The sequence below is a fragment of the Chiloscyllium punctatum genome, chromosome 12, assembly GCF_047496795.1.
Source record: "Chiloscyllium punctatum isolate Juve2018m chromosome 12, sChiPun1.3, whole genome shotgun sequence".
Lineage (NCBI taxonomy): Eukaryota > Metazoa > Chordata > Chondrichthyes > Orectolobiformes > Hemiscylliidae > Chiloscyllium > Chiloscyllium punctatum.
In genome coordinates, this window is record NC_092750.1 from 51878842 (window position 1) to 51950930 (window position 72089).

A 72089-nucleotide genomic window follows, 5' to 3' on the forward strand; every position below is an offset into this window, starting at 1 on the left:
TTGGCTTCAATTATAAGATGTGAATGCATCCAGCTTTTCTGGTCTTTCATTATCCAAGCGTAAGCTGCAACTGTGCCAATCGTTTGAAGTTTTATCGACTTTTAGGATGGGCGAAGTTACACTGTCATGCTGCTGAACATGACAAAGGAAAACGAGTATTTTTTAATGGAGGAGAGGAAGGAACTTCCAACAGCTGGAAATTTGAAATAAATCCACAAAAGAATTAGAATTGGGTTTATTGTCACGTGTACTCAATTACTGAATGCATCTGTAACTCTCAATTTGCAATATACTTCACAGAACGTGTAACAACACCGTCCCCATAATACTGCCAGACAAGCTAAAATGACCACAACCTTCGAGGGATTACATGTAATTTGCTCTCCTTTTGTTAATGATGGGGTGCAACAGCGTTGCGGGATGATGAGGGAAGGATTCGCTACGTTTAATGGGGCGCTGTGCACGCTGCACCAATAAAACAGAACCAGGAGGCCAAGGAAAAAATGCGAAATCTGGAATTAATTTCCGACAAAGTATGAAGAACTTTACGGCAACAATGTGCACAGCAAATGACGTGGATTGAAGCGAGCGGATCTGGGGAGCAGACACAATGAAACTTCACTATAAGTTGGCTGTAATCGCTGCTTGTCTGGCTGCTGGCCGCCTGCTGTTCTATCTGCTGCTGGGCAACTCGGCGACTCAGCCACCGCCTCGGAGAGATCAAGGGCCAGCGCTGAACGTCGTCCAGCACGTTCGGGGTCGCCTGGTGACTCGCCAGCCCACCGCCTTTCGCTTGCTGCATCGGCCCGTTTTAAACCAGCAGCCTCGCCCCTTGACAAAAAGGCGGAAAAAGCCAGCCGGTGACAGGTAAGAAGCTGGGAGGAAGAGAAAACACACTGCTTGGCACTGTCAGAAGTCGCCAGCTCCCGTTTGCACGGGGCATCAGTGGCTCGTCTGACTTTGAAGCAACGGCGGACTGTTCCTGCAAATGGTTTGGAGTTGGCAGTAAGTGGTCCATAGTCTCCAATTATTTGTGTCGCTTCGAGGGAAGTGTTTGGAGAATGGCAGCAAATGTTTCCGTGCATTCTCCACCGTCCTGTGGTCTGACAGATGTACCGGTGCCAAAGTTTAAAAGTTCTGTGTGAATGTTTAAATTCAGGATTTGGCGGACGGGTGACAATAATGCCTGCTTTTCGATTGTTTAGATCTGAAATAATAGTTCCTTGCGGTTGTTCTTGATTTGTAAAGGCTTTGGGAAAGGGGAATAGCCAGTTTAAAATAGAGCACTGTTTCACTGCAGGAAGTTTAAACTGAGACAGTTATCTGGCCTATATTTGTGGATGTTTGTATTTTGAGCTCCTTTTGCTGTTGCAAGAAGTGTTTTCCTTCAGATATATGTCGTCCCCCAAAGAAACATCAACTTGCTGTCATTTTGTACATTTTACAGAGTAAACTGTCCCCGTTACCTTAGATGTAAATATATTTAAATAAGGTGTTAAAACAGGCTAACATCTGCGTGTTCTTATCTTCAATCCTTATCAACTGTCTTGTTGTATCCCAATCTCGACATCTGGAATGAAAACTGCTGATGTAAACATTGTCCCATTGCACTTACAATCCCGGCTCACTAGTGGTGCTGCAACACTTTGACATTTTTCAATTTCTGTTCAGATATTTTCCAACCAGCCTGTTCAGAGATGTTATTACACACCTCTGGAGTAGGCGGGGCTTGAACCCAGCCTCCAGACTTGACTTCTTTCAAAAGATCTGTAAGATTTGATGTTTAGTTTACTATTACATAAAATCCAAATCTGAAAATGAAACTGACTCTTGGACATTTCAACTCCCCCTCCCACTCTGCCGAGGACATGGACGTCCTGGGCCTCCTTCTCCGCCGGTTCCTCACCACCAGACGCCTGGAGGAAGAACGCTTCATCTACCGCCCTGGAACACTTCAACCCCAGGGCATCAATGTGGACTTCAACAGTTTCCTCATTTCCCCTTCCCCCACCTCACCCCAGTTCCAAACTTCCAGCTCAGCACTGTCCCCATGACTTGTCCGGACTTGTCCTACCTGCCTATCTCCTTTTCCACCTATCCACTCCACCCTCTCCTCCCTGACCTATCACCTTCATCCCCTCCCCCACTCACATATTGTACTCTATGCTACTTTCTCCCCACCCCCACCCTCCTCTAGCTTATCTCTCCATGCTTCAGGCTCACTGCCTTTACTCCTGATGAAGGGCTTTTGCCCGAAACGTTGATTTCGCTGCTCCTTGGATGCTGCCTGAACTGCTGTGCTCTTCCAGCACCACTAATCCAGAATCTTGACCTTTCATGTACAAACTAACATGTTGGACATAAAAGTCTCCATGAAATGTCAGAAAGGTTTTCATTTGGAGGGAAGAATGTGATTTCCTTCATTCATATAATTCGCATAATATGGGTAATATTTCTCAGAATGCAAACAACAAAATCTCATTTCAAGTCAATGTATTAAAAATGTTTGGAAAAAGTAGAAGTATTTTTTTGTCACTGTAGCAAATACTCAGACAAATAAACTGCATTCATCAATATTTACCTGTTTCTAAAATACTAACCTATATCAGTAGTATTCTGTTTGTCAAGGTTTATTGCAGGTTATGACTCAACAGACTCATTGGACTAATGAGTGGGATTGTGAACCAAAGCACACATTGTCCTTGAAATTGCAGTCTGGTGGAATATACCTTGCGTTCAGTCAGTGACTCAATGGAAGCCTTCACAGAATGATGGTGTCTTGCTGTGTTTCACATTTGTTTTTAATTTCCACTCTAAATCTAACACCCTTACATTTATAATCTGTTCCATTGCTGGCACATGAGTGACCTTAACAGCAGCAATCATATGGGATAAACAACCTATGATGGGTGGATGAGTTAGGAAAGTAAATGCGGGAAGGGGGGAGTTGCTGGGGAAGCTGTCCTTGGCTATTGATTTCAGGGCTGGTATCAGTGCTGGGGCTTCAGCTGAGAGCTGGACCCTTTGGGGCTTTTGTCGTAGGGTGTGCTGTATTCTGGGCTGCAGGGGTACGAAGCTGTAAGAAGTTGTGGGAGGGGAGGAGGAGTATGCCAAGAGGATTGTGGGGGTTTGAGGGAGATGCAGGTACCATGCGGCTCTAAGAGGAGGAGTTGAGATGGACACTTTAACAGAGTTGTGTGAGCCCGGAAATCATTGCAAAAGGAATATGGGAAGGAGGAACATACTCAAAGAGAACCGAGAAGGAAGTTGAAGTGGGGTGGAGGGTTGTGACAGGTTATTTGACTTTATACATGCAAAATGTTGACATTTTAAAAACTTGTTCATAACGCACATGTTGTTGACTAGGCCAGCATTTATTGTCCATTCCTAATTGCCCAGTGGCCAGTTATGAATCTTTCACGTTGGTGTGGATCTGGAGTTACATGTAAGCTAGATCTTGCAGGATAACAAATTTCCTTCCCTAAAGGATATTAATAAATTATATGGGTTAATATGTCAATTGATAGTGACAATACATTTGGTGTTAGACCAGATGTTTATCAAATTTGAGCATGGTGGATTTTGAACCCATATTCCAGAACGTTAGCGTGAGGTTCTGGATTACTACTCCATGCATGTATGCATTTATTATAATTTGTGTTCTCTTCTAACTCTAATTATTGGACAAAGACATCTTTATATTTGACATAAAGTGAGCAATATGCCATACAACTCATAATTATACAATGCATTGCAAAGGTATCAGTGGTTAATTTAAAAAGAACCTTAACTGCTCTGAAATATATTACATTTAAAATATCACTGTCCTTTTCAGAATGTTTTAACTGAATGTTTTCCAAGCATTTCATGAATGCTTCTCCTCAGCCGTATGGAAGTTGGCAGGCAAGCAGAGTACTAATGAATGTTTTCGGACTGCTGCCCAGATACAATCCTGTTTCACTTTGAAATGGAAGCCAAATCCTCTGAAAAACAAAAATGATATTTCTCAGTAAGCAAGCAATAGTGCATATAATTAATTTTGGCACTCTGACAGAATTAAAGCAGGAGACTTACAACTTTACTCACGCTTTTATTATCAACTGGGCTTGCATGGTGTCAGATCTGGATCATTGCTCGCAATTTTGCTTCTTTAAGAGGTGATGGGTTCAAGTTCCTCTCTGTGCTGTATTTTCTAGTTTGGGGAGTTCATTGTCACCAATCTTATTTCCGTTGCACTGTGTATAGAGCCAGTCTTATTATCAGTGGTAGAGGAGAGACCAAAGGGGAGTCTAAACAGAAAGCATATTTATCTGACATAAGAAGATTGTTTATTGTGTGATAGCAATAGGTATAGTTTACATTATTAATCAGGCAAAATTAGCAACTCTCAAAATATATCTGCTTTCTTTGGATATTCATACAGGTCTCCAGTATCGTCACCCAAAAAAATATGACAGCATCTGATTGGGTAGAGCTCAATATAACATGAGCATTAACATATTTCAGAACTCTTTCTTTGGGGCAGCAGAGTGGTTCAGTGGTTAGCACTGCTGCCTCACAGTGCCAGGGACCTAGGCTCAATTCCACCCTCCAGTGGCTGTCTGTGTGGAGTTTACATGTTCTCCCTTTGTCTGTGTGGGTTTCCTCCAGGTGCTTTGGTTTCCTCTCTCATCCAAAGATATGCAGGCTAGGTGGATTAGCTACGGTAAATTGCCTATGGTGTACAGGAGTGTGCAGGTTAGGTGAATTAGCCATGGTGAATACAAGATTACAGGGACGAGGTGAGTCTGGGTGGGATGCCCTTACCAGGGTTGCTATGGACTTGATGGGTTGAATTGCCTGCTTCCACACTGTAGGAATTCCATGTACCATGTTCTTATATGACCCTTCATGGACTTCAGCCTGAAATCTCGGTGAACACTTCAGAGTATTGAACAAGTGTTGCAATGTCAGAGGTCATCTCGTTTGGATGCTGTGTTACGACAAATAACCCCTTGATGCTTCTTGAAGAGGAACAGTGAAATAATTCTAGTTCTGATGAAGGGTCACTGGATTTGAAAGGTTAGCTCTGTTTTTACTCCACAGATGCTGCAGATCTACAGAGTTTTTCTAGAATTTTCTGTTTTTTATTTGAGACATCCAGCATCTGAAGTTATTTGTTTTATTGAAATGATTCTGATGGCCTTCTCAACACTTATCACTCAACAACACCTAAAATCAAAAGACCTGGTCAGTTTGCCTTATTCTAAGTTTTGAGTTTTGTGGATATTGGCGACTCTGTTTCTTACATCATGACATTGGCTGAACTTCGAAAGTAGTTCATTGACTAGAAAGCTCTTAGGGACTGTCTGAGATTGTGAATGGAGTTAAAAACAGCAAATTATTTTGCAGAAAATAGTTTGGCTTTCTGTACAACAGATGGCCTGCAAAATTAAAATACATTGAAGACATTCAAAATTTTGGCATAATCCACAATTGACAAACCTCGGCTCCCTGACTATGAATAGTTGAGATTTTTCAATGGAATCAGCAACTTAGGTTCTTGGCATACACAGGCTGATGGAGAATTTCCTCAGTGATCTTATGTAGGGAAGGCAGCCAACTCAGGGTAGCAGAAGTGTTAGTTCACTTTACAACCCCAACTTTATAAGGTGCACTTGCAGCATTCGGAGAGGCTGCAGACACGGGCTGGACATGTTGTCTTCTGTAATTGAGACAACTGAGAATGGGTTCGGCATGAGGAAAGGTAGCTCCGTGATGCAGCAACACTTCTGTCTCCGTGCTCTTTCAGTAATAAGACAAAACAGAGACAGCCTGTTTCTAGGAGATAGGGGAAGAAGGAGGAGGCATGACTGGACGTGTGGGATTTAGAAGCTCCTTGTTCTTGGGTAGATCCTCGAGATTGACAAAGACTTGCTTCCACAACCAGTTCAACAAATTCTCAGCTGGCTCATAAGTCCTATGCGTAATCCATCTCTCGACTGTGACACACACAGCGCTGGTGATGCTTGTTGGGGAGGAGAGCTGTTAGGGAGATTTGTGCTCTCTCTATTGCCTCTGCATGCTGCCAGTGAAATCTTATTATTTTCTACCCAAATGAACCATCTCCATTTTGGTTGAGAGCAACGAGGGAGGGACTCCAAGGTGTCAACAGATTACTTAGTGTGGAAACAGGCCCTTCGGTCCACACCGGCTCTCCAAAAAGCAACCTACCCAGACCTATTCTCCTACATTTACCCCTTCACCTAACACCTCGGGCAATTTAGCATGGCCAATTCACCTAACCTGCACATATTTTTTTTTGGACTGTGGGAGGAAACCGGGGCACCCGGAGGAAACCCACGCAGCCACTGGGAGAATGTGCAAACTCCACACAGACAGTTGCCTGAGGTGGGAATTGGCGTCTGACCCTGTGAGGCAGCAGCGCTAACCACTGTGCCACCGTGCCGCCCTTCAGGGATACTTTGAAAACATCCCGAAGGCGTTTTCATCTTCCTACTGGGAGTCTCCTGAGCCAAATAAAACCAAGTGTCAACTGTGATTAGCATCTGAAAAACTTTGCCCTGCCTTTACCAACCTTACAGATGATGTGGACCTGGGAGACACTCTGCTGTTAGCAGCCCTTCAGTCCCGACACATCCTTGCAGTGTCTCCTAAATGGATAGCCTTGCATTTTCAAAAATCTTCAGACTTGTTTCACAGTTTGATTGTCAGTTTCCTGGAAAAGTCAACTACTGCTCAGATTTCTGTTCCACTTGGTAAGCAAGATTCTGAGCATACCATACCCATGGATAAGACCATAAGACATAGGAGCTTTCAGCCCATTGAGTCATGCTTTAATAATCACAGAAACATTAGAACAGAGAATGAGGAGCAGGAGTGGGCCACTTGACTCCTTGAACCTGCTTTGCCACTCAATACGATCATGACTGATCCTCCATCTCAGTGCCATTTCCTTGCTTTCTCCCCAGACCACTTGATGCCTTTAGACTCTTAAAAAATGATCAATCTGTTTCTTTAATAGACCTTCTGTGGTAGAGGACTTATCCAGGTTCATTACCCTTCGAGTGAAGAAATGTTTCCTCATCTCAGCCCTAAATGGTCTACCCATTTCCTGAAACTATATCCCTGATTTGAGATTTACCAACCAGGGAAAATATCCTCCCTGCTTTTAGGTCAATCCAGTCCGTTTGACTTTTAAATGTTTCAATCAGATCCTCTCTCAACCTTCTAAAATCAAGTGAATAAAAGTCTAGTGAAATGAATCTCTCTTCATACCACAGTCCTGCTGTGCTCAGTATCAGCCTAGTGAATCTCTGCTGAACTCCCTCCAAAGCAAGTATGGTAGGGAGTCCAAAACTGTGTGCAATATTCCAGGTGTGGTCTCGCCAAGACCCTGTATAACTGCCATAAGATATCCCTACTTCTGAACTCAAAACATCTTGCAATGACATCCAACACACCATTTGCCTTTGTAATTGCTTGCTGTGCCTGCCGATCTACTTTCATTGACAAACTCATTGACTGGTATACAAAGTCATCCGGATCCTTTTATACATCCACACTTCAAACCTAAAATTACCATTTGATTAATAGAACATAGAAAATATAACGTAGAATAATACAGCACAGAACAGGCCCTTTGGTCCTCGATATTGCACCAACCTGTGAACTAATCTAAGCCCATCCCCCAACACTATCCCATCATCATCCATGTGCTTATCCAAGGATTGTTTAACTCTCCCTAATGTGGCTGAGTTTGGGAAAAACAAGGACTGCTGATGCTGGAAACCAGAGTCTAGATTAGAGTGGTGCTGAAAAAGCACAGCAGGTCAGGCAGCATCTGAGGAGCAGGATTTTCCTGATGAAGGGCTTTTGCCGAAACATCGATTTTCCTGCTCCTCGGTGCTGCATTTCCAGCACCACTCTAATCCTAACTACATTGGAATCTCTGAGTAAACTACCTGCCTCTGCCTCTGACATCTGTCTTAAATCTATCACCCCTCAATTTGTAGTTATGTCTCCTCGTACAAGCTGATGTCGTCATCATACTCAGAAAAAGGCTTTCACTGTCTACCTTGTATGTCATCGTGTATGTCGCTATTAAATCCCCTCTTAGCCTTCTTCTTTCCAATGAGAATGGGCCCAGGTTTCTCAGCCTTTCCTCCTAAGGCCTTCCCTCCAGACCAGGCAACCTCCTGTTAAATCTCTTCTGCACCTTTTCCAATGCTTCCACATCCTTCCTGTGATGAGGTGACCAGAACTGTACACTGTATTCCAAGTGCAGCTGCACAAGCATTTTGTATAGTTGCAGCATGACATTACAGCTCTGGAATGCAATCCCCCTGCCAATAAAACCAAACACTCTGCAAACCTTCTTAATAGCACTATCAACCTGCATGGCAACTTTCAGGGATCTATGTACATGGATTCCAAGATTCCTTTGCACATCCAAACTTCCAAGAATCTTTCTCTTGACCCAGTACTCTGCCTTCCTGTTATTCTTCCCAAAAGGAATCACCTCACATTTAGCTGCATTGAACTCCATTTGCCACCTTTCAGCCCAATACTGCAGTTTATCCAAGTCCCCCTGCAACCTGTAACATTCCTCCACACTGTTTGCTACTCCGCCAACTTTAGTGTCATCTGCAAACTTACTAACGCATCCACTTATGCCTGCGTCTAAGTCATTTATAAAAATGACAAACAGCAGTGGTCCCAAAACAGATCCTTGTGGCACACCACCAGTAACCGGACTCCAAGCTGAATATTTTCCATCAGCCACCACTCGCTGCCTTCTTACAGAAAGCCAGTTTCTAATCCAAATTGCTAAATCACCCTTAATCCAAATCCTCTGCATTTTCTCCAACAGCCTACCATGTGGAATCTTATCAAAGGCTTTACTGATGTCCATGTATACCACGTCAACTGCCCTACTCTCAGCCACATGCTTGGTCACCTTCTCAAAAAAACTCAATGAGGTTTGTGAGACATGACCTGCCCATGACAAATCCATGTTGATTATCTGCAATCAAATTGTTGCTTGCTGGATGATTATAAATTCTATCTCTTTTAATCCTTTCCAAAGCTTTTCCTACAACAGATGTAAGGCCCACTGGTCTCAATAATACTCTTCTGATTTTCACAAAAGTATATAACTTAACATTTAGCCATGTTATATTTCATCTGATAGATGTTTACCCACACACTCATCTTGTCTAAATTATCTTGAAGCCTTGTTGTACCCTGTCCACAATTCACAACCCACCCAGATTTATCATCAGCAAACTTGGAAAGGATATATTTGATTCCCTCATCCAGGAACTTTTATATGTTGGGAATAGCTGGGACCCAAGCACTGATCCTCACAGTACCCACTTGGAAAAAGACCCATTTATTTGTTTCCTGTCTGTCAACCAATTCTCAATCTATCTCAATAAATTACCTACTATCCAATGTACTTTAACTTTGCACACTAATCTCTTATGAGGAACCTTATCAAAAGACTTCCTAAAATCTAAAAGCTTCCCCTGCTTCTCCTTTATGTATTCTACTTTAAACTGTGTGCCCCCCCCAAAAAAAAACTCCAGTAGCTTTGTTAAACATGATCAGCCTTTCTTGTTGGCTTTGCCCAACCAGTTAATATATGTTCTAAATAAAATCAAGTAAAATCAGAAAAAAAACTAAGTGGCTATTTCATGAACTTATGATCTCTTCTCCACCAATATGTCCTTTATTGATCTGTCCCATTGTCTGCATCTTGTAAAATGTGCAGGCAGGAATGTAACGTTCAGGACTAAGTCCAGCCTGGACCCAATAGAGTGTAAATACTTTTACGAACCATTCTGCCTTCTCCTGTTGTTATAAGGCTGGTGAAAACCTTGCCTATTGCAGTTTCCCAAGGATGTCTGTCACACTATCTGGTTTATTGTAACAACTTCAATATGAATAAAATAAACGCATGAATTCCTGAAATTGTATCTAATAACTGAATTTTGATTGAACTAATTCTCTCCCATCGGGACTGCATAATGAAAATAATGAGAAGATGCCAATTAGCTGATTAAGTCCATTATGGAAAAAGTGAGGACTGCAGATGCTGGAGATCAGAGCTGAAAATGTGTCGCTGGAAAAGCACAGCAGGTCAGGCAGCATCCAAGGAGCAGGAGAATCGACATTTCGGCTCATTCCTGAGGAAGGGTTTATGCCCGAAACGTCGATTCTCCTGCTCCTCGGATGCTGCCTGACCTGCTGCGCTTTTCTAGCAACACATTTTCAGCTAAGTCCATTATGGTCATGTATTGTACCGGTGAAATCTTGTGCATTATTTTCATGCAGAGGGTGGTTCGTGCATGGAATGAGTTGCTGGAGGAAATGGTGGAGGCTGGTACAATTACAACATTTAAAATCCATCTGGATGGGTATATGAATAGGAAGGGTTTAAAGGAATGTAGGCCAAGTGCTGGCAAATGGGACTAGATTAGTTTAGGATATCTGGTCGACATGAACGGGTTAGACCGAAGGGTCTGTTTCCATGCTGTACATCTCTATGACTCTATTTTATTCCCTGACCAGGACATTTCTTTGGAGTAGCATAAAAGAGCCTGTGACCAGTTTCGTAAACACACTCAGAAAGGTTCTCTGAGTTTCCTGTAAAGGTGGCCCTTTACTCCTCATAGTCATAGCAAGCCAGCAAGGTATCTCTCTCAGAAACTTGCAAGTTGCTCCTTATAGGATTTTCATTGATATTCTTTACCATCCTGTTTGCTGTAGAAAGTGATGATCTATAATTAATTAACACTTGCTGACAGTCGAGCTCTCTTTCTGGCTTTTTCCTGTTCCATTAACCAGCAACGATTTGGGTATTTTAAATGAGTCACTAATTCTCACAACATCTTTCTCCATGATTTCACTCTGAATTTATTGCCTTTAAAAGGTGCCCTGGCATATCAGAAACATCCCTGGAAGTTTTAATATTTCAATGATTGTTGATAAGTGCAAGCCACTTGGACCTGATTTATTTCTGCCTTCAGTTTAATATTCCCACATTCAGTGAGGATTACAATGATCGGTACCTTTTTTCAACAGGAAAGATGCTGCCTTTGTGATGGGTTGTCACTGTGAACTTTGTTTGTTGGTAATGTCTGATATTAACAGAAATTATTAAACTATTCTGTGTATATTTTACACTCAAAATGCACATCCAATTAACTTTTCAATCTTGCTGATCTCTTGCTTCCTGGCACTTACAGTCATTGCATGATATTTGTGGAACATTGAGATTCATGTAAATCATGATGATCTGAAGGATCACATGACCGTGCCATCAGTAAGACAGTATACACTAGTCTTGAATGAGCTTGTGAGGAGGGAGTCTTAGATGTTGCACTTGAGGTGTAGTTGATAACCCACTGTGTAGTTAAAGGACTGTGAGAGTAATTAATAAGTTGAAGAGCTTTACGTAGTGATAACGAGCAAACAATCTCGGGGACAGTGCATGTGCAAACATGCATTGCCTGAGATACTCCAGACTGTTTCTCAATGTTCAGGTAACTGTATTGGTTTAAAGCACAAGACAAAGCATTTTGGCAGCTAGGGAGAAAGAACGTCACAGTCAGAATCTGAAATTAAAACAGAGTTTAAGGTAGACAGCTGAAAATGGAAGCTCCTACGTCTGTGCAGAACATCAAAAGACTTTGTAGGAGCAGCTGAATAAAAAGCATGCAGGATAAGAAGTTGACTTTGGGGAAAAAAACTGGAGAAAAGGAAGATTCTATGTGCAAGGTAAAGGCCTCAGAAGACTTCAGTTACAGGGCTACAGAAGAAGAAGATTCTGAAGGGTGCCAAAAGGAACCCTAATTGACCAAGGTCTGGAAGGTAAAGATGTGGAATTCAAGTACTTTGACAGCACGACGGAAAAGCCCAAGAGTTCATGCAGGTCAGTCAGGTACGATAATCCGTAGTGACTGCACCACGAGCAGACTTGGCTGACCTCATTAATCTGATAACACAGAAGGCCCCACAGCAAGTCCGACCTGGCAGCTCTGGAAGCAGCAGATTCAGAGATGAATGAATTCAGATTTTCTCCCAAAGAAACAGCATCAACAAGTCAGCACATTTTTATATGATGTAGCTCCAATAGCTAATCATGTTCTGGTAAGACAAAGTGCAAAACAAGGTACTCTGGAATATGATGCATACTTTGACCCCAAAAGAGATTTATTGATAGCAATGTCCGCATCTGGGAGAATCATTAGGAGCCTTTTTGATGGATTTTCTTGACTATCAGGATATTGCTAGTGTGGAGCTTTGAAGAATGAAGTAATTAGAAACCGCATAGATAAATCCTCATCCCTTGTAATGATTACAGACTCTCTGACTTTCTTCAATCCATGAAAGATTTAATATTGGAACAGTTAATCCAATTCATTTTGCCAGCAGACATCAGAGCCCAAAATCAGTCATTACTGTAAGGAAACATTGAGAATTCTTCTGACACGGTTGGATACATAGGGGAATTGTCACTATCCTGAAAGCCAGCATGAATGGCAAAAGAGTAAGGATAAACATAATGAACCATGTGGCCCCAAAGAAACTTACGAACATTACAAACCTCCAGAATGGGGAGCTGAATGCGATAAATTTGGCCAGTTGGGAAATTAATGATTGTTGCAAATTAACAGCACCTTCATCACCTGCAAAAAACATAATTTCCACAGAAAAGGAAATGGAATAAGTTCAAGCATTTAAAGGTACTGAACAAGAGCTGAGGACAACATTCGTAGGGAGATCAAAAGATTCTAGGCCAGCAACGTAAAAGAGCAATCCTTTGAAACAGAATACAGACTTGACACAGGCGCTGTTTCAGTGCTGGTAGACAACCTGTCATGGTTGAATTCTGTGAGAATCAGACGAACAAGCATAAAATGCCAAAGTGCAGAAGGCAGTGATTTTCCAATGCATGAGAAATTCACAATGAAATATTGCAACAGAGGGCTAAATGCCAACAAACATTCTACATATGAAGGAATCAGAATACCCCATTGTTTAGCAGCAATTCATTGAGGTCTATTACAGAGAGTGGATACAGTTCTTCAGAATGAAGGTGGGAGAGCATTCCATAGGTATTCAAAGATTCAGGTCACCAGAAGGCAGAGCATCATGATGCTGCAATAAGATGCTCAGTCCATCTGCTTGTACACTCCCCTTAAAGTTCTTAATTTTTTGTTGGAAAAAGTAAAATCTCAGTTTAACAACATGTTCGAAAGGCGGGGTGGGGGTGGGTCAGATCTCCAGTGACAGGAGTGCTCGGGACTAATAATTATTCCCAAGACAGTGGAGAACTAAGATTGTGTGTGGATCTCACTTTGTTCAACAAAGGAGTAAGGAGGGAAATTCATCCTATTTAATTCACCAATGATAGTTTGGCAACAAGTAAGTTTTTTTGCAGAAAACTGAATGCCATGAGACAAATTGTCAAGATTGCTGAGGACATTTGTTACACCATTGGGGCAGTTTTGCCATATCTACCTTTGGGGATCTCCTCTGCATCAGAGATTATTCCCAAAAGCAATATCTAATATCCTAGAAAAGAAAGAAAGAGCCACTCGCCAAATGGATGACATCTAGTGCATGATGACATGAAGAGGAAGCATTAACATAGGGTCAGGGATGTGTTTAAGTTATGACAGAATGCAGACTTCACACTAAATGAGAAATGCCAATTCTCTTGAATGACAGTTACAGTTCTAGGAAAGATTATCTAAGAACAAAACATAGCAGTTGTTCCAAGGAAGGTAAGTGTCATCAGTGTTTTTCTGGTACCGCAGTATATAAATTATGTGTGGCTCCTCTTAAACATAATGAATCAAGTAGGAATGTTAATTCGCAGCTTCGCCAGTCTCGCACAACCCATAAGGAGTCAGAAACAGACTAGCTTTTGAAAAGAGTAAAAAGGAGTTATTTTCTCTTGATGCTTTTGTATAACACAATTCAGGCGTATTCGCCAGAGTAGCTGCAGATGCCTCACCAATACAGCATTAACAGCAGTCCTTATTCAAGCACAAACAGACAGAACTCTAAAACAAAATTTGTTTTATGTCAAGTGTTTTGACAGAGACTAGTGGAGGTTGACAGCCATAGAAAAGGGAGTGTTAACAATTAATGGGAGTGTGAAAGGTTGACAGAATATCTTATGGGACTAAAACTTCAGATTGAGTTGGATCACAGGCCTTGAGCACAACTCTTGCAATGACTAGAAATCTCAAATATGTGTCTACCCATATGAAAATGCAGACTTTAGCCAATTAAATACTATCACAACTCTGAAAGAAGAGTATGTCGGAAACAAGTCCCCCTGTTCCACAAGTCTAAGTTGCCACAAGTTTAAAATATCAATATTATCACAAGGGTGGTTAATTTGCCTCACTGTGATCCCTATCTCAAATAAAAACATGTTCATACCAGGTTTCATCAATTATCAAAAAAGCAACGACGTTATTTATTACAACAAGCTTTTCTTTTAAAAAGTGGCAAAATAGATTATTAATAACTAATAGGTAAATAAAAGTTATACCTACCTTTTTTCATTTAGTCATCACATATTCATTCATAAATAGGACTGATAAGACAGACAAGACAAACACTTTAGCAGAAATATTGTAGGGGGAAAATATAGTGAAAGAGGAACAAAGTCTTTACAACTGGAGTCTAAATCATAAAGTGAGTGAATGACATGACTTTTGAACAATTCTATTTTGGGTTTTGGCAATTATATCCTGGTGTTGTCAATTGAGGTGATCCTCAATTTTGTAGCTGGTCAGTTGGACCTAGATTTTTTTTTGATTTTGAACTGTTTCTTTTCAGCATCATTTAATGCTGGCTTTCTTCCATTCCAAGGGTGAGAGAGAGACAGAGAGAGAAACAACGAGAGAGAAAGAGAGAAAGATCAGTCTTTGCTGTACACTTTCGTAACCCTGAATACTGCTATTCCCTTTTGTCAGTTATGTGACAAACCAGAGTTTAAATCTGCACCAAAAGCTTTTGCTGGGCATTTGTGTTCAACCAAAAGTACCTTGTGCCAGTTAGTTTCAATAAAGTTTCAAATCCAACCTTTCCTGTTGTAACCAATGAATGAACTCCACACAGTTCCACTTTTCCTTCAAGTTATATTTTTAAAAAACTGGTTCATTCTCTACAACACAGCAATCCAAACTTCTGTTTTCCAGTTTATATTTCAAATGAAATATATTTTGTCCTTTTTAATAAGAATATGGTAGATACTGTTTCAGTTAGAGTGCAAGTAACAGTAAATATTCAGTTAGGTCTAACAGTGGACTGAGGTGGAAAAGAATATCTTATTCTAGTAGAAGAAGTAAAGTCTTGTTCTCTGGCAATATCAATACAAATTACCAGCAACTGAGAGAAATTTCAGAGAAATTTGTGCAGCTCATAAGATCTGATAAAGCGTGCACAAAGGTCAGAAAATTGTTTCCAAGAATCATTAAAATATAGTCTAACAGATCTATTAGTGAAAAGGTATCATAAGCAGAAGTAATACTGGTCGATAGGAAATGAATTATTGGTGTATGACTGTACAATGGTCATACCAAAGTAAAAAATGCAAAGCTAAATCCTACAGAATCTCTAAAGGGGATATCTAGGTATCCTAAGTGCAGCGAAAAGGTGCACCCCTGGAAAATGTAGAATAAAAAGTTGATTGTAAATTTATATAGTATAAATTAAAATTTATGATATATTATTCAATTTGTCTACTATTCACCAAGTCTCATGGAGGTTGTACATTATCTGCCAGTGACTGTACATTATCTGCCAGTGCCTTGAAATCTGAGTTGTTTTGAAATGCTTGTCATATACAAGTCACCAAATGTGTACGTGAGGTGGGTTTAATACTTAAATTTGATTTTCTTCATTTGGAAGAAGACTGTTTCATGGAGGTATGTGGAGTCAAAGTAAACTTTCACTTTCAAAGACCTGATGAATTTGATAACCAGCCCACTAATGTCTATTTCAAGAAACGGATTTGAAACAAATATGCCAAAAAGTTCCATCACATCGAATACTTGGAATCACCAGTTGAATTCCTCTGCTAACATCCTCAGGTGTGCACAGAGATTTTCTGTGTGGAAGCATTTCTCTTTGGCTTTGAATTTATTTTCTAATATTCTCTCCAGACTTGGAAAATATTTCCGGTTTTATTCTTTAATTGGAAGGATTTCAGATTCAGTTTCAGTTTGAATGTATTCTTAGCACTGATCCGGGTTCTAAGGCCGTGTTCTTTTGCCTGCTAGTTCAGCTAGCTCAGTTTTGTCGTTACTAATATGGAACAGTACAGCACAGGAACAGGCCCTTCAGTCTAACATAGATGAAGGGCTTTCGCCTGAAACATCGATTTTCCTGCTCCTTGGATGCTGCCTGACCTGCTGTGCTTTTCCAGCACCACTCTAATGCACACTCTGGTTTCCAGCATCTGCAGTCCATGTTTTTACCTTCAGCCTAACATGTTTGCGCCGATCATGATGCTATTCTTAACCAGTCCCATCTGCTTGCTCGTGGTCTGCAGCTCTCTATTCTTAGCTTGTTCAAGTATCTATAAGGAACCCAAAGTCAAACAACCACATATTGTCTGACAGCTCACTGCAAATAATTACAAAGCCAACATAAATAAATAATTATTACCTATGAATCCAGTTGTTTACTTCTAAAGAGAAACTTTGGCAGAGTGATGTGACAGAATGACAGTCACGTAAACCATGGCAGTGTAACTGATGATGTGATTCTGCCACCAGTAAGAGACAAGACGCCAGTTTAGAATGTGTATGTGAAGAGACAGGTCTCAGACACTACACTAGAGAGCTATATTTGATAATCCATTATATGCAGATATAAAGAAAGGAGTTTTACAGTAAATTAAGCGCTACAGAACCTTAGTTTGAGATAAAGAGCAAGAAGCCTGAGGCACTCGGAGCCTGAGATATTCCAGACTAGTATTTTATTATGCAGGCAGCAGTATTGTCTTTAAAACAAAATAAAGCAATATGAAAGGAAGTTTATGGATGGCAAGTGAGAGGACAATTGGCATTACATCTTGTTCAGGCTCATGCCCGAAACGTCGATTCTCCTGCTCCTTGGATGCTGCCTGACCTGCTGCGCTTTTCCAGCATCACATTTTCGGTTCTGACCTCCAGCATCTGCAATCCTCACTTTTTTCTGTTATCTGTGGATAACTTCTAGTTCACATCAACTCATGGTAGATTTTCTTTTACTCACATACTGTACTTCTGTGTACTCTCATCTACCAATTCCATAACTTTTTCACCTGATCCTTATCTTTGATCAGGTTAACAATTAACAGTTTATGAGTAAAGACAACATTTGGCCAGTCACCTGTAGTAGCTTCCTGTTTCCCATCACTGCTTCCTGAATGACCGTGGAGTTTTTTGCCTGCATTACACTTCTTGGAAGAACTTTTCCTTTGGCATTTTTAATTTTTTTCATTTTTTTGTCAGACCTGTTGCTGAGTAAGTTGTGAATTGGTTATGTGAGAGCGTGAATGGGAAGAGGATTGGCCAATTAGCCATTCAAATTTATTCCACCATGAGGTTGATCTGTGACCTAACTCTACATTGCTTACTTTTGCCCCTTATCCCTTAAAACCTTTTGACTGATGAAAAACCTGTATCTCTGACCCAACCACTTCCATCTCTTTCACTAAGGAATTGTATAGTAACAGGTTAAAAAAATGCACAGCCCGGGGTGGAGGTTAGGGAGATGTGTCAAACTGAAGAGCTGTTTTAAAGCTGCATATTAGACAAATGGACTTGTGCTGTAAATTCTAGGATTCTCTGAACAGTTTAGCTGGCAATTTATGTGGATAAAACTGTCTAACTGTAAGTTTTAGATAAAAAAAAGTTCATTTTTCAATAAAACAAAGGAGAGCAGATGTAGAAAAATGTGACCATTTTTGATATTGACAGATCCATAAAAACCTGATGTTTGGGATTAGTTTCCATACATACACCCCCTCTGAAATGTCAGAGAGTTTTTGAACATGTTAATAACTGTCTGCCATCAGTGGCAGTGAGAGAACTGTGTCCAGTTCTGGTCGCCTCATTATTGGAAGGATATGGAAGCTTTAGAGAGGGTGTAGAGGAGATTTACTAGGATGCTGCCTGGACTGGAGGGCATGTCTTATGATGAAAGGTTGAGGGAGCTAGGGCTATTCTCATTGGAGTGAGGAAGGATGAGAGGTGACTTGATAAAGGTGTACAAGATGATGAGAGGCATAGATAGAGTGGATAGCCAGAGACTTTTTCCCATGGTGGAAATGTATATCAGGAGGGGCATAATCTTAAGGTAATTGGAGGAAGGTCTAGGGGAGATGTCAGAGGGGGATTCTTTACATGAGAGTAGTGGGTGCGTGGAATGCACTGCCAGCGGTGGTAATAGAGTCAGATGAATTAGGGACATTTAAGCAACTCTTGGATAGGAATATGGATGATTGTAAAATGAAGTGTATGTAGGTTAGTGTGATCTTCAAGTTGGATATAAGGTTGGCACAACATCAAGGGTCTGTACTGTACTGTTTTATGTTCTAAGTCAGGAAAGAAAGAAGAAGCCTGAACTGTACATTTTGAAAGCAGTAAAGCTAGATGTTGATTGATCAATATGCTCCAATATTTTGTTTCCCTTCAGAATCCCTAATGAACCAGTGTTTCGCCTCCATACATGGCAGGGAGAACAGTGGATGCATTTAGCAGTGGTAGCTTGTGGGGACCGGCTTGAAGAAACAATGACCATGTTAAAATCAGTTCTTCTCTTCACCTTAAATAAGATAAAATTCCATATTTTTGCTGAAGATGCTCTGCAACCGCAATTTGAAACTAGTGTAAGTATTTCAAATGAAAGATGTTTGTGGTGTTAAAAAAGTGCTGTGTTTATATATATTATGTCCGCTAGATAGTGCAACTATTTATCTCAGAAAATTTATGCCAGCATTATTTTATTTTACATCTTACTTTAATCAGATTGCTTTCTATCCTCCCACATACTGTCTTTACATTTTCTGACTCTGCGCTTGTGTCTCTGAATTTCATTTGAATTAATTTAATAGTTTAATGACTTATGTATTGATGCATCCCACGTGAATGGCCTCTTGTAGTTCAGATGTTTCCTTGACCAGAAGTGCAATTCAATGCTTTGGCCAGTTTATTGCTGCTGTTATAGTTACTTATGCAGCAAAGTGTATTTCTGAATCAAAATCTATTGTTCTCCATATTTTTAAAAACACCTTGGTAACTAATTGATGTTTGAAAAATGCAGCTTCAGAGTGTTCAACAGATGGAAGTTGAACAGTGTGAATAAACAGACATTCACTCAATTATTACTTTGTGTAACTGCAAGTGCTTACACTGTGCTACTGTGACATTTATGACAGGAAAGTCCCCATTTAATCCCTGGTTTGAAATAAGAACAGAAATTGCTGGAGAAGTTCAGCAGATATGGTAGCATCTGTGGAGAGAAAGAAGAGTTAATGTTTCGAGTCCAGAACATTCTCCACCAAATTCTGTTTTTGTTTCAAATTTCCAGCATCCTTGCGTAATTTTTTTGTAATATTCCCTGGCAGTGTTAGGATAACTGATCTCAGCCAGAGAGAGCAACATTTGCAGCGTGGTTTCTCAGCCCAAAAGAACTATATTGGAATTGACTTACTTTTGAACTGTAACTACAGTTGAGATTCGGCCCAACAAGTCCACACCAACCCTCCCAGACCCATTTCCCTCTGACTAATGCATGTAACACTATGGCCAATTTAGCATGGCCAATTCACCTGACCTGTACATCTTTGGATTGTGGGAGGAAACCGGAGCACCCGGAGGAAACCCACACAGACATAGGGAGAATGTGCAAACTCCACGCAGACAATTGCACGAGGCTGGAATCGAACCTGGCGCTGTGAGGTAGCAGTGCTAACCACTGTGTCACGTGAGTTGTAATGTGCAACGGCTGAAATTTACAAACAGCATGCTCCTACGACAACAGTAGTAACACCCAGATAATCTGTGTATTAATGTTGGTTGAGGAAATATTGCACAGGACATGGGTGGAGAAACATTCCTGCATTTCTTTCAAAAACAGTCATGGAAACTTTTGCATCCAGGGCAAAAGGGCTAATGGTTTAACATATTATCAAACGATTGAACTTGTGACATTGCAGTGCTCCCTCTATACTGAAGCATCAGCAAAGAATTTGTATTCAGGTTTCCAGATTGAAACCACAACCTTCTGTGTGAATCAATGATTCCATATTTTTGCATGTAACTACATATCTGCACGTGTCTGATATTGCTGCCTGATTTGTGCATAAACAGACCTTTTTGCTTTTGAACGAAATCTGGCCCACCATAAACAGTAAATTCTTACATCACTTAATAAAAGTAACAACTTAGGCCAGAATTAGTGGAGCCAAAATATTTCAGAGAATTGTGTGGTTGCAGGAGCTTTCAGAGACAAAGAGGAATGAGGCCACCTGAGAATTTGAAAATGAGGATAAGAATTTTAAAATGGAGGTATTCCTTTACTGGATACCAATGCAAGTTGGTAAGCAATAGAGGAGTGATGGATGAACAAAGTTTGGTGCAAGTTAAGACATGGGCAGCAGACTTTTGAATGACATTAATTTAATGATGGGCAGAATGTGGAAGACCAAGGTATTAGAATAGTCAATGTGGAGGTAACAAAGGCATGGATGAGGGTTTCAACAACATTATTGCGGTTCATTCATTATTTGCTATGCTAAAATATTAAATACCACTATAAAATGAACTAACTTACATACACATCCAGGATTAATGTTGCCCAGTGGGAGGAATATTTAGCCAATATATAAATGTTAGTATGAACATTTTAATGTTGTTTGCAACTTCTGAAACAGTTCATAATTTTTGAAAATTCTAAATATTTATTATTAAAGTGCCTGCAGGGCTGATGACCTGAATTATTCAGTCAGGATTGATCCAAATGAAGCATGGTGTGAATTGTTTTCTAATTCAGAACTATATTGAAATAAAATGACATGTCACCACATGATCAGAGTGTTGAACACTTTTTGGAAATACTAGATGCTGAAAAAGGATGAGAACTGGCTGGAGAATGGATCTTTCTTTCTCACAGCCCGATGGGTTGGTGGTCACCTCTCTCTGTTTCCTCTGAAGGATTGAATTGAAATTAGTTTGTGAGAGTCTTAATTCAATTCAAAATGGGGTTGATCTCCAGGACAGACTGACCACAATGTATTGCAGTTTTCCCTTCAGCATTTGATCTAATCTGGAAAGCCTTAGATGGCAATTGATATGCGGAAATGATAGTGTCACTGTTGTTCAGGAGATGTTTGACGTTTGACATTTTATGTTTGTGTGACAGCAGAAGCTTCTATTCAAGTCACTTGACACATCAGTTGCAATTGCCCTTATGAAGGTGAAGTGCTTATCTGTGGTTGGAGAGGGTGCTTTTTTGAGTAAATGAAAACAGTTGGCATTTACATGGTGGTTGCATGAAGTAAAATAGATAACCAAACACTTATAAGAGATTTTGTTTCTGCTTGTGGGAAAGAGTATGCTAGAGACCTTCAATATAAGAGAGTCAGCAAGAAATCTGGTAAGGAATTCAAGAAATGTCTGCACTCAGGCATGTTAAGACTAAGAAACATTTTACCACAGGAATGATTTGAAGCAAATAGTGACAATATTCGATTCTGCCCAGCAACAGGAAGTGGTTTAGTGCAAGGATTTTGATCGGTCGCTCAGGAACTTAGAGGGTGACTGAAAAGAAGTTCAAAGATAACAGGCAGTGAGAGACAGTGTGAGAAATAGAACAGACCCCATGCTGGGAGTGCTGCAGTAAACTGTACAGCTGGGTGAACAACAAAACTACACGGATTCTGTGTAGGGGCTTAGTGAGGAATCAAGAGCAGTTGGAAGGTTCTGTCTGGTTAGAACTTGGGAGAAAAGTTCTTGGAAGTATTCGGCAGCAATACTCCAGTGTTGGAGTTAGAGCTCAGTAGGAGCCCTAGGGAAATTGAGACGGTGGGAAGGTTGCTGAAGTTGTACTGAGAAAGTCATAAGGGGCTTGGAAGAAGCTAATGAATATTAATATTTGAATGCTGATGAGAGAGAGTATTGAAAAGCTTGCAGACAGTTTTTATTTGATACAACTGAAGAAGATTAGAGCTTGGGAGAAAAGTCCCAGGAGCAGGACTAGCCCAGTGATGGTAGCTGTCAGCAACGAACTGTCCCAGAAGAAAAAGTCAATAAAACATGCGAGTGGCACTTACTTATCTGACTTGTCTTCTCTCCTTAAATGGATCTCCAGTGCAACCAGTATGTTTACTTCCAAGTACTAATTGCTTTTTAACTGTTTTTTTCCCTTTAAGATGTTGTGAGTGAGTATCAAGGGTAGTTTCAGAGTCCGATGAAGGAAGGCCTAAGAAAGAGGCTGATCAATCAGAATAGAGCAGTCTTTGAGACAATCCATGATGGTGTGGTTCTTGAGAGGGAGTTTCAAGGCTTGATCAGCAAAGTTGAGAATTATAATCCTTTGTGAAGTTCCCTGAAATGTAATGACCTTCTATGTCATTAACATTGAAGTCAGTGGTGTGGGTGGGGGACCGAATTAGCTAAGAAATTTGTGTGATTTGTCTTGATCACATTTGATATTTAGTAAATTGAATACAATATGGGAAAGTGTGAAATTGATTGGTTTGGCAAAAAGAGTGTTACCTTTAAAAAAAATTATCTAAATGACAAGAGGCTGCGGAGCTCTGAGACACAAAAAAACCCAGGTGTCCTCGTGCACGAATTGCAGAAGCTACAGGAGGTAATTAGGACAGTTAAGAGAATGTTCTGTGTTACTGTAAAGGGAGAATGTTTTATTTTATTGTGAGGGGAATTGAATGAAAGAGTAGGCAGTTGTACAGTATATTAGTGCGACCGCATCCAGAATACTATATGCAGTACTGGTCATCATACTTACTTACAAAATGGCTGCATTAATCCCATTTTCCAGCTCTTGGCCCACAGCCCTGGAGACTATGGCAACACGAGTGAATACAGACACCTCTTATTAACTGGTACCTATGGGACCAGGAGTGGGTTGGTTGATCAAATATTCTGGATAATCAAGAGGTACACAGAACTGCAATAATCCCTGACCAAGCGAAGCTTCGTGACATCAACTTGCCTCAAAAATATCTGTGTAAAAGACATCAACACACCTCCTAAAATCAATGTAAAAACATAGAAAATACAGGGAGACCGAGACCTCTTGAAGCTTGTGCACTCAGCCAGGCAAACCTCAAGCTGCTCAGAGATGAAACCAGTCAGTACGCCCTCCCCCACCTCATCCCACAGGCTGTCTCAAACTGAGGTAGCACCAAAGGGATCTCTCATGGCATTCTCACTCAGTTACTTTGTAAGTTCCCTCCACCCATCACCACCCCTCCCTTAACAAACCCATGCCGATTATTCCTGATTAGTCCCTACCTTTCCAAATGCAGATATATATGCTGTCCCTTAGACTTCTTTCAATAACTTCCCCATCACCAAGGTTAGACTGACTGGCCTATAGTTTTCTGATATATCTCTCCCTCCCTCTTTCAAATGATGGGACAATGTTAGCAGTTCTGCAGTCCTCTGGCACCTCACCTGTGGCTACAGACGATCTTAAAAATTACTGCTAGAGTCCCTCAACAGTCTGGAGTACACCTTGTATATGCCTGTGAGTTTAACCACTTTTAAGGATGCTGAAGCTGCTAATACTGTCTCTCCCTCCATGTTAATTTCTTTTACTATTTCATAGTTTTCCATGCTGATATCTGTACCTGCATTATCCTTTTCCATTGTGAAGACTGACGCCAAGTCTTCATTAAAGACTATGCCCACATCTTGGTGGTCCACGAGCACTTCTATGGTCCTTTAAAGGTTCCTACACTTTCACTAGTTATTCTCTTGCTGTCTCTGTTTTTAAAAATCCCTTTGGCTATTCCTTCATATTACTCACCAATGCTTTCTCCTGCATCTGATTTATAAGTTTGAAAATTGACAGTGGCAAAAGTTGGCACAAGCAATAAATAGCTGAAAACTCCAGAATGGTTTTATTTATATGTCCAGACACGTGAACTGAATAGGTTGTGATTTACAATGTAGATATAGTCAATGTTTGTGTGCAAAACTGTAAGGACAAGAAATCCTGTAGAAGGAAATCCAAATTCTTCAAGCACAATATTGTTGTTGAGTTTCTGAAATTGCAAGGGTAGTGCACATGGTCAGTTGCAGTGCTCCCACTAATTTATTTTCCTCTGTGCAGAATTCCGAAAGCTGTGTGTGGTAAAGTCAATGCTGCAAACAGCGATGGCACATTACCCACTATGCTCAGACCCTTGGAGTGGCTGTGCAGTTAAGCGGGAATGTTGGTTAATTGTTGTAAATTAGGAATTATACTTAGATTCCAAATTTAGGGGACTGTGGTGATGCAGTGGTAGTATCACTGGGCCAATAGCCCCCTGGTTCAAGTCCCACCTGCTCCACAGGCGTGTAACAATGTCTCTGAACAGGTTAATTAGAAAATAATTAAAATCCAAATTTGACAAAAATTACTGAGGGACTACGGAAAGACAGAACCCTGATCTGCTCATGTTAACAGCTTTAAAAGATTTGGACTGAAACATTAAAGAAAAGAAAGGGCCACTGATAACCAAAAAGTAGCCTTTGATGAAATTAGGCCAGCAGTATATTTTTCTTGAGGAAAAAAAAATATTTTGAGACTTTAAATCTAGCAAATAAACAGGAATGTGGATGATCATGAAAATGGGAACAAACCTCAAAACAAGTAAATGTACTTTTTGTAAAGAATTGGAAAGTGTATAATCATAACTCCTGTGGAGCCAGTTGTTTATTTTCTTTGGTTACTGCAAACTCCATGCTCCTTTTCTTATATAAGCTTTGCAGTTGAAACTTAGCAACTGGAGTCAACAGCAATAATCAAAAGTAAATTATATGCAGGGTGTGACATTGATTTCGTCCAGAACATTATCATAAATATCAGTCATTTGTTCTTTTATGAAAATAATTTTGGGTCTGCCATATATGATAGTGATGATGTGGAGATACCGGTATTGGACTGGGGAGGACAAATTTAAAAATCACACAACACCAGCTTATAGTCTAACAAAGTTGTTTGGAAGTACTAGCTCTAGGAGCACTGCTCCTTCATCAGGTAACAATTCTTTAGGTAATTTTTTTTAACTCCGATCCCATGAGCTGACTATCTATAGTGTTAACTGCATTTTATGCAGCCCAGTGTAAAATACTGGGTCTATCATCATGAGTAACAGCTCCTTTGAAGAAAGTCTTGGGACTACGTCTGTGATTATCTCAGAAGTTTTTGAAACCAACCCACAAAGAACTTTGTAGTTCATAAGATTTTGCATATTTTGCAGCTGACCAAAAAACCAGAAACGAAAACTATTTGAACATCTGGTTTCTAATGCAAATGAGATGAACAATTGTTTGAATATGTAGCACATTTCGTGTGTGCTACACTTTTACTGTTAGTGCAAGTTAGAAAGTACACATCTTCAGTTGACCTTCAGGGAAAGAAAAGGGAAATTCCTCAATTTATTTTTCACCATGTAGTTGAACATGAACTTATGTTGGTAATTTACTGCAGTAATTTGAAAGAAAACATTAAAGAAAAGTGTAGGTTGCTACAATGAAAGTGTGCAGTGAATTGAGAATTCATCATTGAATATTTGTTGGTTTGCAATGTGTTATGGTTGCACCATTATTCTGCAGACGTTGTGCTATCTGTTAGTTTTCACACAGTTTCAGAATATAGCTGCATTATTTCATTCTGCTTAAGCATCTTTAAAACAAAATGAGATGCTGCATATTGTATTTTAATGTCTTATTTTTGATTCGAACAGATTAAAGCTTGGCCGTTTTCATTCAGGTCGCAAGTTGACTATAACATCTACCCAATCACCTTTTTAGCAGGAAAACCCCAGGAATGGAAAAAACTATTTAAACCATGTGCTGCTCAACGCCTCTTTCTTCCAGTATGTTTTCATTTTTTTCTTTAGTTGTATAACTGAAATTCTATTTCAAATATGTCTGAAACTTAAGTAAGTATGATATTTTTGTGAAAAGTGTCAAAGTTAAAAGGTTAACCTTTTTCAGGCTGTGGTAGCATTTTATTTTCCAAATCTATTCAAAGAAAAGCAAGTCAGGGAACAACTGGTCCAGGAACAAATTGTCCTCCAACTAGTCAAGAGGCAGCTGGTAGACTTCACTGGGTTTTCGAGGCTCATGGAAAAACCAATATAGGTTATGTTGAGATCACCTCTTTTAGCATGAGAGATTTTAACAAGAAAGAAGTCTGTAATTAGAGATGATGGATTTTCATATCATCACTCAAGAATCTTCAGATGACAGAAATCATCAAAGTTTAAAAGCTGAAGGAAATGGATGTAGGTTTGCTTGTTGAGCTGGAAGGTTCATTTCCAGACGTTTTGTCACCCTACTAGGTAACATCTTCAGTGGGCCTCCAGGTGAAGCATTGTCCATGATTCCTGTTTTCTACTTATATGTTTAGGTTTCTTTGGGTTGGTGATGTCATTTCCTGTGGCGATGTCATTTCCTGTTCTTTTTCTCAGGGGGTGATAAATGGGGTCTAACTCGATGTGTTTGTTGACAGAGTTCCGGCTGGAATGCCATGTTTCTAGGAATTTTCGTGCGTGTCTCTGTTTGGCTTGTCCTAGGATGGATGTGTTGTCCCAGTCAAAGTGGTGTCCTTCCTCAACTGTATGTAAGGAGAGAAGGTCATGTCATTTTGTGGCTAGTTGGTGTTCATGTATCCTGGTGGATAGTTTTCTGTTTGTCCAATGTAGTGTTACAGTCCTTGCACGGTATTTTGTAAATGACATGAGTTTTGCTTCTTGTCTGTATAGGGTCTTTCATGTTCATTAGCTGCTGTTTTAGTGTGTTGGTGGGTTTGTGGGCTACCATTATGCCAAGGGGTCTGAGTAGTCTGGCAGTCATTTCCAAGATGTCTTTGGTATAGGGGAGAGTGGCTAGGGTTTCTGAACGTGTTTTGTCTGCTTGTTTGAGTTTGTTGCTGAGAAATCAGCGGAGTGTGTTCATTGGGAACCCAGTCTTTTTGAATACATGGTATAGGTGATTTTCCTCTGCTCTGCATAGTTCCTCTGTACTGCAGTGTGTGTTGGCTCATTGAAATAATGTGCTGATGCAGCTTCATTTGTGGACGTTGGGAAGTTGCATCAGAACATTATTTCAATGAACCATCACACACTGCAGCACAGAGGAACTACGCTGAGCAGAGGAAAATCACCTATACCATGTATTCAAAAAGACTGGGTTCCCAATGAACACACTCCGCTGATTTCTCAGCATCAAACTCAAACAAGCAGACAAAAAACATCCAGAAACCCTAGCCACTCTCCCCTATGTCAAAGACATCTCAGAAATGACTGCCAGACTACTCAGACCCCTTGGTATAATGGTAGCCCACAAACCCACCAACACACTAAAACAGCAGCTAATGAACATGAAAGATCCTATACAGACAAGAAGCAAACCTAATGTCATTTACAAAATACTATGCAAGAACTGTAACAAGACATACTGCAATGCACTACCAAACTTCCAAGTCTAAAGTGATCACAAAGTGGAGAAGTTGTGAAACCTGCAGACTTCCTGAATTTGTGAAGTTGGAGAGATAATGGGCTACTCTCATTCTCTCTTCACTAACACATCTGTCCTCTTCTAATTATTGCCCAATCTACAAATCCTTTTCCGCTTTACAATACTTGAATATGCAGTCGATTCTAACCCCAACTCTGCTGAAAACCTTGTAGTTTGCTCACAGTAAAACGATACGTGGGTTTAAGCTCCATTCTAGAGACTTGAGAAGATATTGTCATCTAATGCAGTAGTTTTGTTGTACCTGCATTTACCAGAATTGACTGTGTCAGATGAGTTCTTGAACTGAGACCTAATCTATCTATTTGGTGGATTTAGAGGATCGCATGTCATTATTTAAAGAGCAGGATAGTTCTGCTGGCACCTGAACCAACAGTTGTGCATCAAGAAACATCATTAAGAAGAGTACATTATCACTTTGGTATGGTTTGTGGGGCCTAGTGTCATATTTTAAATGTAATAGTGACCAGCTTGACAGGTTGGCTTACTTGTGTCATGCTACATAAATGCAAGTGCTTCCTTTCCTTGGGTTTCAGGTGTTTGTGAGTAGGAACAGCTAGAACTCAATTTTAACGAGAAATTGAAATTTCTAACAGGGTCATTACTATTAGAAAAATTATTTGGGGCATGAGTAGAACATCTTTAATGCAGTCTAAAGTCCAGTAAAGTATGAAGTCCACTTTTGACAAGCTCTGTAACCAGTTCAGTTTTATACACAAAATGTGGACTTTGGGCAATGATCACATTTTATAATGGAGTAGAAGACTGTTCTTAAAATAAACGAGGAACTGTGAGCTTGGATTATTGTGTTGATTTAAATGAAGTTGCAAACTTGTTTCAGAAATATTAAGAGAATTTAATTAAAATCATTCTTGTCATCCCTACATCCCTTATCAAGGGAGCACAAAAGTTTGAGCACCTTACAAACCTTTATTTATTGGTGAATAGAGCTCTGCTTGGATTAGAAATCTTATCTTGTGATCCCAGTTTGGATTGCACTTACTTAGAATGGAAAACCCGATCTTCAATTTTGTTTAGCTTGGTAATCAGGTCCTGATTTTGAATAAATATTGCACTTAATTTGTTTTATTTGCACTTTATTTCACATATAATATGCATTTCAAAAAAAAAACTTCTGCTTTTCTGCTTCCAAATCAGATGATTCTAAGAGATGTCGATTCTCTGCTGTATGTTGATACTGATGTTCTTTTCCTGAGACCAATCGATGATGTCTGGCATTTCCTGAATTTGTTCAACTCCACACAACTTGCAGCTATGGCCCCAGAACATGAAATACCCAGAATTGGATGGTACAGTCGATTTGCACAGCATCCTTATTATGGAGCAGCTGGAGTCAATTCGGGAGTCATGCTCATGAATCTGACTCGAATAAGAAATCAACTATTCAAGGTAATAAGGCAATAGTTCACAATAAATCTTGCAAGAATTAGGTTTTCTGCAACTGCATCCTGAATCCATTACTGTTCTTCCTGGGCAGGCTCTTCTAATGGAGTATAAAGCAAATCCCAGGATTTTCATTATTCTTTGATCTATATTACATAAGATGAGACTTTGCGTCATGATTCCAAGCAGGATTAGAAAAATGGCTGGCTTTGATTGTTGTGTTCATACACCTGACAGACGTGTGCAAGTTGTCTGAAATGGTAGAGAGTTCAGATGTTTTTAAACTAGTTTTGACATTGTTTCTCCACAGAGAATCAGCCATTTGTTAACTCCCAGAAATCTGAGAATGTATCACACAGATGTTGAGAATTTTTAGTTCCTTCTCCTGGCTGTGAACAATGCGATGTAACAGAGGCAGGCAGTTTTCTGAGATAGAATCCTGCCAATCAAATATTGAACACCGAAAACAGCAACAAAATGAAACCCAGAAGGAAATGGCTGCAAAACTGACATGTCACACAGCAGAAGTTGAAAATTAGTTTGTATTAGTGAAACAAATCCGAGTGATATGCAGCAACAAAGCATGTTTGTGGTTTTTATATTATTACCTGTGGTTTCCCATGTCCTGCTCTCTCTCCTGTGCTCTGTGGTTAACGATCCTCCAAGGAAAGATCCCCTTGTATAACCTACTCTCTGAGGTACATACATGTAGGGCTGAACTTTACCAATGCCTGAACAGTGGGCAGTGGTGAGATGGTTTGGAAAATGTGGTGAGATCAGAAAAATCAGATTCAAGACATTGAGGGGAAAAAAAGTCCAATTTTGCATCCAGTGTTTGAATTGTGAGGTGAAACACTCACTGGTGAGAGGAAAGAGGTCCATTTACATTAACAGCTCATTATTCGTATTCTCACTGCATTCATTTGCAGCTTTCCATCCTTCCACCCAGCAGAGGGAAACTAGCTGTGACATGATAGGTGCCTGACAATGCCAGCTTGCTGCTTGCTCCTCTGGCTTTCCATTTTGGCTGGCATTCCCCAACCTGACACGGCACCCTCATGAATAATGACTCTCTGCATTCTTTGTCCACACACCGTTGGACACACACAAGCCTCACTACATCATTGGAGCATATCTTTGACTTATTTAGAATGGAGTTCTCAACATCAAAACTGTACTTTTGGAGCAAACTGATACCTTGCATTGTAATTCCATTTGCACACAGGGACAGACACTCATCTCATGGATTAGAGCAGAGGGCATCTCTGCTCTGGGGTATATTGTGGGAAAGTATGAAGTTGTTCATTTTGGAAGGGAGAACTTTTTTTTTAAAATGGAGAGTAACTGCAGAAAGCTGCAATATAATATCTGTGCATGAAACACAGAAAGCTAGCACACGTACAGCAAGTAATCAAGGAAGCAAATGCAATGTGGTCCCTTATTTCAAAAGTGTTGGAGAATCAGAGTAGGGAAGTCTTACCTCATCTGTACAAAGTGCTGGTGAGACCACATCTGGAGAACTGTGAGCAGTTGAGGTCCCTTTATTTCAGGAAAGATGTCATTTCATTGCAGACAGTTCAAAGAAGGTTCACAGCGCTGATCCCTGGTATGGAGGTATTGCCTTATGAGCAAACTTTAAACATGATGTGACTCTATTCATTGGAGTTTAGAAGATTGAGAGGCAATCACACTGAAATACGTAGGATTCTTAATGGGTTTGACAGTAGAAATGCTGATCGGATGCTCCCCCTCATGGGAAAGTCTCAGACCAGAGGCCATAGTCTCAAAATAAAGGGACACCAATTTAAGACTGGGATGACAAGGAATTTCTTCTCTCCGAGGATTGTGATTCTTTGGCTCTCCTTACCACAGAGAGCTGTAGGGACAGGGACCTTGTGTATATTTAAGGCTGAGATAGATTCTTGACAGGGCAATCCCAGGGTAATGGGGGAAGGGTAAAAACATGAATATGAAGAAAGTTGGATGAACCTCAACCTACTGATTGGTGGAGCAGGCTCAAGAGACTGAACAGCCTATTCCTGTTCTCATTTCTTATGGCCTTACCAAACGTAGGCAGCAATTCATTTAGGAAGTTTCACTCGCTTCTATGCACCCATTGCCACTTCTCGGACATCTGATTGAAAATAATTTTAAACAATATCGAGCACAATGCGAGATGGTTATGATTGATAGAAATCAGTTACCTCATCTCCAAGAACCTTCTGCAGGTGTCCCTCAAGATAGCATCCCAGACCCAACCATCTTCAGTTGTTTCACCAATGATCTTCCCTCCATTAGATCAGAGGCTTGGAATACTGCAGCAGCTCTTGACCCTCCAAAGTCTGCCCACCACCTATAAGACACAAGCCTGCAGTGTGATGGAATACTCTCACTTGCCTGGATCAGTACAGCTCCAAAAACACTCAAGGAGCTTCACACCATCCAGAACAAAGTAGCCCAACCAAAGCAAATATCCATGCCCCACACCACAAATGCTGTGTTGCAGTAGTGTATTCACCTACAGGATACATTGTGAAAATTCATTGAAGCTCGTTAGATGGCACCTTCCAAACTCACAACTACTTCCATCTAAAATGGCTAAAGCAGCAAATTCCAGTTTCTGTAAACTCCCCTCCAAGCCACTCACCACCTTGTTTCTTCACTGTCATGGGTAGAAATCCCACAGTCTCCTTCTTAAGCAGCCCCCTGGCTGTACCTTACTAAATGGACAGCAGTGTTTCAAGAGGCAGCTCACCACAACCCCTCAAGAGACACATGAATGGGCAATAAATTATGCCTATCTTGTGAAGTCCACTTTCCTTGAATGAATAAAAATGAAAAATCAAAACAATATCAGTTGAATATCAATCTGGGGGCTTGAGCACAGTTTGTTGGCCATTGGGACATTTAAGAGTTCATATCAGTACAGTCTGTGGAGTTGACCACAATAGCACTGTAGGTTGTGTTTATCCAGTCAGGGGATTGGTGGTAACTCAGTTCTGGAGCTTCACAGAAATCAGTCAAGGGTCTGGTCACCCATCAGTTGAGGGCTGTGTTTCCAAGGAAATTGGGGATTGTGCAGCATGTTCAGTCCTGAACAATGGCAAAATGTTATGTGGTATTCAGCAAGCATCCCCTCTCTCAGGAATGCATGGAGGTGTGGTACTAAGAGTGGATATCTGTGTAGCTTGGTTCTTGTAACTACAGTTGCAATAACAGTAGATCAGAAATTGATGATGTAGAACAGCAATCAAAAGATGAATGTAAACTTCTATTTGCAATGAAGTGTCACCTGTGACACTTATGTACTCTCAGTAGCTGTTTTTTTTTGTTTCCTTCAAGCTATGTATACTGTGAAAGGCTTCATGGTTGGCACTGACTGACCCGGTACACAACAATATGGTGCCAGTGGCAGGAATCTTTGAAAGCGCCCATGGTATTCCAGCTCACTTGGAATTCCTGTAGCAGGGCCTCCATACAACACAGAACATGAATTCCTTCTTTATACCTTTCACAATTCTTGTCGACCTTTCAACCGTGTTCCCCTCATTTCTATAGTGTGTTCACCCATTATCACCTTAAGAGTTTTTATATGGGGAAATAAGTGGTAATTTCCTGAAGTTTCTTTTAGTGCACTTTTGTACTTTCTCAGTTGGCTGACAACAGAAATGTAAGTGATATAATTCAGTAGGATTGTCAGTGAAATGTTACTTTATCTGTAAAATAGCTTATGTTGTGCTCTTTTCCTATAGAACAGTATGATTCCAACGGGACTAAGATGGGAAGAACTGCTGTACCCTTTATATCATAAATACAAAAATGATATCACATGGGGAGACCAGGATTTATTAAATATTATCTTTCACTACAACCCAGGTAAGTAATGTAAAGCCAGCTACGATAATTTATTTTCTAATTTTTTTTCAAGCAATGGGATTAGTTGCAAATGGCATCATGATCACAGACATGGTGGGGCAAAAGGTGTATCCTCAAGGAGAGAAAAAAAACGAGCTAACACCTAGCTTTCCATTTTAATTGTGACATTCTCTAAAATATTTAGAAACTTGCAATCTCTTGAGCCTGTTCCCTGTGGTGAAGTCTTGCGTATGATCTGTGAGCTGTCGAATAATTTCAGTATTTTGCTGCTGATAAGCGTAATAGTTTCTGACCAGTTTTTGCTTGTTTTGCATTGGAATGCAGCGTAACAGAGGCCTGGATTTGCAGGACATTTTTCCACTTGACAAGTATAATCTGTGTTAAGGGAACAGCTTGGGACTGTTATTCTGGCGTGGTAGAGCTCCTGAGGAGTCTAGCTGGTCAGCCCCAGAATGAAAGCAGACGATGCTGGTAGCTGATGCAGACTGCATGAAAGGCCTGCCTGAGTGCACTGACACTGTATGGAAATGTTTCAAACAAAAACAGTCCTCAACCCCTCACATCCCATCATGCCTCACACTCAATAATGCCTCATTCATGCCATCCCATGTTACATCATGCCTTGCCTTCACCCCTACCTTTCATGGTTCAAAATACCCTTTATGCTAACCTACTTCCTTGTAACCAGCTCCTTTGCCCTCTATAACCTGTATGCCAACTGAATGCCAATGCATGCACTTCACACACCATCTTTTGCATTCACATCTACTATGCAAACTCAACCAGTATTCACAGTAGGCAGAGCTCAGAACCTGTACAAAGATAAAATAAAGTATAAATTAAAGATTTCACTTACGCAAAACACACTCATTCGTAAAAGCATTTTTACTTCATTTATATCCCTTCACATAGAACAGTACACCTCCCCTAGTACATTCCAGGTACCTACCACCCTCTGTATAAAAAAAATGCCTTGCACATCTCCTTTAAACTTATCCCCATCACTTTAAATGTGTCTCCTATTTCCACCCTGGGAAAAAGACTCCAATTATCCACCCTATTCGTGCTTCTCATAATTTTGTATACCTCTGTCAGGCTGCCCTTCAGTCTCCCATGCTCTAGTGAAAACAAGCTAAGTTTGTCCAACCTCTCCTTGTAGCTAATACATTTCAGTCCAGCCAACATCCTGCTAAACCTCTTTTGCACCCTTTCCAAAGCCTCCACATCCTTTTTATAGTGTGGTGACCAGAACTGCACACTCCAAATGTTGTCTAATTAATGTTTTATACAACTGATTTGCTAACCTTTTATACTCAGTGTCCCAGATGGTGAAGGCAAGCATGCCATACTTCTTGTTTACCATCTTATTCACTTGTGTTGCCATTTTCTGGGCACTTTTCAGCACCCCAAGATCATTTTGGATATCAGCGCTTGAAAGGGTCCTACAATTTACTGTATACTTTTCTCTTGCATTTGACCTCCCAAAGTTCATCACCTCACCTTAAACTCCATCTCTGCTCAACTTTCCAACTGGTCTATATAGTGCTGTATGCTTTGATAACCTTCCTCACTACACATAACTTCACTAATCTTCATGTCATTTGCAAACGAACTCATCAGATCACCTACATTTTCATCTAAATCAATTACACATAAATTACAAAAAGTAAAGGTCCCAGTACTGATCCTTGTGGAAGACTGATCACAGATCTCCAGTCAGTAAAACACGCCTCCACAACTACCCTCTGTCTTCTAAGATCAAGTCAATTTGTATCCAACTTAGTAATTCACTGTGGATCCCATGTGGCTTAATCTTCTAAACCAGACTACCATGAAGGACCCTGTCAAATGGTTTAGTAAGGTCCATGTAGACAACATACACTGGCCTACTCTCATCAGTCATCTTTGTCACTCCCTCAATCAAATTTGTGAGACAAGACATCCCCACAAAAAAACATACTATTTCTAATATGTCCATTCTTTTCTGAATGCAAATCAACCCTGTCCCTAAGAATCTTCTCCAATAATTTCCCTACCATAATTTAAGGCTCACTGGCCTATAATTTCCTGGATTATCCCTGTTGCCCTTCTTAAACAAAAGATCAACTTTGGTTATTCCCTAGTATTCTAGGACTTCAGCTGTGGATAAAGAGGGTACAATGAACTCTGTCAAGGCCCTAGCAATCTTCTCCCTTGCCTCCTTCAGTATCCTGGGATAGATCCCATCAGGCCCTGTGGATTTATCTACCTTAATGTTTTTCAAGACACTCACCACGTCTTCCTTCTTAATATCAACCTGTCCCAGATTATCAGCATAACTCTTCCTAATCTTACTATTATCCCAGTGCTTTTCTTTGGTGAATACTGATGCAAAGTATTCGTTAAGGACCTCACCCACTTCCTCTGGCTACATATATAAATTCCCTGATTTGTCCTGGCGTGGACCTAACCTTTTCATCACTCCCTTCTTGCTGCTAATATATGTATAAAATGCCTTGGAATTCTCCTTAACCTGACTTGTCAAGATCATTTCAGGCCCCTCTTAACCCTCTTAATTCTTTAAGTTCTTGCCTGCTTCCTTGATATCCTCAGGGACCTTGTCTGACTTTAGTTTCCTGAAGAAGGGCTTGTGCCCGAAACGTCGATTCTCCTGCTCCTTGGATGCTGCCTGACCTGCTGCGCTTTTCCAGCAACACATTTTCCAGCTCTGATCTCCAGCATCTGTAGTCCTCACTTTCTCCTAAATCCTTTCTTTTGCTTTATTGACTAAATTTTCATATCTGCTGTCATCCACGTTTCCAAAATCTTGTCATTTTTATCTTTCATGCTCACAGCAATATGCTGGTCCTGAATTCTGATCAACTGGCCTTTTGAAGACTCCCAAATTACAGATGTGATTTCCCCTCAAACAGCTGCCCCAATCTAATTTTCTATACATAACAGAGTAATCCTTGTATTGCCATACCTTAATGCTGCTTATCCTCTTCTTCAAATTCAGAGGCTTTCCAAAGGTGCATTTTGACTTCAACAGCAGCAATTTGAACTCAGTCCCTCTCCAAAATGTCCCTTACATAATACCTTATTAAATGAAGTGTTTTATTTAAGTGCATAATCCTTTATAACCATCCTTAAAAATTACATTCCAACCTCAAAACATCTATGAACACTTGAAGGTATCAAAATGTGGAATGATAAGTACTCATCTGTGATAACAGACTGTTGTGAAATCAGTTGCGTAGTACTAATCCTTTGTAGAAACTCTCAGGCTTAAGTGAACAGAGTCAAATATTAAGTGTTTTTTTTTAAAACGCTCAAAACAATGTTTCCAAAGATGTAAAAGACAAGCTATTTAAATGCCTTGATTGCTTGACATCTCCATTTGAGAGTTGTTTTTGACAGTCCCTCTTAATAATTCATCTTGATACTTCTGACAGTTTTGACAATTAGTTTTGACAAGTTGGATGACAGTTACAGTGAACTTGACAATTGAAAAGTTTATGCCTATCTTATGCCCATTCAGACCTACTTTTAACAATTCCAAAAGGCATCATACCTCTCCCAAAAGGCAAATTACCATCCCCAAAGATACACTGGAACCATATCAAAAGGGATACTTTATAGTACCAATGCTGTCCAAAGGACTCCACAGAGAACATACCTACTGGGTCAAACTGCACGTGTTGTGTTTCAGACACCCAGGTGCGGTGGTGAAAATCCAAGCCATAGCCTCATTGATCTTCATTTAGCCTAGTTTTGAGATGCTCCTGAACACTGCTGAATAGAATGATCAAGGATTCAGTCACAGAAATCATAGCTTTACATGCTTCTGATCAACCCATAAGATGAAGTAGTACTTCAGAACACTTGATCAGCCCCTTTTCAAGGGGCTTTTTATATTGTTGCAACAAACAAAAGGAAAGGAGACTTATTACATTCAAATTACATATCTAGGGGTGACAATGCACAACCTCCTCGGCCTACCAGTCATGGAAGATCATAGCTTGAAACATTTTCAAAGTAGAAAAGAGGAGTTATAGCAAGTGATGTAAATTTAGAGTAGTTGTGATTTTAATATAGGGTTATTGCTAATGCCGTTTTGCTTGAGAATATTAACTGTGTCAGATACCAAAGATTGGCTTGTAGGTAATTAAATCAATTTTCTAATTAAGACATTTTTGGAGCGCAGAACAAGGCCTGAGCAATGCATGGCAGGTAAACAGTGATAATCACAAACTTGACTGTACTGTGCCTAGTAATTAAGAAGCAAAATAACAATTGTCTTTTTATAAACAATTTCTCCAGTTGAGCAAAGACAATTGAAATATGCGTAATCTGAGACCTGGTACCAAATCAGGCTAAATGCTTTGACAGAGGACATTACCATGGTTTATTTTGTAATCTTTCACTGTAAATGTAATATAAATGTTAACCAATTACAGACCATTTTGCAAATGCTAATATGAACAAAGAAACAAACAAACACATGTCATGCTACCCCAAATACCCCAAGACCTCTGGTCTTGTAAACCAGAGGTCGTGAGTTCATATCCCACTGGGGCCTCGTTACACATTTTCAGCTGTACCCCAAATATTATAACAAGTATAAACCATTAATTCACAAATGATTTGAAATTTGAGTCAGGAGAGTTGATGAACAACTCCTTTGCAAAACATTTTCCTTGTCCCTTCTCGTGAAAGCAGTGAGACATGTCTGTTTTTGTACTGACAGATTATTGCCATCAAACTCTCTGTGAGGGGTTCAGTTAGTGATGCAAAGTCATACCAGCAGCATGGGTTTGGTTCCCACACTGGCTGAGATTACTATGTCAGTCCTGCCATTTCCATCTTGCCCAAGGCATGGTGACCCTCAGGTTAAACCACCTCCAGTCATCTTTCTGTGATGTGACAGCAGAGCTCTGGACTAAGGTGACTTGATACTCTGCGTAAGACTCTAAGGATGGATTTTATGCAGCCCAACGTGATGGAAGGCCTGGTTACTCAGCCCACTTAATCGTGGGAGGCCCTGCATCAGCAGCAGAAGAACATCCCCTAATCAAGTAGGAGTGATTCCCAGTCACTACTGGTGGGATATCAATTAAGCCCATTAATGAACAACTGGCTATCCGTTATCCTTGAGCCCACTGTAATTTATCGATGGTTAAGGGATTAGTTAGAGGGGTGCCTGGGATTTCTGCACATCTGAAAGGACATCCGACAAAACCTGTCGGCTTCTCCAATAGTCTCTCTGGCCAGGAATCCTTTACTATCAGGTGCTTTGTGTCCAATCAAGGGATTTGGCATCCGATGTGGGAGATAGCCACTGAAAGTCAGCCCCTGCCTTTGCCTCTGATACTGTTCCAGTTCTCTATCACAATTCTGCCCCACCTTCATTCAGTCCTGGTGATCCTGGGCCTCAGTGAAGGCTTTGTCACTAGCTATCACTGTTAATATTGGTACTGTCAGCCTCTGGTGGCTCACTGATGGCAAGCAGGACCTGTTCTGCCAGAGGTGTCAGTCAGTCACGTGGATGACTTGACAGTGACTAATTAAGTGTCTGAAGGCTTTTGGTTTTGTCAGACATACGCCATGGAGATGACAGGGGATCGGACCAACTGTCCAAATGGTAAGGGAGAGCCCCATTGATTTGAGGAAATTCTGGCCCAGACGCTGAGTATTAGCAGATGCTGCAGCCATCAGGGACATCACTACCATTCTTTTGTCACTGGAGGGCAACAGCACCAGGGACCAAGTTCGATCCTCCTTTTTAATCCTCACAAACGAAGTATATTTAGATTAATTCCAGTTTTCCTATATAAACATGGTTTAGATCACTAAATACAAGTTTTAAACTGCACCTGCATACTTCCTGGTTTGTACAGCTTTGTACTTTGCACACTGCATTGCACACTGAGTCACTGGAGAAACCTGCAAAAACAAATGTTAAATCCTTTGTCTTTAAGAGTGTATGGAATATAAAAGGCCTTTGTTCAAATACACCCCAAATATAGGGTGTAGGTTTGCTCGCTGAGCTGTAGGGTTGATATCCAGACATTTCGTTACCTGGCTAGGTAACATCAGCGGCGACCTCCAAGTGAAGCGAAGCTGTTGTCTCCTGCTTTCTATTTATATCTTTCTCCTGGATGAGGTTCCTGGGGTTTGTGGTGATGTCATTTCCTGTTCATTTTCTGAGGGGTTGATAGATGGCATCTAGGTCCATATGTTTGTTTATGGCATTGTGGTTGGAGTGCCAGGCCTCTAGGAATTCTCTGGCATGTCTTTGCTTAGCCTGTCCCAGGATAGATGTGGTGTCCCAGTCGAAATGAACGGATACTCAAAAAATACAGTGTGCAGATTCCTCAAGAACAAACCACGACAAGCAGACCAAACACAGCCAGAAACCCTAACCACCTTACCATACATCAAGGAAGTCTCAGAAATGACAGCCAGACTACTAAGACCCCTCAGAATCCTAGTAGCACACAAACCCACCAACATTCTCAAACAAAAACTACCAAACTTAAGACCCAGTACATCCCATGGACAAAACCAACGTCATCTACAAAATTCCATGCAAGGACTGCCACAAACACTACGTAAGACAAAACAGGAAGAAAGTTAGCCACCAGCATACACAAACACCAGCTAGCCACAAAAAGACACGACCCTCTCTCCCTCGTAGCCCTACACACGGATGAAAACAGCTACCATTTCGACGGGGACAACACCTCTATCCTGGGACAGGCTAAGCAAAGGCATGCCAGAGAATTCCTAGAGGCCTGGCACTCCAACCACAACGCCATAAACAAACACATAGAACTAGATGCCATCTATCAGCTACTCAGAAAACGAACTGAAAATGACATCACCAAAGACTCCAGGAACCCCATCCAGGAGAAAGATATAAATAGAAAGCAGGAGACAACAGCTTCACTTCACTTGGAGGTCACCACTGATAATGTTACCTAGCCAGGTAACGAAACATCTGGATATCAAACCTACAGCTCAGCGAGCAAACCTACCCCCTAAATCTCAACCTGAGCTACAAACTTTCACAAACCTTGCACACCTCAAATATTTTTATGCTATGGGAATAGAATAGGTAGAACAGTGGTTGAGAGGGCTCACCAAGTTTGTTAATTTTTACATGGTTTCTATTCTGTGTGAGCAGAGTCTAAACTCCCACACAACCTCACACCACAGTCTATATTGTCTGCTTGACCCCTCCACCCCAGTTACCAGGTACCAGGAAGTAAAACGCCCAGTTAATGTGGTGAAGAATTGAAACTAACTACTGATCTGAGTGTAACATGTTGTGGTTGGGGGAGTGGGAGGTCAATGTATACACTAAGTAAACACAAAACTGATTTTTTTTGGGACCAAGGGTATACAGTTGTATTATACAGTGATTTAACTTAAACATCTCAGTCTACGGTAATTTGTTTGGAATTTGGAAGATATTAAAACAACATTTCTTTTGATTCTGTAGAATATCTATATGTGTTCCCTTGTCAATGGAATTATAGACCAGATCATTGTATGTATGGCAGCAACTGTCGGGGAGCAGAGGACCAGGGAGTTTCCATTCTCCATGGGAACCGTGGAGTTTATCACGATGATAAACAGCCTGCCTTCAAAGTAATTTATGAGGCTATACGTGATGTAAGTGTTTCAAACACAATTGATGTGTCTGCTTTCTTTTAATCAGGAGCAATATAGATGGAAGTTTCACATTCTCAGACTATGATGAAATGCCTCTTTCGAATTTAAAAACAGAAAATGCTGCACATATTCAACTGGCCTGGTCACTTTTGTGAAAAAGTACAAGAGGCATTCCATAGGCCAGCAAGTCATTGGAGTAGTATAGACTGGAATAATGTGTGAAGACTTTGCAGAATTCTAGGCTCAGCTTGCTCAGAAGGAATTCTCCTGCATCTGGAACTCACCAAAGAAGCCCCTTCATGTCAGTTTAATAGTTAGCCAGGAATTGCTAAAGGCTTAACAACCTACTCTTAACTGTTGGGTAACTATTAAACTGAACTGTCTAAACTCTGCTGACAGCAACCCCCCCCGCCCTTCCCAAGTAACACCCAGATAGCACCAGACCCAACATATGCCGGTCCACGCACCAGCCCTAACATACCGCAGCTCTACCCTCACCCAGCCAGATGCTGCATCGCTCGCAAACCAGTCTGACTCAACTCGGCTGGATTCAAACTGACCACTCCCAACTGTGACCGAATTATGACAGAACTGACACCAGAGAATCCCTGCATCACAGAGCCCCAACCCTAAACGTTCATCTACTTACCTGGCACTTTGTCTCCCTCATTCACCCTCTCGATACTTTATTCCCCTCACCTACCATGGCGCTATCAGCTTACCAATCCACCTGTCACCGTAACTCCTCACTTACCTTATGCACTTACCTTTTTTCAGTCAATGTCAAAGTTCGTTTAGGATCTTTAACTCCTGATATACAGCTGCAAGTGTTGTAAAAATGGGGGTATCATGGCCTGCTCCTGCCCTTGTATATCCCCAGTGTCCACTGATGGACGCATTTGGGACTAGTCTGTCGCGGAATTGTGACCAAAAAATTGGCAAAAGGTAAGTGGGTAATTTTAAAAAGAGTCAATATCACTCAAACCTATTCTGATGGTCATTGGAGAATCTGGGCCAAAGTTTTCAGCTGATGAGCTTTCAGCTGAACTGGAAACAGTTAGCAACTTACTAGCCATTTGAGCAAGTGAAGTGGGGAGGTTGTGGCGGGAGCAGGTACAATAAAGAACAAATGAAAGAACTGTAAGAGTGTGAAACAGATTAAATAACAATAGTGTTCATAGTGCAAGGTAAAAGAGTAATGGGAGAATTGAAGAAACAACAGAATTGTTGACAGGAGGTGTGAATCAAGGAAACATGAATGCTGGCTGGCCAAATATATAAGATAATCAGAGGGTTAGATAGGGTGGACATGACAGCCTTTTTCCTCGGATGGTGATGGCTAGCATGAGGGGACATAGCTTTAAATTGAAGGGTGATAGATAAAGGACAGGTGTCAGAGGTAGTTTCTTTACTCAGAGAGTAGTAAGGGCATGGAACACATTGCGTACAACAGTAGTACACTCATCAACTTCAAGGGCATTTAAATGGTTATTGGATAGGTATAGGGACAAGAATGGAGTCGTGTAGGTTAGATGTGTTTCAGATTGGTTCCACGGGTCGGCGCAACATCGAGGGCCAAAGGGCCTGTGCTGCGCTGTAATGTTCTACATTCTAAATGAAAAGGAAAGGGAAATAAAAATAGAGAGAATGTCAGCAGATAGAAGTGATGATTTTGCAAGGCTGTAAAGCATCCCAATGAAAATTGAGGAAGAAGATCTCAAATTCTTCAGAACACTGAAGGAGGCTGAGAGCAGAGGCCCAAGGAGAGGTAGCAGAGTTTAAAATTAAAATGAAAGTACTGTACTTGGTAAGTAGAAGCGCCAGTTCATGTTTGCGGACTTAAGAGAGGTGTTTCTGAAAGTGTTAATCCAGTCACTCCCCAATGTATGGGAGATCACATCATGAGCAGCGAATCCATTCTGTAAACTTGATGGAAGTGTAAGTAAATTACTGACCCATCTGAGGGAGAGTTTGGAATGCATGGAGAGATGCTGTGGAAAAGGGACAAGATTTTCAGTGACGGAGGTGAAGAACAGGATGTTGAGAAGAGATTGACATCTTTGGAATTCTGAAAAGAGAGGAGAGGAGGAGATATGAATCCTGGAAAAGAGACAGATGTAGGTTGCTGAATGTTTTGAATATTTTCTGTTTTTAATTAATGATTGCCAGAATCCAAATGTTTTGCCTTTCCATTATTGATTTACTGTAGCTCAAAATCTGATTTCCACTTGACTTTATACATTGAAAACTGATAAGAGCACATTACTAATGTTAGAATTTTTCCCCATTAGGTCTTTCTATTTTATTTAATGGACAAACAGATGTTGCATCACCATAAGTTTCTCAGAGTTTGCAGTTTACTATTTTGCTTGGACAATCATTTGACTTCTGTTCATTGTATTGATTATGTGATGGTAATATCAACAAATTCTGCTGACAATTAATTATTTAGAGCACTTGACAGTTGAGCTATTGCTACTGCTGCATACTGCATAAGAGCAGTCAAAGGTGCATTATTAATGTGTTGTCAGTGTAACATTTGTGAAATAACAGTAATGGCAAGTGTTTTGCTTGTCTTTTCACAAGAACGAGGATCTTGTTATTGCGCTACTTTCATGCCAGAATGTTCAATTTCTGTTTCTGAAAATCAACTGGAAAAATTAATTAAGTTTGCAAAAGAAGCAAGACCGAAATAATGAAGACAGTGCATTATGGGAAGTTGTCATTTTGCCATTGGAGCGAATTGTTTGGTCACAGCCTTTTTATTCTGATGGGTGAACCCACCTAATATATGACTTAGTATAATGTGGCTACAACCGAGTGAGAAGAGGTGAATTGGCTTCATTCTTCTTAACATTCTTCTTAATATCACACCTAAATAAAACTATAGCGCATTGCTTGACAAGAACCAAATAGAAAGCCAATGACAAGGGACTTCTTGAGTGAAAGACAAATGAATGACATTATTCATAATCGCAAGAAAAGCAATAAAACATAAAATCAAGCATACTCATAAGCACAGTTATTGAAGTTTAAAAAGGCAATGTGTCTTGTACATAAAGGAGGATCGGGAATATGCAAAATGCATAGAGACTTTGTAGTGTAAGGTTTGATTATTTAATTGATGAATGGATGTTTCTCTGATACGCCTTTCATCAGGCATTGTTTTCTGAGAGACTGAGAAAACCGAGAGGGATCTGCTCCTTCCAAAACCTGAATTCTAGAATACATTCCTCGTGTATGCCCATGTCTGAATTCATTGTTTTCTTTCTAAACTGGGTAATCTGCAGTTTATGCTCAACAAATTTTCAAGCATAAATCATTGGAGCAGAATTAGGCCATTTGACAATCAAGTCTGCTTGACCATTTGATCATGGCTGATATGTTTCTCAACCCCATTCTCCTGCCTTCTCCCCATAATCCTTGATCCCCTTATAAATCAAGAACCTATCTATCTCTATTTTAAATATGCTCAATGACTTTGCCTCCATGGCTCTCTGGGGCAATGAGATCCACAGATTAAACACCCTCTGATTGATGAAATTCCTCCTCATCTCAGTTCTAAAGGGTCATCCCCTCACTCTGAGGTTGAGCCCTTGGGTCCTAGTCTCTCCTACCCTTGGAAACATCTGCTCTACGTCTACTCTATCCAGGTCTCTCAGTATTCTGTAAGTTTCAATCCGATTGCCACCCTCATCCTTCTAAACTAAAGAAGTACAGATACAGAGGGGCCTCAAATGCTCCTCATATGACAAGCCCTTCGTCCCTGAGATCATTCTTGTAAATCTCCTCTGGACTCCCTCCAATGCCAGCACATCCTCCTTTAGATACAGGGCCCAAAACCGCTCACAATATTCCAAATGTGGCCTGACCAGGACCTTATACAGCCTCAGCAAACATCCCTGCTATTGTTTTCCAGTCCTCTTAAAATAAATGAATGAGGACTCCCAAATCCCTTTGTGCTTCAGATTTCTGAAGCATTATTCCATTTAGAAAGTCGTCTGTGCTTTTATTCTTCCTACTAAAGTGCATAACATGACACTTTCCCACATTTGTATTCCGTCTGCCAATTTTTTGCCTACTCTACCTGTCCAGACTATCTTTCTCTGCATGTGAGAGATTTGTTGCCAAGTTGTTCCCCAATCAAATATCTGTAACTGGCACTGGTAAAATTTAAACTGCCACACTGTCACCAGGCCCATAACAAGTTCACATTTCAAGTAAGCGTTGATTAATGGCACTTCTGCACTCCTCCCTTGAACTCGTTTATCAGCACACTTCAAGTTTTAGTTTTCCCAACCAGCAAGGACCGTGAGCACCCATAGATAGATATCTCTCCCCAGATAATGAGTAAGTAGGTAGCATTACTTTGACTACAGACTGCTGGTAAATATTCTGGTCAGTGGTCATGCGTGAGCAGACACTGATGCTGCAGACACAGGTCTTGTAGTTTGAGACTGTGTGGGATGCTGGATTTTCTTCCTCTCTGTCTTACTGTGAGATCCCGTCTTTTAACAGTTGGAGCCAGTTCCATTTTCTCTGCCATTCTTTCCTTTCTTACCAGCTTGTCTCAGAGTTATTTAATTCACGCACATTGGTCTCCGGTATATGAAAGTTTCTAGACCCCAGCCTGCCTGAGAGTACGAGCCTGTTATTAACTGAAAATCCTTTCAGGAAAGAGTGAGTAAATTTTGTGAGATTTCCTTGTTTATTGGGGATTTTAGCTCCTGTACTAAATCATTGAATTGGATTTATTGTTTTATCAAATTGGATAATTTGTAATCGACTTTCACCTCATTCTATGACATTTTGAGAAAGATGTCAAAAAGTGTGGCACTGCAAAAGCACAGGAGGTCAGGCAGCATCCAAGGAGCAGGAGAGTCAGCATTGAGGGCATAAGCCTTTTATCCTGCCTGACCTGCTGTGTTTTTCCAGCTCCACATTTTTCGACTCTGTTACCCAGCATCTGCAGTCCTCGCTTTCTCCTATTTTGATAAAGATGCAAGACAAACAGGAGCTATAGATCTGGGTGATTGATTTTCCAGTTTTACTTTGCATATGTTTTTGTTTCTGTCCTGTTAGTGTGCAAGTTTTATACAGCAAAAACCTCGTAGTAGTAATTATTTTGAAATTTGATGCACTTTTTCATCTTGCGGAAGAGCTTTCCTCTCATTAGCCTTAAGATGTCACTTTGGCTTGTCTTACACCCTTTTATGAACTGTACAATTGGCTATCGATGTCATTTTCGATGTCATGTTAAGTGATCACTGTGACTAGCCTAGGTTAGTGTCTTCCCTTTTCTGATATAATCTTAGTTCATAAAAGGTGTTGGGTCTTAAAATTCATATAATGGAAGTCAAATATTGATAATTCATTTTAATCACTAGCAAAAATGTGTCCAATCCATTCATAAATGTGCAGTGGAACAACTGAAATTTATGTTAAAGCAAAGATGTTGATCATGACTTATTTTTGTCTTTCAGTTTCCTTTTGAAGAAAATTTGTTTCAGTCACTATATTTCCCCCTCCAAAACAACTTCTTGAAAACTGTACATACTTTATGCGGGAGGCTTCCACAAGTGTTCCTGAAACAGGTTGAACAAGCCATGAGGAAAGTATATGAGCTACGCGTTATCCATATCGGATAATGACTGAAAGTGGAAGATATTTTTGTGTGTGCTGCACTGTATTTCAAAGGGAACACTCAGATTTAAATTTTCCAGTTTTACTTTGCATACATTTTTGTTTCTGTCCTGTTAGTGTGCAAATTTTATACAGCAAAAACCTCGTAGTAGTAATTATTTTGAAATTTGATGCACTTTTTCATCTTGCGGAAGAGCTTTCCTCTTATTAGCCTTAAGATATCACTTTGGCTTGTCTTACACCCTTCTATGAACTGTACATTTGGCTAACTGTGAAGCCAGGAATGTTATAATGAATCTAGCCAAATGCATTGTTAAGATCAGGCTGCCACTTGCAATGATAACCTGTGTTGGAGAACTACGCTGTTGATGATAATATCTACACGATATTAAGCCACTGTTGCAAAATGCAATTGTCCTCAGGAGAATCTGAGGTTAAAAAAGTAGAGTGAGTGGTGCAAACTGTGTGGAAAATAATTGAATTATTTTTCTCCTTATAAGAATTAACAATGGGTATATAAAATCTGTTCTAGTACTTAGTGTGCTGAAATTTAATTTTTTTTTGAGTAATATCACCACACTTGGCATAGCAAAAACATTCCTTGAGGCAGACGCTGTGAATTACTTAACTGAAGATTTCTTAAGCTGCATTTGACCATGATATGGGTAAAGGTGGAACCTGACTTAAAACTAAGTGACTGCAGACGGGAAGGTTGCGGGTTCAATTCCTGGTCTGTGCTGAGTTAACTGATGTCAGCTGAAGTACCACTTTGGGGCAGAGTGCCCTTTTATTATTTTTAAGAAGGAAGCAAACCGAAGTCTCATGGTCTGGCTGTAGGTTCAGAGCTGAACTGGTCATAGCCTTTAAGCAGGAACAGCCTGCTGTCAGTTACAGATGAGTTATGATCACATCGGAGAGATACCATGCGTCAGACCTCAGCACTTTGAGAAGAGGTAGAAAATTGCAGAGGATGGGAAAGGGGAGGATTTTATGGTACCAAAGTATTGAAATGAAACTGGAACTTTACAGAAATAGATTTTCTTCTGTACTCCAGAACTGACAATTATCTATAATCTGATGCAAAGAGTTATAATTCAGCAATGATTTTGTTCTTGTGTCACTATATTTAATCAACCATCAGCAGTTTATGTTCTCTGAACATACCAACTTGGGACAGCAGGATCATCTGTATCCTAAAATTGATTTTCACAGAAAACACAGTTTAAAAAGAACGAATCCTCCAGACACCAACTAAAGATTTGCATTGAGGTCCAAGTTTTCTTTTGTTATGTGATATCTATAATCTCTAATGTTTGTACATGTCTGTTTTTAATATAAAGTAACATTTCATTTAAAAAACAGTGTCTCTTACAGTACTCATTTGCATTATTTTTGCACAATAAGCTTTTGTGTGTTTTTTAAAATTTGCATCCAAATGACAATTTAATTCTGCTCATGTTATAAAGTCTTTTGCTTTTCTCTTGCTTTTCTGCTGAAGTTTATTTGTATATCGCCAAAAAACAGATCTGCCTTGAACCAACAGAATTAACTGACGTTTTAAAAATGCAGTTGTACAAAAAAGATTATTTTTCAAAAAAAAACTCCTTGATGTATTATTGTGGATGAACTTGATAAAATTTGATTCACGTGGCTAAAAATGGATCTTATCACAGAAAATTAACATTTTAAATCAGTCTCAGTCATTGCCTGAGAGTTGAAATAAGAATAGAAATAACTGCAGGAGTAAAATGTAAAACCCTTTGAGCTTGCTGCACTATTTAATATGATCATGGCAGCTTTTGAGCCACAGTGCTGATTTCCTGCCTGCCCCTCATAGCCATTGATTTTAAATGACGGAAAATAACATACAAAGCTGAAAAGCTATTTCCTGGTTTAATTGGGATATTAAACCTGCACAGCTTTAGGTTTTCAATTTTATTTTGGTTTTTGAAGAAATAGTACCTATTGGTGGCTTTGCACCTTAAGTTACAGGTTGGACCTGTATCCACTGGACATTGTGGAGTTGTTTGAGCTGAACTTGGGGAAACATGTAAAATCCTGAGAGGATTTGACAGGATGGATACTGAGATGATATTTTCCCCTTGCATGACAGTCTAGACCTCGGGGACACAGTTTGAGAAGAGGATGCCTCAGAATGGAATTCTCTTTCCCAGAAAACAGTGGAGGGCTGGTTCATTGAATTCATTCAAGGTTTCACTCAACAGACCTTTGAAGGACTATGGGTGGCGGACAGGAAAGCGGAGTTGGAGGTCCACATGGCCTACTCTTGCTGTTTAGGTCTATGTTTTTGTGTAAATTTTCAGAACTTACAAATGAAATCTCTGCACATGATAGAAGGCAATACACTGAATGGAATCTGCCAAAAGGGATTAGGTGACCAGGGGTATGGTCAATTGTACAGGTGGAGTCACGAGACCTTTTTAAAACTACCGCAAAAGAATACAGAAAGGAGTTCTAACGATTTGTTGAGCTGAAAATTGGGCAGGCTTTTAGATTTTGGACATGGGACCAGAGGCTGGGTTTTGGTAAGTGGCAGGTCATGTTGCTTGCTCTGGCCCATTTTTTTCATCTGGAAGGAGCCAGGAGTGAGTTAGGTGGGGCTAACAGCAGGAGTGAATAAGTTAATTTATTGGTCTGTTAGATTTAGTCAGCAGAGGTCGACCTGAAGTTTCCTTATGGCCTATGGAGCCCCACTGAGATGAAAATACAACCAGGAATGTGGATGGTCCTTAGCAGAGGATCAGAGTTGGACCTGGGACACAAAATCACACTGGGGTCCATGCTCCACCAAGGCTCTCAGGCCATAACTGCAGTTGCTGACTGTGCAGTTGAGAGATTTTCTCTCCGTGGTGATTGCTTCGCAGCTATGGAGTCTTTAAATTGAACTTTTTAGAACAAACCTCTTTTCACAGTGTGCCATCATTGAGGATTGCTCCTCTCTCTTTCTCACACACAAATGTCGTGGCAACTCTCACCTTGGCTTGTGACACTGCCAGTGCCTCCTTATTGGACATGATTTGGTTATCGCTACAAACTTCTCATCAGGCATCTGACACTAATGCACTGAGGAGATGGGAATTCATTCAACATTAGACTCACAACCCAAAAATCAAAATTCCATCCCATTAAATCTGTTTCTCTCCACTGATTCAGCCAGAATTTTTTTGTTTTTATTGCCCAAACTCAAGGTCTGCTGAATTAAGGAACGCTTGAGGGAAGAAGGTTACCTCCGAGTACAACAGGATCTTGACCAGATGGGCCAATGGTGCAAGGACTGGCAGATGGAGTTTAATTTAGATAAATATGAGGTGCTGCATTTTGGAAAGGCAAATCAGGGCAAGACTTATACACTTAATGGTAAGGTCTTAGGGTGTGTTGCTGAATGAAGAGACCTTGGAGTGTAGATTCATAGTTTCTTGAAAGTGGATTGCAGCTAAATAGGATAGTGAAGAAGGTGTTTGGTTGTTTGATATGCTTTCCTTTATTTGACAGAGCTTTGAGTATGGGAGTTGGGAAGTCAGGTTGCGGCTGTACAGGACATTGGTTCTGCCACTTTTGGAATATTGTGTGCAATTTTGGTCTCCCTCCTATAGGAAGAATGTTGTGAAACTTGAAAGGATTCAGGAAAGATATACAAGAATGTTGCCAGGGTTGGAGGATTTGAGCTACAGGAAGAGGCCTAATCGTCTGGGGCTGTTTTCCCTGGAGCAGTTGGAGGCTGAGGGGTGACCTTATAGACGTTTATAAAATCATGAGGGGCATGGCTAGGGTAAATAGACAAGGTATTTTCCCTGGGATGGATGAGTCCAGAATTAGAGGGCATAGGTTTAGAGTGAGAGTGGAAAATATAAAAGAGACCTAAGGGACCACTTTTTCACAAAGAGAGTGATGCGTGTACAGAATGAGATGTGAGAGGAAGTGGTGGAGGCTGGTACAATTACAACATTTAAAAGGCATCTGGATGGGTAGATGAATAGGAAGGGTTTGGAGGGATACGTGGCGAGTGCTGCCAAATGAAACTACATTAGTTTAGGACACCTGGTCGGCAATGACGAGTTGGACTGAACGGTCTGTTTCCGTGCTGTGACTGTATGACGTCTCTATGACTGTATGACGTAAAATTCTGCAATCTACTGTTCATTACTTCGATATTGTGTAAATTGCACACAATCGAGCAGAAGTTCCAGGTCAACTTCTTTCAAGCTCAACTGCCATTTTACGCGACTGGAATATTCTACACCAGATTTAAAGCCCTGGTCAAAATCAATCAATGCCTTTTGAAGCACTTAAAGTGTGGGAAATGCAATCTTCAGTCATTTTCTAAAGGAAGGAACAAAAGACAAGAGTGTCACATAAAATGGCTAAATTTTTTGTAATAATTTTATGAAAACATTGTTTTGTATCAATTTTGTAGCAATTCACCTGTTCAGCTGCAGTTGGACTGAGACCGTTCTGTTCTGATCTCGAATACATTTCAGAATCAACAACATCAAACTAAGAGTATATACGACACACATTAGACAGCTCTACTGTAACTGCAAATTTTGTGTGGACTTAAGAACTGCTTAACTACACTTTATAACTGCTCAGTAAGCCCAGTGCACCATTTGAGTAATGTATATTGTTCATGACTTATCTTGGAGTAAAAATACTGTAAGATGGCTCCCTCAAGGGAAGCTAAGTAATGACATTGCTATAAAGTTATGGTATCATGTCATTGTGAAATAGAAAATGACAGGATAACTCTAATTTTCAGTTGCCAAATTTAAATCACTAAGAAGAAGCTATTTTTAAAATCATACAGAGCTCCACCAACTCTTGATGTGAAATGTAGACAGGCTCAACAGGTGCTTATTTTGTGAGTAACTTGATGGGTAGTTACTCTGGAAATGATTTTCCAGCTAACTCATGAGGATGTAACCTCAAATAGATGGGTGAGTGGGGTCTTGAGGAGGTACAACTCTGTTGAGGTTGACAGGAAGGAGCAACAGGAATGGGGTAGTGGGGGAAAGTGCTCATCTATTGCTGGAGGTGAAACCTAGAACTCATGGTCAGAGGAATGGTTGCTGTTACCCTCCATCATCTTCACAAAGTGCATCATAGAAATGAAAATGGCTGGGTCCACACCCAGAGTGTGTGGAATGTGTGCTGCCATCCATGAGGGAGGGGTCTGTAAGTAACAGCTAAACGAGGCCTCTCAAAGTACAACCCTGGTAGACATACTACCACACAGTGAGGGTGAAACAGGCTTGTGAGCTCAGCATTGCTTGTGATCCATAGGCATCAAAAACCCTCTGAAAATTCAAAAGCAGTACACCCACCATCTGCCTTTTATCCATTTTGTTCAAAAACATCCTGGAGAAAATTCAACATGTTCATCAGAATGATTTTTCATTTGTAAACTCTTGCTGACTATGCCCAATCAGATAATTCTGATCCAAGTGTCCATTTGTTACACCCATTGTGATAGATTTTAGCATTTTCTATACCACTGATATAAGATTGATAGGTCTGTAGTCCTCAATTTTTTCCCTGGCTCCTTTCTTAAATAATGGCATGACATTTGTTAGTTTCCAATCTGCAGAATCATTCCAGACCCTGTAGAATTTTGGAAAATGGTTCGCAATGCATCAATTATCTCTATAGCCATCTCCTTCAATATGGTGGGATGTAGACTACCAGGTCCTCGAGACTCAATAACTTTCAACTCCAATAATTTCTCTAGTTCATCCTTCTTGTCAATACTAATTTCCTTTAACTCCTCATTTCCCGTAGTCACTTGACTCTCTAATTCTGGGATATTTTTGTGTATCTTTCTCAGTGTAAACAGACATAAAGTAATGATTTAGCCTCTCTGCCATTTCTCTTTTCCCCATTATACATTCTCCTGACTCAGTTTCCAGTCCTGGTCATAATGCAGCCATGCTTCTAGCATAGAGTCCCTACAGTGTGGAAGTAGGCCATTTGACCCAACAGGCCCAGACCTAACAACATCCCATCCAGATCCATCCCCCAATATTTCCTGTGGTTTACCTACCTGGCCTGAACATCCCTGAACACTACGGGCAATTTAGCATGGCCAATCTGCCTAACCTGCACATCTTTGGTCTGTGGGAGGAAACCAAGCACCTGGGGGAAACCTATTCAGACACAGGGAGAATGTGCAAACTCCACATAGACAGTCGTCTTGAGGCTGGAATTGAACACAGGTCCCTGACACTGTGAAGCAGCAGTGCCTACCACTGACCCACCGTACTGGAAGCAGTTCAGAGATGATTTACTAGACTAATACCTTGAATAAGCAAATTACCTTAGAGTTCATTGCAGGATAGACATTAGGATGCCAAAGAAAGTCAGTGAAGAGAAAGGAAGTAAATACAAAGAGGAATTGGAAATACACTGCAAGTCTAGCAGCATATATGAAAGAGATGGTATGTTAACATTATGACTTCTTGCAAAGTGATTAATGCTGTATATGATGACCAGTTAATTCCAAGGCTGTTGTAGCCCCATAATCTTCTATTTTGTTGAAAATGTTGCATTTAGGTATCCTTAACTCTGTCTTCTCAATATCGTTCCACACTCAAAGACACTTCTTCTAGTCTCCTTCAAAACTTTTCTAGTCCCTATTACCAGCTTAACTCCCATCCAATTTGAGTTGCCACTCAGGTTCCCAAACCTCTGATAAGCTAGCTTAACAGTACTCCAACAATAATTCCTGTGGGGATGTCAGCCCTAGGACTGTCAAGGCTACAGGTCCTATGTGTCCCAAAAATAGTTCCAATGTCTCAGAAATCTGATGCCTTCCCTTCTACACCATTTTTCCAGCAATGTATTGAATCAGTTGATGTTTTTGTTCTTGTGCTCACTAGCAGATGGCGCTAGGAATAATCCTGAGCTTTTCAATTTCATTCCTAATTTCTTGAAATCTACCTTCAGGACCTCATCCCTCTTCCTGTTTATGTTGTTTGAACTGATGTAGACCACAACTTCTGGCTGAACCCTCTCCTCTTGTATATCCTGCAGCCTTGACCCTGTTACCAAGGAGCTGAAAAATGTGTTGCTGGAAAAGCGCAGCAGGTCAGGCAGCATCCAAGGAGCAGGAGAATTGACGTTTCGGGCATAAGCCCTTTTTCTGGAATGAGGAAGGTGTGCCAAGCATGCTAAGATAAAAGATAGGGAGGAGGGACTTGGGGGAGGGGCATTGGAAATGCGATAGGTGGAAGGAGGTTAAGGTGAGGGCGATAGGCCGGAGAGGGGGTGGGGACGGAGAGGTCGGGAAGAAGATTGCAGGTCAAGAAGGCGGTGCTGAGTCCGAGGGTTGGGACTGAGATAAGGTGGGGGCAGGGGAAATGAAGAAGCTGGAGAAATCTGCATTCATCCCTTGTGGTTGGAGGGTTCCTAGGCGGAAGATGAGGCACTTTTCCTCCAGGCATCGTGTTGCCATGGTCTGGCGATGGAGGAGGTCAAGGACCTACATGTCCTTGGCGGAGTGGGAGGGGAAGTTAAAGTGTTCAGCCCCGGGGTGGTTGGGTTGGTTGGTGCAGGTATCCCAGAGGTGTTCTCTGAAACATTCCGCAAGTAGGCGGCCTGTCTCCCCAATATAGGGGAGGCCACGTCGGGTGCAGCGGATGCAGTAAATGATGTGTGTGGAGGTGCAGGTGAATTTGTGACGGACATGGAAGGATCCCTTGGGACCTTGGAGGGAAGTGAGGGGGGAGGTGTGGGTGCAAGTTTTGCATTTCTTGCGGTTGCAGGGGAAGGTGCCGGGAGTGGAGGTTGGGTTGGTGGGTGGTGTGGACTTGACGAGGGAGTCGCGGAGGGAGTGGTCTTTCCGGAACGCTGATAGAGAAGGGGAGGGAACTATATCCTTGGTGGTGGGGTCTTTTTGGAGGTGGCAGAAATGACGAAGGATGATATGATATATCTGGAGGTTGGTGGGGTGGTAGGTGAGGACCAGTGGGGTTCTGTCCTGGTGACGATTGGAGGGGCGGGGCTCAAGGGCGGAGGAGCGGGAAGTGGAGGAGATGCGGTGGAGAGCATCGTCAACCACATCTGAGAGGAAATTGCGGTCTTTGAAGAAGGAGGCCATCTGTGTTGTTTGGTATTGGAACTGGTCCTCCTGGGAGCAGATGCGGCAGAGGCAAAGGAATTGGGAATATGGGATGGCGTTTTTACAGGGGGCAGGGTGGGAGGAGGTGTAATCTAGGTAGCTGTGGGAGTCGGTTTATAGTAAATGTCCCTGTTGAGTCGGTCGCCCGAGATAGAAATAGAGAGGTCTAGGAAGAGGAGGGAGGAGTCTGAGACGGTCCAGGTAAATTTGAGGTCGGGGTGGAAGGTGTTAGTAAAGTGGATGAACTGTTCAACCTCCTCGTGGGAGCACGAGGTAGCGCCGATATAGTCATTGATGTAGCGGAGGAAAAGGTGGGGTGTTGGTGCCAGTGTAGCTGCGGAAGATGGACTGTTCCATATATCCGACGAAGAGGCAGGCATAGCTGGGGCCCATGCGGGTGCCCATGGCTACTCCTTTGGTTTGGAGGAAGTGGGAGGATTGGAAAGAGAAGTTGTTCAGAGTGAGGAATCAGTCGACTGATTTTCAGCTCTGATCTCCAGCATCTGCAGTCCTCACTTTCTCCTGTTACCAAGGAGGCTACACACATCTTGGAATCATCTTTCATGCCACAGAAATGCTTGCCTGATCTCCTGACTACGGAATCCCCTATTACTATTGCCTTTCCATTTTTTTTTTCCTTTTCTCATCCCCATACAGTTGAAATACTCTTAGTGCCACAGATTTGTGTCTGGCCCCACACAACCATCACTTGCACTGCTTTCCAGAATAGAATTTTGATAAGCAAACACAAGAGACTCAGTAGACTCGTGCAGTACCTGGCTGGTTTTATTTTAGACTGTCTGATAATCAACCATTCCCTTTCTGTCTGTACACCTCTAAGTTGTGGTGTGACTGCCTCCCTGTAGGTATTCTCCATGTAATCCTTTAGTTTTTGTTTGTGTTCTTTACTGAAATCCAAGTAGCTGGATTCTTTTATTCTATTTTACTTTTAAAATTATACTTTCTTTTAGTATCACCCCATAACAGCAACTGCTCACTAACTGTCATATCACCCATGGATTCCTTTTTGGATTTAGGCTTTCTCGACATTGTGTTGAGAATGAAGTCATTGCCCATACTCCATGCTCTTTATAAACTTGATGCCTGTTTCTCTTGGCAACGTGATCCTAGTGGAGCTATTGTTCTCCATCTGCATATTTTTAAAACTTGCTGCCTCTTCACGTGATCCTGTGGTGAGAAAGAACTTGCTCACTCTCCATGCTCTTTTTGAATTTGCTACCTCATCTCTCTGCACTGTGTTCAGAACCTAGTCACTGCCCACTCCCCATGACCTTAATTAACTTGCCACTTCCTCTCTTGCCTCTGTGTTCAGCATGAAACAACTCTCCTCACTCTGTGACCTTTCTAATTTGTTGCCTCCCCTCTAATGCTGTGCTTAGAATGAAGCCACTCACCTCTCTCAGCACTTGTTTCAACTCTTGTTGCCTCTTCTTTCTCAGTGCTGTATCTTATATTTAAACTCCACTGTTATGTGACTTCATAGGTCCTTGAATGGATGAGAATTGAAGTTAAATCCATTTAAGTATCCTTGTTGGGATTTGTGTCTGCATAATACATTTATCTGTAAATTGTTAAGTTCCCATATTCACCCACTGTGTGATATCTAATATAATTTTCATAGCTTATTGAGTTACAAGTTGCAAATGGGCTCTAGCCATAACTATTTATTAATCATTAGACCAGAGGACATTTTGATGAGGTAAGCATAGTGTATGGAAATATTTATATCATTTCACACAAAAGGTTTTCAATCTGGTTTTATTTCTATTAATATTTATTATGATTCATCAGCATGCCAAGTTGCCTCAAACTACCTGTTTTACAAAACTGATTATTTCAGTATTGTTGGCAGGCTCTATTTTTACATTTACCTAGGTGTATGAAAACCAGTTGTAGCTTTCCACACCTACCACCACCATCTGCACTGAGTTCAGCTAACTCAAAACAGCTCTAACATCAAAGGTAGCACCTTTCTTGTTTGTATAGCTTAGTAATTGTGCATAAACCATGAGAGTTAAATTTTCAATGTATGTAACTTGAGAACAATGTGTACTTATAGTGTGATTTTAAGGTAGAAAAGAATATCCAGAGATACTTCACAGAGATTCCAATAGACTTCAATGCATATAATTATCATGAGAAGTGTAGAATAGGTCATCTTTTCTTAATGCTTTCATCTGTTTTACAATCTACACCAACCTACTTGATTGGAAGTGTTGTGGGGAAAGTCACCAGCCTCAGCATCAGAGTCAGGGTTCAATTACAGAGTTAATAATACCGGAGCTCCGGGGAGAGAAAGACACCTCAGCACAATGGTCAGTTGCGAGTCTTCTCTCAACCCGGAGCACATGTCAAGATACTTTTATATGTTTTGTAATAATAGGTCGGTGATGAGGTATTATTGTTTATGGTAAACATTGTAGACTCATTAATAGTTTCGCAGCAGTCATTGTCAATTCCAGCATAGCCTTTGTTAATTTCAGCGCAGTCATTGTCAGTTTCAGCGCAGACTTTGTCAGTTTCAATGTCTGTGCGGAAGTCCATTGCTGTAGTAATGGGCGAAAATCACTCTTCCTGAGAAGGGCGATTACTGCAGCCCTGGCTATTAGCATTTCGTGTTGAGTCCGTATCAAGCTGTTAGCATTTCTATCAAAGGTGTTGGCTGGACCCAGACACTTTGGTGGGCATTGTACGATACTCCCCCCACCTGGCTTAAACTAATCACCGAGGGTGTGAGTGCATTGTGCTGGCATTCTGGTGGCCCCAGGCAGTGTCCGCGTTTGCTCTGCTGTCTCTCTCCATATTGTGGTCTGGCGACCATTTTGTATGTCTAGTGGCTAACTGATGGCTCAGCGGCCAACTTGTGTGTCCATGTATCTAGTGTCCCCTACCCTGTTCCATCTCCCACTTCAGAAGAATGCAAATTTCACTGGGTTAAGAAAAGACATGTTTGTGTAAATTCCAATTAAAGATTGGAAAACAAAATAGTCCTGGGTTGCCTTGAAAGAGATGGTATGGGTGGAATTGAGATATGTTTCCAGATGAAAGAAGGCAGGTTAAACAAAACTAGAATTTCATGAATGAGGAACAAGATACAATGGAAAATGCAGCAGAAGTGAAAAGGATGTGTGAGACAGATGTCAGGTTGATAATACAAGTGAGAATTTGACCAAATATAGAAAGTTCAAAAGGGAAATAACAAAGGAATGAAGACAGGCAAAGAGAAAGCATGATGAAACAAACAGACGGGCAGCCAAAAAATAGATATGAATCCAAAAGTCTTTTACAGGCATGTTATTAGTAAAAACGCAGTACAAAGGAGGCTGGTTTGATTTCAAACCAAAAAGATAATAAACCTATGTATGGAAGCAGGACATGGTCAAGCTTCTAAATTAGTATTTTTCATCTGTTTCCAACAAGGAAGAAAATGTGGCTAGAGCCAAAGTGAATGAAGAAGTAATTGAACAAGTTTGATGAAGGAGGTATTAGGAAGGCTGATTCTACTTAAAATTGACAAGTCAGAAGTAGTTGGTGTGAAACAACCTAGGATACTGAGGGAAGTAAGGAAGAAATAACACAGGTACTGCCTATTATTTTCTTAGGCCCCTTGGAAATTGGGGCGTAGAGGAGGTGGCATGTGGATTGGCACCAGAATATGGGAGAACTGCAAATATTTTGCACACAAAAGCAGAAACTGCTGGAAAGGCTCAACAGGGGAGGCAGCATCTGTGCAGAGAAATCAGAATGAATGTTCTGAATTCAATGACCTTTCCTCAGAACTGAGGTTGCTGAACCCTAAAAATTAACTCTGACTTCTCTGCACAGATGCTGCCTCCCCTGCTGACCCTTTCTAGCAGTTTCTGCTTTTGTTTCTGACTTCCAGCATCAGTAGTTCTTTTAGTTTTTATTTTACAAATGTTTTACGTTTGTTCAACCAAACAGATGTGAGGATAAATTTTGCAATTAGAAGTCGGTCAGTTTAACTTCACTTTGGGAATAACTTTTTCGAAATAATAATTGAACAAAATTAATAGGCATGAGGAGAAATATGGATTCATTACTGAAAGGTAGTACAGATTAATTAATGGCAGCCTTATTAAGATTTCCAGTGAGGTAACAGACAGAGTTAATGAAGATTATGTGGTTGATGAGGTATACAAATTTTTAAAAGCTGTTTGGTAAGGTGCCACACCAGAAGCTTGCCAGAAAAGCTGAAGCCCATGGAACAAGAGGGACTGTTGAGTATGAATATGAAATTGGCTGCTACTTTGTTCAGTGTATATGGTCTTACTCTATTTAATCCTCCCAAAATACTACTGCTGGAGTTAACAAATCAAAGATCTCTTCATTGATCATTACATACCCTGGTACCTTTGTATTCTCTCTACTTAATCATACAACTCTGATATTATGATTGCATCTTCATTATGCATAATACTGAAGTTCATTCCATTTCCCTATATCGCCCCCACATTTATATCCCCCTTTAATGCATCACGGTGAACATTGGCCCCAGAGTCTCAGACTTCACATGGTGCTTTGACCAATCTCCCAACTCTGGTCGTAGTCTCATTCTGTGGGCTAGGATGTTCTGTACATTGCCTTTTTTCAGGCTGATTGTTCCTCTCCTTAATGGTTGCAGTGTGTTCTTGTTTCCTTTCTTTTAAGAAATAGTTTCACTTTTCCGTTGCTTTCTTTTGGTTAGCAATCAATATTCAAGACCCTATGCAATCTGAGTTGTGGTCTTTCTTCTTGTGATCATTCCTACCCTTGTTGATTGCTTATGTTTATTCTTTCCCTGGGTTGTAGGTGTGCTATATCTTATGTTCTGAACCTTTTATCATTTCTTTTTTGTCTGGTTGTCTCTTCCCTCTTCTTTGTGCCATGTTATTCTGTTATGATCACACTCATTGCTGATGCTTCTGTGATGGATATGAAAGTTGTGACATCAATCTTCCACCAATCAATAACTCTGATGGTAACATTGTGTTCTGGAGGAATCTATCACTGAAGTTATAACTCTGATGGGAGGGGTGTGCAGGAAATCAAATCCAATTCTTCCACTAGCCATGCCAAAATGTATAAATGTCTTAATTAATCATCAAGCTGGCCAATTTCCTTTCTTTCTTAGATTTTTTTATTCTGTCATGGGTGGTGGGCATTGCTGGCTGGGACAGCATTTATTGCCTATCTCTAGTTGCCCTTGAAAAGGTGATGATGAACTACCTTCCTGAACCGCTGCAGTCCATGGCCATGTTGACCCACAATGCTTTAAGGGGAGAATACCAGGATCTTTATCCAGTGACAGTATAGGAAAGGTGATATATTTCCAAGCCAGGATGGCGAGTGGGCAATAGTGCAGGTGCTGGTATTCCCATGTGTACTTGTCCTTCTTGATGGGAGTGGTCGTGGGTCTGAGGACATTTTGTGAATTTTTTCAGTGCATCTTGTAGATAGTACACTATGTTGTTGGATGTGGTGCCAAAAAGTGAGCTAGTTTGCCCTGGATGGTATGAAGCTTCTTGATTGATGTTAGAGCTGTACCCATCAAGGCAAATGGGGAGCATTCTATCGCACTACTGTCTTGTGCCTTGTCAATGGTGGACAGGACTTAGGGAGACAGGAGGTGAGTTACTTGCCACAATATTCCTAGTCTCTAGCTTGCTCTTGTTGCTGTTGTGTTTATGCAGTGAGTCCAGTTTGATTTCTGGTCAATGGTAATCCCAAGGATATTGATAAGGGGGAAATTCGGTCTTGGTAACACCATTGAATGTCAAGGAGTAGTAGTTCGATTGTCTCTTAATGGAAATGGTAATTGGCTGGCCTTTGTGCGACATGAATGTTACTTGCCACTTGTCAGCCCAAGCCTGGATATTGTCCAGATCTTATTGCATTTGAATACAGATTGCTTCTGTATCTGAGGAGTTGTGAATGTTGCTGAAAATGGTGCAATTATCAGCAAACATCCCCACTTTTGACCTTACAATGGAGGGAAGGTCATTGATAAGGCAGCTGAAGATGATTGGGCCTAGGACACTACCCTGAGGAACTCCTGCAGGGATGTCCGAGAGTTGAGATGACCAACCTCCAAAATCACAACCATCTTCCTGTGTGTCAGGTATGACTCCAACCACCAGAGAGTTGCCCCCCCCCCCCCCATACTCATTAACTCCAGTTTTGCTAGAGCTCCTTAATGTCACACTCAACCGAATGTAGCCTTGATGTCAAGAGCTGTCACTTTCACCTCTTGTCTGGAATTAAGCTCTTTTGTCTGTGTTTGAATCAAGGCTGTCATGAGATCAGGTGCTGTGTGGCCTTGGCAGAACCCAAACTGGGTGTCACTGAGCAGGTTATTGCTAAGCAGGTGTTGCTTGATAGTACTGTTGATGATACCTTCCATCACTTTACTGATAATTGAGAGTAGACTGATGGGCACTCGTAGGCCAGATTGGATTTGTCTTGCTTTATTGAGTACAGACACATACCTGGGCAATTTTCACATTGTCAAGTAGATGCCAGTTTTGTTACTATATTGGAACATGGGTAGGAGAGTGGCAAGTTCTGGAGAACAAGTCTTCAGTACAGTTGCCAGAATGTTGTCAGAGCCCATAACCTTTCTAATTTTCGGTGCTTCCAATCATTTATCGATATCACATGGAGTGATATGTTATATGCACTGATGTGTTGGGCTTCCCCATCAATGAGGATGGAGATGTTTATGAAGCCACATCCTCCACTGTCTTATTTAATTGTCCAGCAGCATTCAAACTGGATTGGAAGGACTGCACAGCTTAGATCTGATCCGTAGGTTGTGGGATTGCTTTGCTCTGTTTGTGCTGGTTATGCTGTTTGGCGTGCAAGTAGTCCTGTTTGGTAGCTTCACCAGGTTGACATTTTATTTTTAGGTATGCCTTGTGCTGCTCCTGCATGCCCTCCTGCACCCTCCATTGAACGAGGGTTGACTCCCTGGTTTGATGATAATTGTTGAGTGGGAGATATGCTGGGCTATGAAGTTACAGATTGTGCTGGAGTACAGTTCTACTGCTGTTAATGGCCCACAGCACCTCATGGATGCCCAGTCTTGAGTTTCTAAATCTGTTGAAAGTCTGTCCCATTTAGCACGGTGATAGCAATGATGGAGGTTACTCTCAATGTGAAGATGAGACTTCATGTAAACAAGGACTGTGCAGTAGTCACTCTTATTGAAACTGTCGTGGTCAGATTCATCTGCAGCTGGCAGATTGGTGAGGATGTTATCAAGTTTGTTTTTCCCTCTTGTTGGTTTCCTCACCACCTGCTGCAGACCCAGTCTAGCAGCTCTGTCCTTTGGGACCCGACCAGCTTGATCAGTAATACTGTGGCTGAGTCACTTTTGGTGGGCATTGAAAATTTGCACTCTTGCTGGCCTCCAAGTGTTGTTCAACATGGAGGAGTACAGATTCATTGGCCGAAGCATGATGACACGTGATAATCAACAGGAGGTTTCCATGCCCATGTTTAACCTGAAGCCATGAGACTTTGTGTTTGGACAGAATTTTAAGGACTCCCAGAGCAACTCCCATGACTGTATCCACTGTGCTACCACCTATGCTGAGTCTGTCCTGCCAGTAAGGACAGGACATATGCAGGGATGATGATGGTGGTATCTGGAAGATGGTTTGTAACATATTATTCTGTGATCATGACTACATAAGGCTGTTGTTTGACTAGCCTGTGAGACAATTCTCCCAATTATGACACTAGTCCCCAGATATTATTAAGGAGAACTGACAGAGTCAACAGGGCTGCTTCTGCCATTGTCGTTTCCAGTGCCTAAGTCGATGCCAGGTGGTCAGTTTACTTTCATTTATTTGTTGAGATATGATAGCAGCTGAGTGGCTGCTTGTTAGGCCACTTCAAAGGGCAGTTGACAGTCAATGATATTGCCAGGGTCAGCAGTCACATGTAGGACACACCAGGCAAAGGTGGCAGATTTCCTTTTCTGAAGGACATTAGTGAGTTAGATGAGTTTTTTTCTGATAATCTACAATGGTTCTTAAGTCCAGATATTTTCTAAAATGCTACTGTTTGCTGTGATGGAGTTCAAACCCCATCCCAAGAATATTAGTTGAGTTTCGAGATTAATAGCTTAGCGGTAATATCATTAGGCTATTGCCTCCCTTTCTTGTTCTAAGAACAAAACAACCTTTTACCAGGTTTCGTCAATGAACTCAACAATAACTTGTTTATCAAGAACAAGCTTTTCCATGAAACAAGTCACAAAATTAATTATTAACTGAGATACTATATCCTTTTTATCCCACATCCACAGGCAGGTCAAGACACAGCTCTACAGAGGAATTATGAGTGGGCTAAATTAGGGAAAACCATTCCCTTGTGGATCAAAAGTCCAAAGTAAAACTAAAAGTGTAGAATCAGTTGATCTCTCATAGTTCCTCTAGTCTCCTGTCAACAATATCAAATTGCTGTCAGCCACAGAGTGATTGGAAGTTCAGTTAGACCCAGATTTTTGTATTGAGTTAACTGATCATTTTTGAACTTTATGAGGAGATCAGAGATACTGATTTATGGAATTTTCTTTGAATCCCAGAAAATACTTCATCAAAATATCTTTTTAATTGTTTTTTTTCTGAGAGTTATCTTTTATTCACTGAAGGAGAAAGATGTTTTCCCTCCTGTCACCTTTCTTCAAAGTGCCAATAGCTCCCAGCTCTGTGGCAAATCAGAAGTCAAAAAGCCCAGAAGTTGTTGCTTGGCAACAGAAGCATTGATCCTCCAATTTCTCTTCAGGTTTGTTTGACAAGCCATCAAGGCCATAAAAAAGCTGTCGGTCGTATCATCGACCAAAATGATTTAGTTTTCCGATGAACAACAAATAATCCAGAGTTTTCCATAGCCTTTTCCAAGAAATCATATGATAAAATCTCTTCAACCCATTTTCCAGTTTCTCCTAATCCATCAATACACGTGTTTTTCTAACACTTAATAGAGTGAGATAAAAATCTTCATTTTTTTTCCCAAGAATACCTTGATTGTTCAAACGTGTCTCAACTTGAGGACAGTGTGCATGAAACTAAAAGATAGTTTGCTGAATTAATAAAATTGTATTCACATGTAATTCTCTTGAACTAGTCATTTGCAAACTGTCAACCACTGTCTGAGATCAAAAAGTCTGAGATATAGAACGAAACAGATTTTCTTGAGTGATTCAGTCACTATCTCTTTTCTGATTTTTGAAGACAGTTTATTTCAATTCACCTTTGGTACTCATCAAAAACGTATTCATCACGCAAAAAATGCAATTTTTAATCATTTCTTGAACAGAGTGTATATTTCCTGGCCATCATGTTATCTGTTACACTCTCAGACAACAGTTTGTAATGCCCACATGAATCTAACTGATGTTTTTAACCACATTAACTTCAAAAACCATTGATTTTTGAGTTGCGTCTTTAATATTTCCTACAGGACTTATAGTCCGTTTCTAACTTAAATTGTCAATCCAAAACATCATCTGAGACATTTTTACATGCATAAGTTGCCTTTAAAGTTTCTTTTTCATTTGTGGTTTAATGTTGTTTCACTTTAGCAAGTAATCTAAAGGCAGAGCAGATTGGTCTATGCTTTCTGTCTTTCTACAGTTGAAGGAGTACTGTTTCCAATTCTGTTGAGGATTTGTCAGTATACATGATTATTATGTACACCTCTGATGTTCCTGCCATTAGAACTGCTTGATAGAAAACAGAGAGTGGTGGCGAATAGCTATTTTCCAGACTGGATGGAAGCTGGGGAGGAGGAGAGTTGTTCACCAGAGGTCAGTACTGGGGCCACTACTTTGTTTGATATACTATCCATGATTTGGGTGTAAAGGGCACAAATTCAAAATTTGCATGATAGCTCAATGAGTTATCACTGCTGCCTCACAGTACTAGGGACCCAGGTTAATTTCCAGTCTTGGGCGACTGTCTGTCTTCCTGTGTCTGTGTGGGTTTCCTTTGGGTGCTCCAGTTTCTCCCACAGTCCAAAGATGTGCATATTAGGTGGATTGGTCATGCTAAATTGCCTGTAGTGTCCAGGATATTCAGGCAATGTGGATGAGCCATGGGAAATGCAGGTTTACAGGGACAGGGTGGGTCTGGGTGGAATGCTGTTCGGAGGGTTGATGTGGGCTCGATTGGCTGAATGACCTGCTTCCACACTGTAAAGAATCTATGATTATGTGAAGAGGGTGGTAATAGGCTGATAGAAAGTGTAGGTGCATGACAAATGACATTTAATGCAGAGAAGTATTGTGCTGTGCATTTTGGTAGAAAGAATAAGAAAGGTATTGTAACTAAAGAGAACAATATTAAAGGGGTTGTAAGAGCAGAGAAAGCTGAGGCTTTATATGTGCACAAAACATTGAAAGTTGTAGGGCAGGTTTATTTACAGGCATTTTGGATACTGAGCTTCATAAATAGTTCCCCAATGTAAAGAATGGAATTCATTCTGAATTGACTCATTCTGAGTTTTTGAAAAAGGGAATGTAATTTCAATATTTTACATGACACTACATTATTTACAGTTCACAACATTACAAATACCTACTTTCTTTCAAACCATCAATATGTCGCAGAGGTCCTAATTTTGACTAAGTCATACGATCAAATGAATAAATTAATTACACTATCCATGAACAGGTATCATAAACAAAATTTTAAATGGATGCTTATTAAGTTAAATTATCGTTAATGGGTCTAATGAAACACCTATAGTTTTCTGTTTATCTGTGTTTCAGTTTCTTAATCAATATGTATTCTTAACCTTAATATAATCAGCATACAACAGAGATTCCATTCTTTTTTTCAAAAAATTATAATACACAAAAAATATTTTGAAACAAACCATACAAGAGAGAAAACAAAATGTTCATATTCCGTGCACCACACCATAATACAATGCAACAAGGATTTCCACAATTCTCTTTGTGCAAGCATTCTTGTTAAACAATCTGAGAATTGATGATTTGCATCAACCCATTTTGTCTTGGAGATTTCTTTCAAGCATCTCTTCTACAGTAGCAAGGTTAACTTCTCACTTACACTTTTTGTTGAATGAATATTATCCTCCAAAGAAATACTATTTGTATAAGGTTCAATGGGTAAACTATTATCAGAATGATCCTTACATAGTAAAAACATATGTTTATCGCTTCTTTGCACATTTTTAATAAGCACTTTCATTTTTTAAGCTTTCTAGGCCAAAAGACACATGTTCCATTTTCACCACCAAGAATATGATAAACCCAGCTGTATCAAATAAGAGAAAGTGAGGACTGCAGATGCTGGGGATCAGAGCTGAAAATGTGTTGCTGGAAAAGCGCAGCAGGTCAGGCAGCATCCAAGGAGCAGGAGAATCGACGTTTCGGGCATGAGCCCTTCTTCAGGAATGAAGAAGGGCTGAAGAAGGGCTCATGCCCAAAACGTCGATTCTCCTGCTCCTTGGATGCTGCCTGACCTGCTGCGCTTTTCCAGCAACACATTTTCAGCTGTATGAAATACCCATCCAGATGTTTTGAACATGAAACATCACTAAAAATGTCTGATTTCATGTACTTTGGGTCTGCAAAGGCTTGAAGCTTGAGTTAATATTATTTGCCCTTAAAATATTCTCAGTTTAAGTTTGTCTTGTCATAATGCCTAATTCTAATACAACAAGATGCGCATCCGGTCTTGTCTGAGAGTATAGCCAATTTCATTATTCAATCAAGAATCTTAACTGATCCATTTCTTCTTTTGATGCAACATTATCTTTCTGTGATGACCTGGAATGATTTATTGGAATACAAATAACTAATGATTGATAAAATTGTTGATTCCAAGTTACCACTTACCACTATTCTGCTTTATGTCTCAGCCTATGTACTTAAATCACCCTGAAGCATGAGTTCAATCTTAAATCTTGTCAGGGGCATGGTGACTCAGTGGTTAGCACTGATGCCTCACAGCATCAGGGGCCCAGGTTCGATGCCAACCTCAGGCGACTGTCTGTGTGGAGTTTGCGTATTCTCAACATGTCCGTATGAATCTCCTCCTACAAGTCCAATGATGTGCCAGTTAGGTGAATTGGCCATATAAAGTGCACATCGTGTTCAGGGATGTGTTGGTTAGGTGCATTAGTCATGGGAAGTGTGTAGAGTATTGGGGTAGTAGAAATAGGCCTGGCTGGGTTACTCTTTGAAGGGCCAGTGTGGACTTGTTGGGCCTGTTTCCACACTGTAGGGATTCTATGAAATCCCACTTTAATAGTATATGTAAACAATTGCTCAAATTCCACAGAATACAGAGACTAAGAGATGCAGGTGCACAGTTCCTTAGAAATGGAGTTGCAGTTGGACAGGGTGGTGAAAAAATCATTTGGCACATTTGCCATTGTTGGGCAGAACATTGAGTATAGGAGTTGGGATATTATGTTGCTGCTGACATTGATGAGGTCACACTTGGAATATGGCATATAAATTTGGTTGATCTTTTATAGGAAGATGTTGGTAAACTTGAGAAGGTGCAGTAAAGATTTAGGTTTGGTATGCTCGCCTTTATTGGTCAGTGCATTGAGAATAGGAGTTGGGAGGTCATGTTGCAGCTGTACAGGACATTGGTTCGGCTACTTTTGGAGTGTTGCGTGCAAATCAGGGAGGTGATGGCCGAGTGGTATTATCGCTGGACTGTTAACCTAGAGACCCTTTTAATATTCTGGGGACCCAGGTTCAAATTCTGCCAGAACAGATTGTGGAATTTGAATTTAATAAGAACCTGGAATTAAGAGTCTAATGATGACCATGAATCCATTTCCAATTGTTGGAAAAATCCATCTAGATGTCTTTCAGTGAGAGAAACTGTCATCCCTACCTGGTCTGACGTACATATGACTCCAGATTACAGTATTGTGATTGACTCTTAACTGTCTTCTGGGCAATTAGGGATTGGAAATAAATGCTGACCAGCCAGTGACGCTCTCATCCTGTGAATGAATATAAAAGAAAATTCTTGTCTTCCTCCTGTGGGAAGGATGTTGTGAAACTTGTAAAGGTTCAGAAAAGATTTACAAGGATATTGCCAGGGTTGGAGGGTTTGAGCTATAGACAGGCTGAATAGGTTGAGGCTATTTTCTCTGGAGCTGAGGGGTGACTTTATTGAGGTTTATAAAATCATGAGGGGCATGTATAGGGTAAATAGGTAAGGTCATTTCCCCAGGGTGGGGGAGTCCAAACCCAAGGGCATAGGTTTAAGGTGAGAAGGGAAAGATATAAAACAGATCTAAGGGGCAACTTTTTGCAGAGGGTAGTGTGTATATGGACTGAGCCGCCAGAGGAAGTGGTGGAAGCTGCGACAATTACAACATTTAAAAGGGGTCTGGATGGATATATGAATAGCAAGGGTTTAGAAGGATATGGGCCAAATGCTGACAAATAGGACTAGATTTATATACGATATCTGGTCAGCACAGATGAGCTTGTGAGATATTGTATTATAAGATGTGTTATAGGTTATTTTTATTAACACTCACTAGTTTGTGTATTCATTAATACCGGATTACCGTTCATTCATTCATAATCTTTTATTAACCTGTTATTTACTATAACACAGTTTCATGCATTCATTCATAAAACTGCAGTTCTGCAGTATATTTTAGTATCCAAATTTAAAATAACCCATTCTAATCAAAACAACCCTGTCAAACCCGTTACTGCATTTTCACACCTTATCAGCCCTTGCTACAAGCAGTGTTTATCTCCGAATAAGCATATCATACAAAACAATACCATTCCCACTGCATCTCCACAAAACATTATAATATTAATCAGCCCTTACCAACCATCTCCTGGAGCTGAGTAGATTCCCCAGTTAGTAAGTACATGTTAAATACTTTTTAACTGTTCCATTATCCCTTTAAGAAACTAACTGAAAAACATCGCTTCCATGAAATTGCATGAATGAATGAACTCATACCGGCAAATAGTAAATAAATCTCACAATCCAGCTGCAGTAATCAGTTTAATATCCTTTATTCTTTTATTAAGTTCATGTACAATTTCTAATTTCTTTAAACCATATAGGCCTAGTACTTTTATTAACATTTACTAACTTAAAAGACAAAGGGACTAACACATTTTAATTATGCAAGCAAACCGGACAGACTCTCTTAATCTTTTCAGAGGTAGCAGCCAGCATTTAGCACATTTCAACCCATCTCCTGTCTCCCAGGACAGAAACCTTTCAAACCTTTGTGTGCAATCAATTAAGAAAAATGTAACACTATCATAATGGAATTTTAATATTGTATATGTAAGGCTGTGTATAAAGAGGCTGTTGTAAGAACTATATCTCAGGATTCTATTGCTGCCTCGAACTTGTGCTGTGATTGCCCGAATGAAGAGGCTATTTTTGCCACTCCCTGACTCCGGTCATTACCTGAACATCATCCCACAAGTTGGACTGAAGAGTCTGTTTCCATACTGTACATCTCTTTTACTCTATGACTATATGACTCAAGGATGTGGCCAGGACTGGAGGGTTTGAGTTATAGGGACAGGCTGAATAGGCTGGATCTATTATCCCTGAAGCGTCAGAGGCTGAGGGGGTGACCTTGCAGAAGTTTCCAAAATCATGAGGGGCATGGATAGGGTTGATAGCCAGGGTCTTTTTCCTAATACAGGGGAATCCAAAATTAGGAGACATAGGTTTAAGGTGACAAGGAAAAGATTTATAAAGGACCTGAGTGGTAACTTTTTCACACAGACGGTGATGCGTCTGGAATGAGCTGCCAGAGGAAGTGGTGGAGGTGGGTACAATTACAACATTTAAAACGTATCTGGATGGGTATATGAATCAGAAGGGTTTAGAGGGATGTGGGCCAAGTGCTGGCAAATGGGACTAGGCTAGATTGGGATGAATGGTTGACGCAGACGAGTTGGACCGAAGGGTCTGTTTCCATGTTGGGTGACTCAATGACTTTATTTAATATATCATTCAATGAATAAAAGCAGTTTTAAAAATTCCATGGCTCTCTTTTGACAATTCTCTCTATTTTAGGTAATTTCAAGAACACTGATTGGTGTTTTTCCTCCGTGCAAATATGCAATTTATATATCAATAGGCCAATATTCCCACTAATGTGGCCAGCAGAGCTAAGAACATTTTCAAGATTACTTTTACCACCATGGGAAATTCATTCTAACATCTTGATCTCAAGTTTCACTTTGAAACCCTGAGCTATGAGTGTCACTTTAGACTTATTGCTCTGATGAGGACTTTTTCATCCATAGTTCTTATCGATGATATTGTTGGCTATTGTCCTGACCATGGGTCATGTTTTTGAATCATAAAGAGGAAGGACATTTTTATCTTGTTGTTCCAAAATGTTAAAAAGTTGCAAATGTAAATTAAGCGAGAAAATGTTTTATTTTAAAGAAGTAGGCTGATATATTTTAAGAATTGGTGCAGATGTAAATTAATTGATTGTCTGGACAGAGAGAGAGAGAGAGAGAGAGAGGACCATGAATGTCACTCCTACGAATGCAAAAGTGACTTCAATCAAAAGTCGTTCAAAGGAGGGTGGAGGCAAGCCAAAAAAGACTATCATATGATCTTTTGTGACTAAAAATATAAAGTGGAGCTGATGGCTTCCGACTCAACAACAAACCACACCCTGCAGATTGTGTCACAAGCTACAGATACATTTCATGTTTTTGCCTTCAAATAATACAGGGGATAAAAAGGTAGTTTCAACTCTACTGAAGTCTGTTCATGGGACTAAACACTTTCATGTGTCCAACCTTGCTTCAAGCATTAGCATGCAGTGAAAGTCACAGTGAAAGCACTGTCTCCTAGTTACCCTAACATTGAAAGTAAAGACTCTCGGTCAGTCTGCTCGCTGGAAGTCAAAGAGTGTGCAGCCAAATAAAAGGAAAAAAAGAACAATAAGGTGACTCTCTTTGTCACTATGAATGCTGGAATTCAATAATGATCGAAAAGACTCAGAATTTCAATCAATCTGCAAAGATATATATTAAAAAATTGACTGTTCAATTCTCAATATCAATCTGACCAATATTCTCCCCTGCAATTGCTGCAATGTCCAACTATCTGCTCTTAACGAATAATTCAGACACTGATTTGTACATCTGTGTCTTTTTTGCTTTTATGTTTGAAGGACCTCTTATTTCTAATCTATGTGTATGTGTGTTACATTAATAATTCTTCTCACATTTAGTAACCAATAAATCACTTATTGTTAACTAAAGAGAGCCTCATTGTATTGGTTCCTTTTAAAACACGTCACCCTTATGAGAAAGGTATCCCACAAGATATGTCTGTTATTAAATTAACCTTTTTATGACCAACCAGGAGAGTGGGTTCATCCGTCATCACCCTGGAGCTTAACAATTTGCGGTTTCTCATCTGGAATGTTAACAAATTGGGGAACTGCGTCTGGCATCTTGACATGGCACAATCTTCTACCTGGCACTTGAGAGTAGACACCAAATACCGTCTAACAATCAAAATTCTTCTCGTCTCTTAATATAATTTATGCATCAGGCACCAATGCCATCTTGTTCATAAGGACTTTGACTTCAACTGGTATTCCGAGATTGTGCTGTATTCTCTGTTTGATTGCATAATCTAGTCAAATTACAGCCTCTGTTTGTACTTTGATACCTTTCTGGACTCCTACTGCAGGATCACTCCCTCCCACGATCAAAGGTTCTCCCATCGGTTTCTCATGAGGCGTTCCCAGATCCACTATGAGAACTCACGTTGAGGAATCAGAAGAAATAAAATAGTGGTATTAAGGCACCAAGAGTAGTCACAGAATGCAGCTCAGTATTTGATGAAGAACACAATGTAGTTTGTGTGAAAATTTTAATTCTATTTAATTGACATAAAGCTGAGCATAGCATAGTTGTCTGGCCTCATTTAATGTTCTTTTGGATTAAAGTTATTTGAATAAATTAAAGTAAAACTATTCCTGTTGTTAAGCTCCAATTGTTTAGTGTGAGAATGGAGGATGAATGCTTATTTGGTGAGCACTTGATACTACCTCTTTCTGGAAGCTTTTGATCTGAGACATGGATCTGTTTGCAATGATGCATTTGACTCCTAACTTCATTCTGAAATGGCCTATTGAGCCTGAGGGCAATTAGGGATGGACAACAAGTACTGAGCTTGTGACAATTCCCACATTCACTGAAAGAATAAAAATTTCATAACTGTCAGTGGTTATTGCAGATTCACTTAAAATGTCATGTGCAAGGATTTATACGTTTTTCACACAGCATCAAATGAATGATGTTTTGTTGTAAAGTGACAACTGCCCTTTCAAAGCTTAAATAATTACCCGAAGAACGAAAGAAAAGAGTATAAAGCAACTGATAGATCCTGAGTTGAATCTCTGTTGGTCCTATAACCTCTCCATTACCAAAGTATTTATAGTGCAGTAGAGTCATATAGTCATATGGAACCAGACCCTTCATCCAATCAGTCTATGCCAATTACATTCCCAAACTAAACTAATACTAC

At 40.5% G+C, this 72089-nt stretch overlaps 1 protein-coding gene across 1 annotated transcript; it reads left to right on the plus strand.

Moving 5' to 3' along the window:
* Positions 1-351: 351 nt before the first annotated feature.
* On the plus strand, positions 352-47801 carry gxylt2 (glucoside xylosyltransferase 2). Its single transcript, XM_072582589.1, has 7 exons — positions 352-867; positions 18715-18907; positions 26000-26131; positions 28953-29204; positions 32951-33074; positions 40561-40733; positions 46217-47801. The coding sequence occupies exons 1-7, from the start codon at positions 611-613 to the stop codon at positions 46379-46381; spliced, it is 1296 nt and encodes a 431-aa protein (XP_072438690.1). The 5' UTR covers positions 352-610; the 3' UTR covers positions 46382-47801.
* Positions 47802-72089: the final 24288 nt, after the last annotated feature.

Bases quoted from the DNA above. Each gene is read 5' to 3' on its own strand.
- gxylt2 (XM_072582589.1), top strand. From the start codon at position 611: ATGAAACTTCACTATAAGTTGGCTGTAATCGCTGCTTGTCTGGCTGCT. The intron at 33,075-40,560 runs GTAAGTAATGTA...TTGATTCTGTAG, and splicing joins TATCTTTCACTACAACCCAG to AATATCTATATGTGTTCCCT. The intron at 40,734-46,216 runs GTAAGTGTTTCA...TTTGTCTTTCAG, and splicing joins TTTATGAGGCTATACGTGAT to TTTCCTTTTGAAGAAAATTT.